The sequence below is a fragment of the Ruditapes philippinarum genome, unplaced genomic scaffold, assembly GCF_026571515.1.
Source record: "Ruditapes philippinarum isolate M1 unplaced genomic scaffold, ASM2657151v2 ctg1962_1_1_1_1, whole genome shotgun sequence".
NCBI lineage: Eukaryota > Metazoa > Mollusca > Bivalvia > Venerida > Veneridae > Ruditapes > Ruditapes philippinarum.
In genome coordinates this window covers 5,278-77,366 of record NW_026861420.1, presented here as the reverse complement: position 1 = coordinate 77,366, position 72,089 = coordinate 5,278, and the positions used below count along the sequence as shown (strand labels likewise).

Here is a 72,089-nt window from a genome sequence, read left to right as displayed (position 1 = left end):
TGGTAATTGGCCAATGAGTAACTATTTAGAATCTATAAAAGTACACCTAAAATAAAAGATTTTTGAAAATAAAAGTATTTTAGACATAATGATAATAAGAACAATTTTATACAAATTTTACCTTTTTCCTGTGTACGATTTCAGCTTGCCAAATGGAAGACAGCTGAGGAAGTTGCTGCTTTGATTAGATCTCTACCAGTAGAAGAACAACCCAAACAGATCATTGTCACACGTAAAGGCATGTTGGATCCCCTCGAGGTCCATCTCCTTGATTTCCCAAACATCGTGATCAAGGGCAGTGAACTCCAGCTACCTTTCCAGGCTTGCCTTAAGGTTGAGAAGTTTGGGGACTTGATATTGAAGGCAACAGAACCACAGATGGTGTTGTTTAATTTATACGATGATTGGTTGAAAACTATCTCATCATACACTGTAAGTGGTTAATATGCTAGTTGTTTTAATGTTTTTGTTTGCGATTAAAGGAGTTTCAATGATGTCCAAGAGCCCTTTAAACATAAAATTTGAAATTCTTATGAAGATCAGTTAGGCCATATAACACAGAAAAAACATGGAAGAAAAACATGAAAAAGATGATAAGAAAATATACTCAAAATATATCAAATCAAATTTTTGTGTGATTTATAGCCCAATTTGAATATAAAATGTTTAAAAGCTTTTCATTTTCAAGTCATTTTGGGTTACTTGAAAATAAATTTTTAAGAAGAGTCCATATAAAGGTATTTTTATGATTTCATGATTATTTATGTTTTATAAATTCTGCAGGCATTCTCTCGTCTAATCTTGATTTTGCGAGCATTGCATGTGAACAATGATCGTACAAAGATCATTCTGAAGCCAGACAAGACAACAATTACCGAGCCGCATCATATCTGGCCGACACTGTCAGACGAGGAGTGGATGAAGATTGAAGTACAGCTGAAAGAACTTATTCTTGCTGATTATGGCAAGAAAAACAAGTGAGTTAACATCTGTCAGCATGATTCTTATGCGCTTGATATTTATAGAGAAAAAAAGAATAAAGGGGTGGGGGAAAATCCACTGCTAAAACAGCTTTAGAATAAGTATTTTAAAGGTTTTTAGATTTTGCTAATAGATTAACAATTGGAATGATTGTTTCTTTTTTTATGGACATTCCATCAAAGCATGTGAAAGAGTAAATAACATTCTCATGTATGAATGTAATGTTAGATATATTGCTGTAAGAAAGGGGAGACAATAAAGGTAAATTATGACTTTACAATAAAGATGTATAATATTTTCACAGTGTGAACGTAGCCTCTCTGACACAGTCTGAAATCCGAGACATTATACTTGGTATGGAGATATCAGCACCCTCGGCCCAGCGACAACAGATTGCTGAGATTGAGAAACAGACAAAAGAACAGTCCCAGCTTACCGCTACAACAACAAAAACAGTTAACAAACATGGCGACGAGATCATTACTTCAACTACAAGTAATTACGAGACTCAAACATACGCTTCAAAAACTGAGTGGCGTGTTCGAGCGATCTCCGCAACAAACTTACATCTACGTACAAATCATATTTACGTGTCCTCTGACGACATTAAAGAGACAGGATATACGTACATTCTACCGAAAAATGTGTTGAAGAAGTTTATTATAATATCAGACTTGCGTGCTCAGATCTCGGGATATTTGTACGGAGTTAGTCCCCCTGATAATCCGCAGGTGAAGGAGATCAGGTGTATTGTGATGCCGCCACAGTGGGGTACACATCAGACTGTACATCTACCCAACATTCTACCAGAGCACGAGTACTTGAAGGTTTGTACATACTTTAAGTGGTTATATAATCAGTTTATAATGCCTGCTACTATATAAATAACAAAGTTTGGGGTCTTCCAATGTCATTAAGACAGGATTTAGTCATTGTGCAATTTCAACCTCCTTGCTTTTTAATATTTTTCATATTTGCAAAATATGCCCGTTATGGGTGAGTAATGGAGCATACATGCTAAATGATGTATACATTTTTCAGATGTTAGCTAATAGGTAGAACATGGATCAACCACTGAGTAGGGCAAAAAAATTGTTAAAATCAGGATAAAAACAGAAAAACTAGTGAAAAACTCTAAGGCCTGAATGGTAATCTATGGGACTAATGGCATATTGATGAGCTGGTACCAATCAATCTTGCTCATGCTAATTGCCCAAACTATGCATTTACTCTAAAGAAATTCAGTCTGAGATCGTTGTATTAATTGGGTTAAGGACCAAAAAATGCCAAGTTTGTTTCTGTTCCCACCATTTGTCATTTATATTAGATATATATTTCAAGTGCAGGTTTAACTATTTTGATAAAACTAAATTCTACTGGTAACATATTGTATACAGTCATTGGAATTTGGTCTTACAAGGCTAATATAACTGATACAGCATCTTTTCCCATGTAGTTTTGTTGTATATCACAGATAATGTTCATTATTTCAGGAAATGGAGCCTCTAGGATGGATACACACCCAGCCTAATGAGTTGCCCCAGCTCTCCCCTCAGGATATCACCACACATGCCAAGATCATGCAGGAAAATCTCCACTGGGATGGGGAGAAAACGGTCATCATTACATGCAGGTATAGTAACATTAGTGATCTTTAAGATTCTGCCATACTTTGATAACGTTAGTGATCTTAAAGATCCACTGTTCTAAACTGTGTGATTATTTGAAAGATGAAAATCAACATTACATTTGGATATTCAAAATTTTATAAGTACATATTTTAAAATATTTTATATCTAATGTTGATTTTACAGTTGTATAAACCTGTTTTTCTTTGTCTCTTACTGCCAGCAAGCATAGCACTACATATGTACAAATATTTACTGTTTATTTTCTAGTTTTACCCCTGGATCCTGCTCATTGACCGCCTATAAACTGACCCCAAGTGGTTACGATTGGGGACGTCAGAACACAGATACGGGTAACAATCCAAAGGGTTACCTCCCCTCACATTATGAACGTGTACAGATGTTACTCTCGGACAGGTTCTTGGGATTCTTCATGGTGCCTGCACAAACATCGTGGAACTATAACTTCATGGGTAATTACTTTGTTTATTATACCAATCTTATTTGATGCTGTTTGTTTGAATCCTATCGGATGCCTAAAATTCTTTTTGCATGATTATGGAAGAATGTAGCAAGATCACTTGTAGCAAGATCACTTGCGTTATATGGGAGGTTTTTCTTTGGTCGGAGCTCATACATTCCTGAATTGAATCATTTTTATACGCCCGTTTGAAAAACGGGACGTATTATGGGAACGCCCCTGGCGGGCGGGCGGCGGGCGGGCGGCGTCCAATTTTGTCCGGAGCATATCTCCTACATGTATGGAGGGATTTTAATGAAACTTCATATATAAATGTTCACCACTATGAGGAGCAGTGTCGCGCACATGAACCAGGTCTCTAGGTCAAAGGTCAAGGTCACACTTAGAGCTCATTGAAAAATGCTTGTCCGGAGCAAAACTTCCACATGTATAGAGGGATTTCAATATTACTTGGCACAAATGTTCACCATTGTGAGGCGGAGTGTCGCGTGCAAGATTCAGGTCCTTGCGGCCAAGGTCAAGGTCACACTTAGAGGTCAAAGTTCAGATAAAAAATGAAGATGTGTATATGGACCATTTAGTCATCATTTATTGAGGGATTGTAACACAAATGGTCATTATCAAGACTATGGCTGTGATACATATAATTTAGGTCAATATATACAAGGTCAAGGTCACTAAAGATGATGAAATATCCAGATTTTGTAAATAGAATTTAATCAAAGGGAGACAACAAAGTTATTACTTTGTTCATAAATGACTTACACAATTACTCCCCTTGATCTATTTTCTAAAAATAGAATTTAATCAAAGGGCATGAAATAATCCTCTTTCTTGGACTTGAGTATGTTGTAAAGAATGTAACATTTATTTACACATGTTTCATTCATTGGTCAAGATACTTAACTGTGATAACTATGGTGTTCTGTAGACTTGGTATTTGTTCATAAAGATCATACAGTAATTACCTTATCAAATGTAAATACTTTCTCATAGAAATTTAATTATATTTTAATTTTCAAGTAAATATCAGTTCAGCTCATTCAAAGATTAAGAATTGTAATGAAATGTATTTCCCTAGAATAAAATCTTAAATCAGAATTTTTTTAGTTATTAAATTACATGTACTTTTTATACGCCCGTTTAAAAAAAGATAAAAATATGAAGATGTGTATAGGGACGATTTAATCATCATTTATTGAGGGATTTAACACAAATGGTCATTATAATGACTACGGCTGTGACACATGTACTTTAGGTCAATATATGCAAGGTCAAGGTCACTAAAGATGGTGAAATATCCAGATTTTGTCTGGAGCATATCTCCTACATGTATGGAAGAATTTTTATAATACTTTATGGAAATGCTCACCACCATGATATGTATTGCTCCATGCATGATCCAGGTCTCCAGGTCAAAGGTCAAGGTCACACTTAGAGCTCATTGAAAAACGCTTGTCCGGAGCAAAACTTCTACATTCATAGGGGGTTTTCAATATAACTTGGCACAAATGTTTTTCATTGTGAGGCTGAGTGTCGCATGCAAAATTCAGATCCTGCGACCAAAGTCAAGGTTACACATAGAGGTCAAAGTTCAGATAAAAATTTGAAGATGGTTATAGGGACCATTTAGTCATCATTTATTGATGGATTGTAGCACAAATGGTAACTATCATGACTACAGGTGTTACACATTTAATTTAGGTTAATATTTGCAAGGTCAAGGTCACTGGAGATGATTAAATATCCAGATGTTGTCCGGAGCATATTTTTCTACATGCATGGAGGAATTTTAATGTTACTTTTATAGAATTGTTCACCACCATGAGACGTAGTGCCCTGCACATAAATCAAGTCTCTAGGTCAAAGGTGAAGGTCACAGAGCTCATAGAAAAACACTTGTCTGGAGCAAAACTTCTACATGCATAGAGGGATTTCAATATAATTTGGCACAAATGTTCATCATTGTGAGGCTGAGTGCCGTGCATAAAATTCAGGTCCCTGCGACCAAGGTCAAGGTCACACATTCTGTGCATATCTTCCCTATTGATTTGTTTTAAGGTTCATTTAACAACACAGTGCCAAGAATAAAAACTTGCTTGCTAGATAACACTTATCCATAATGCCCCCATCTCCATCTAAAGCTTTTTCGTAAACGGGCGTATTTTGTGACTATGGCACCCTTGTTTATAATTAAATAGCTTTTTCCTCCAGTAAAGCTTTAAGGTCACTTAAGCTTAGTCAAAAAAAGCAACTTTAAAATTAATAAAGAAAATGTGAGGATTATAAGTCTAGAATTGGGCAGAAAGTATCTGAATTTTGTTGACATATTTGGCATTAATTGAAAATCATACATATAGGACTTTGTTGACCTGATCAATAGAAATTTGTACTTGCTAGGGCCTTAGCTGCAAATTTGTTGTCAGCCTGTAATAAAAATCACAATTTGGTAATGGATGTTTGTGATGAATTAACTCACATTTTTACTTGTAATTCATATGACTGTTTTTAAATTTTATAAAAATGCTTCACAGGAAAAACTTTTTACCATTTAATGCAAAATTTACTATATCTTACTTTCACCAATACATACACTGAAATAATACAACTCTTTACTTGGAAAGTAGAACAAATGAAATCTTTAAAAGAACTGTTTATGCCAAAGTGCTGATATGTTAATATGAAAGTAAAAGCTCAAAATTTATCGGAAAAATCATTGAACACAACTTTTAGCAGAAAATCTTTTAACACCACTTTACAGAGAAATAATTATTATCTCTATTCGTACATTTCAGGTGTACGTCACGATCCCAACATGAAGTATGAGCTGATGCTGTCTAACCCGAAGGAGTTTTACCATGAGGTACATAGACCCTCACATTTCCTCAACTTCAGTCAGATGGAAGAGGGCGAACAAATTGGTGCCGACAGAGAAGATCTGTTCTCTTAATACTGGTGTAACAGTAAAAATTGTGTCACAGTTAAAATTGAGAGTAGTCACAGTTAAAATTGTGTGACAGAGGAAGGTGACTACGTCAACAGTCATAAACTAATGTTTGAAGAGATGAAGGACATGAGTAGTACTTTGGAAATGTTATCTTGAACATTTGAAGAAAAATACACATATATGTTCATAGTTGTTATAAATGAAAAGTGTCCAATCATTTTTCCAGATGTTTATAAAGATTACAGTTTTCATATATGTATATGCCCGAAGGTTATTGTGAGTTATGACTTTTGGGAAAAAGATGTTTACAACTGAACCATTGTTGTTTGATCTAAAATGAGAGTTGTTTTCCTCGGAAATTTAAAGAATTTATCAATACAATCACACTAAACAAAAAACCTGTAAACAAGTTCACATATTATGTTGTCATAAAATGATTCAACTTTGTTATAAATCAAATATTATATCAGTTCTTGATAATGTGACCATTTTAGTGCTTCTAAATTGCCTTTTTCCAGTTTTGTATATAATAATTCATCCTCGCCACATGTATGTTAGGTATTGTTTTATCACAATCACCATTACATGAGTGTATGTGTTCATATTTTCTGCCCCATTGTCATATTATGTTTTATTGTATGAATGAATGAATTAAGCAGTTTTGTAAATAAATTAAAAGTTTCATATATGTTTAAGGTATTATTAAGTTGATTAATTCATCAACTTTTAATAAGGGGCTTGACTGTTTGGTGTGTAAGAAAACACAAAGAAAAAGGATGGATACTTATCTTGTGTAATAAAGTCTGTGAGGTGGAAATGAAGAAAGAAAGCTATAAAAGATATATGCTCTTTCATGGTCATGCTAAAAGTAATGTTTAAGGATATGTTTCAATCAGGAATACGAAATTGCAATTCTCTTGTGAAAGTGAAAACTATACAAACTGATTTCCATTTTAAATTGTTCTAAAAGTTTACACTTCATACTATTTATGTAACATTACTAAATTTGCCTTTAATCTATAATGTGGTTTATAATATATTTCAAAGTTCATTTTGTAAATTGGAGTATTGACAAGTACATAAAAATCGATGAGAATCTTTTCAATAAAATTTGAAACCATTTCTGTGTTATTTTGTAATTATCTTTTATGTAGTTTGAACTTAATCTGAAAGTATTAAATTACCCTACTGGTAGATGTTGATTAACCAACAAATGTTCAAGGGGAGTGGCGGCATAATGGTTTAGATATCCCGAACTAAACCCAAGGATCGTGGGTTTTAACCCTTCTTTATGTCATAACGCTGTTTCTTCGTATGACACCACTACAGGTTAATTGGAGAGTGGTTCAAATATACTTCAAACATTCTTCAGAATTTAGCTACACATGTTTAAACTTATTTAATCAACAGAGGTAAACTTTTAAACATAGCAGAGAACGGGAAATCAGTTTCTACATTAGTTCCTTTTTGGAGATGGTAATTCAATTGAAAATGTAGTAGTATCTGTGACTATAAATACAACGTTCTATGATTCTGTTTATCCATCTTAAATCGGTGTCCTTACAGTCAGTTGAATATAGTAAGTCCCAGATTGAACGATACATTCTCTTCAGAATTTAACGTAGCATAGTTAGAAATCACTTGCAAGAAATTTGAAAGTTATGCGTTTTCGTTCTATATTTTTATGAGAGTGGGGTATTGAAATATTAAAACAAAGATCAACCGGAAAGAGTGGCATTCTATGAACGCATCCCCAAGCACAATCCAGCAATAAAGGCTCAACGGCAAGACGCCCACGATTGACTTGACCTCAAGTAAAGCTTGAAAATCGTCACATCTGACCTTTGTAACGTCAGTGTTATTCAAAACCCACAAAAAAGTTAATGTTCTGAGTAAAATGTATATTACAAAATGCTAATGACATACAAAAATATCATTGTATAAAAACTGGTTTCTTTGAGTCCATGTGATAACTTTATTCAAAATCGACAACGTGGTCATATTAATTAGTCAAAAAGGCGAAAAAGCTTCATGTGTATCATAGCCATGTTCCTCCGTGGTCGAGAGGTTAGAGTCGATGACATCTAATCCAGTTACCTCTCTGGCGTGGGTTCGATCCCCGGGAGATGCTTTGGTAGTTTAGCGCGGAGGAAGGTAGTCTAGTACTGGTGTAACTCTCTCCAGGAACGATGGTTAGGAAACTACCCGCCTATATGACTGAAATACTGTTGGGAAAAGGCGTAAAATCAAACAAACAAACAAAAACTATACGCCTATTATATTAATGTCCTTCCAGTCAGTTTCAATTTAATCAGAATTTAATGTACATATGAGTAACGCATAAATGATTAAATGACAACACAACAACAACAACATTGATAGGGCCATATTGTTTTATTTCAAAATTCATGCATGAATAGATTAACTAAATTATGTTAAATCGCAGTTGTATCTCTTTATTTTCCACTAAACGACATATCTAATTAATTTAAGAGATAGTTTTTGCGTTCATTGAACGCCGCCTTTCCTTGTTGATCTTGTTTATCATATTTTGTCACTCATATTTCAACTTGCCATGTAGTGGGGCGGGAAATAAGGTCTCTGCTGTCAAAATAGTGCAAATTGTGATACAAGCATGAAACTTTCAGGAAATTATCTTTAGACCATGTAGATTTCAAAAGTGAAGTGGGCCCAAAAATATCTCTGCTCATTCAAGATGGCCGCCATTTTCAAGATGGCCGCCATGTAAATTTGATGTACATAATAGATCATTCATTCCAATTTTTTGTACAGACCTGAAACTTACAACAAAGCATGCATATAGTTTCCCCTTTTCAAAAATTTAAATCTTTAAGCAATTTCTCTTGCAAATTTCTTCAGAATCCAAGATGGCGTCCAATATGGCTGCCAATATAATGAAATTTGATATATCTCTTTTGTAGTATAATTTTTTTTGCACACGGTATGCGTATTTCCATATAAAATTGTGAAATATATTAGAAAAAAATCAAATTTTAGGTTAACCACATTGTTAGTCATGTTTTTAGTTTTTTGTACAAAAAGAAAATTTTTAAAAAAATCAAAGAAAAAGTGCCATTTTTTTCATTTTTCTCTAACATAGTTTTCTAGGTCTATGTAAAAAATTACAAAAGTTACATAGTTTCTTAAAGTGTATTTGATATTCAATCAACACTATGTTTTATTGTATAATTGTAACAAAAACAAACAAAAATGTGAAGGTTTTATACTTATTAAAAGTGGGTGGGGTAAATTTATCAGACAATTGTAGTACAAAATAACGTTTTTTAAGAATTCTTATGCAAATATTCACTGTAAAAGTATTTTATTGTATTAAGGTATTTTTGTTTTCCTTCAGGTCTAAAGGGTGTACTAAAATATCAATAAATGCAGATACAATCATATGTATACATTCAGTTATTAAATGTGTTTGCATGATATAAGTTGTTTCAATAGTCATAATATAGCTTGATAATTGTACAGAAAGAAGACTGAATATTCATCAACGAACCATATGTTAGATAAAATCATGCCTGGACCTTAGTGAAATGTTGTCTATTTATGAATACAATTATTTCCTGCACAATTTAGTCTTGCTAAAAGCTTGTAACAGAATGATTCAAAGTTATATTTACTTGCACATCATTGTAACCAAGTATAATTGAATAAGTACCGTCCATTTCTAATAACTTATGTAGACATGATATTTTCAAAAGAAACAAAAATTTAGGCGACTGATACATCATATTATCTAATGACTAGGTGTGCTAAAATAGGTATCAATAAAACCGCTTGACCCACATAACAAACATAGCTTATACTTTGGAATATAAACTAAATGTATTCCTACTTTATTTTTCCCATAAAACAAGAGAGCATTGTTGACCCTAGATCACGCACCTAAGACCCACTGCTAGAAAAGGTCTATAATTCTTTTATACTGAAGAATGCTAAAATCATATAAGGAGTATCTTTTTTTCACCAGTCATGATTTAAAGAATCATGTCCAATAACTAGGCTCTCAGAACTACAAGAAGACTCATATAACTATATTCCAATAAGAGTCCATGTAAACTAAGTGATTTTGACCCTATGCCAATAGTTTATAATCTTTATATAGCATCACAATGTTATGATATACGATATTTTCTCTTCTCTGTGCACATAGTTTCGGAGAAGAATTTTAATATATAAAACAATGTAAACTAAGTGTCAGGGAAAGCCATTTTGGACTGCAGGAACATGATTTAAAGGCCCTCGCGAGGAACACAGTTTTTAAAGACTTGTGTAGGGAATCGCATTGAAGTTGTTTTGTTGTTGATGTTATTAAAAAAAATCAACAAACAAACTGTAATGCCTAGAGCTTAGATAGTCAAAATATAACCTTGCCAAGTAAAGAAGACCTCTTTAAAAGTAACATAAAACACTTTTGTATTATTAAGTGTACATGCAATAAAAAAATCTTCTCAAAAGTCAAAATGCATAGAGCACAGGTACTAAGCTGGCATGTAGCACCACCTTGGGTCTTTATTAACACATTTAATGAATCATGCTCATAATAGCCACCTGGGTTCACAGACTTGTATAGGAAAACACATTAAAAACATCTAGTGTTAAACTTCATTGACTTGAAATAAGATATTTGGGATGTAGACTGATATAACATGCATAAATTTGTATGATGCTACTGCAGTCTAAAATGGTTTTGCAATGGTATCACTTAATTTACAAAGACTACTGTAATAAATCTGTTTTCTCTTAGCCTACACTATCCGACGCATATACATTAATCATGTATCATCATAATTATGTTATAATAATGATATCATGGACAACATGGTCCAAATTTACCAAACACAAAAGGTCACTAAGTTTATATGGACTCGTATATAGATATGGTTATTAAAGTTCTCTCGTGTGAAATAAAAAATTGAAAGCAGATATTGAGCATGTTTCTTTAAAAGCAACCGGATTCAATAATGACACAAATCATGTGTGTTATGACATAATTGACACTCCCAAAATGATCTTGTTACCTTTTTTCCAACAATGATCTTAGATGAGTGATCCAGGGTCATCATCACCCTCTTATTGAAAGAAAAAAATAAGATATGATTACTTTAGGAAATACCAGTACACTTAGTTTGTATCTTAACTTTTCAAAAAGTTGCATGCAGGCCAGGCCATATCATTGATATATATGTTTCACATCACATACATTTTGTTGGCTTTTAAGCCATGTTTATATTATAAATATAAAATTGTGGAGGAGTCAAAAATATGCGTTTATGGACTACCTTTATACCTTACATTCAAGTACATGTTTGCTATTTTAAGCACGTTTAGTTGATTTATGGTCTTCTTATATGTCTTTACGATTAACAATTAATATATGGTATCAAATATATTGAAACAAGAATTATCATGCAACCAAATTTAATAACTGAATGTATACACATGTTTGTATGTGCATTTTTTGCTCACCCACCAAATGGCCCGAAGGAAGACAAAAATACTTTCATCCAATAAAAAGTACTTTTTAAGTTGGAACATTTGCATAAGAATTCATAGAAAAGTAAAAAGGCAAAGAAATAGAATGAACTTAGCTATGTAGATTTTCTGTTGTTTTTCTTTCACAATTATCATATAAAATTACCCCACCCACTTTCACAAAATATAAAACCTACAGATTTAATGCTTTTCTTACATTCTTTACAAAAAACACATGATATTTACGGAATGTTAAATACAGTTTAAGATATAAAGTAACTTTTTTAACTTTGTACATTACTTTAGAAAATCAAATTTGAAAAATATGAAAAAAAAATGGAATTTTTTCTTGATCTTTTTTAAAGATATTTTTAGACAAAAACTTTTAAAATGTTTACTTTTATTGAGATTAACATATAATTTGATTATCTCTGATATGTTTAAACACTTTTTTATCATAATAAACATAATTTGTGCAACAAATTATACTATAAAAATGATATAACAGTTTTGCACAAAATCGACGGCCATATTGGACGCCATCTTGGATTTGGAAGAAGTATGAAAGAGAAATTTTGTGAGATTTAAATTTTTGAAAAGGAGAAATTATATGCATGCTTTTGGTGTGAGTTAAAGGTCTGTACAAAAAATTGGAATGAATGAGCTAGAATGTACTCAAATTTATATGGCGGCCATTTTGAAAATGGCGGCCATCTTGAATGAGCAGAGATATTTTTGGGCCCACTTCACTTTTGAAATCTACATGGTCTAAAGATGATTTCCTGAAAGTTTCATGCTTGTATCACAATTTGCACTATTTTCTCAATTTCCCGCCCCACTAATGGCATGATTGCATCTTTACACAATCAACTCGGCGATACAACTCGTCAGAATAGCTCCGCCATGTGACATCGATCCTGCAGTAATGATCTTTTGTATTAGTAGGCAAAATATCAAAATTTAATATAAAGAATATTTTGGGAAAAAATAATAAATGTATCTTCATGGGTGCTGAAACCCTGGAAAAGTTTCGTCCATTTTAATTGATATCTTTATGCAGACAAAATACCGGGTATTATATTAAAACAAAGCTCAACAGGAAAGAGTGGCATTCAATGAAGGCATCACCAAACCCAATCCAGCAATAAAGGCTCAACGGCAAGACGCCCACGATTGACTTGACTTGAGAGGTCTTCCACCTCGAGTAAAGCTTGAAAGTCGTAATATATGATCTTTGTAGTGTCGGTGTTACTCAAAACCCACAAAAAAGTTAATAATGTTCTGTATATTACGAAATGTTAATAACCAAAATATCATATTATAAAAACTGGTTTCTTTGAGTCCATATGATAACTTTATTCAAAATCGACGATATTAATTATTCAAAAATGCGAAAAATACTTCGTGTATCATAGCCATGTTCCTATACGCCTATTCTATTAATGTGACTGTCCTTCCAGTCAGTTTCAATTTAATCAGAATTTAATTTACATATGAGTAAAGCATAAATGATTAAATGATATGGCGAGATTGTTTTATTTCAAAATTCATGCATGAATAGATTAACTAAATTATGTTAAATCGCAGTTGTATCTCTTTATTTTCCACTAAACGACTATCTAATTAATTTAAGAGATAGTTTTTGCGTTCATTGAACGCCGCATTTCCTTGTTGATCTTGTTTATCATATTTTGTCACTCATATTTCAACTTGCCATGGCATGATTGCATCTATACAACTCGGCGATACAACAGGTCAGAAAAGCTCAGTCATGTGACACCGATCCAGCAGTAATGATATTTTGTATTAGTAGGCATTTTATCAAAATTTTATATAAAGAATATTTTGGGAAAAATAACAAAATGTATCTTCATGGGTGCTGAAACCCTGGAAAAGTTTCGTCCATTTTAATTGATATCTTTATGCAGACAAAATACCGTGTGCTACAGTACTGCTGTCCGGTAGTCCCTAGGACAAAAAAAGTGGAATTCAAGTGTACAGTCACGATAACAAAACAATTTCAATGGTAATTACAACAAGTGATTGCATTTACTCCCATAACAAGCTCTCATCACGAAGGCATACTAAACTTTCCACAAGTGAAATCGATTAGCACTATATCTGTCAAGGCAAGGTTTGCATTTCAAACAATCTAATACAAATAATTGCTAAAATTTAGTTTTGTTAACTTTTATGGTACAAAGAGTTTGTTTTGTGTGTATGAAAAAAATGAAAATCGTCTTATTACTGATCTAAAATCTCACAATGCTGAAAATTCACTTATTTAAAATTTTAATCTGTATGACAACAACAACAAAAAATAACCCAACGTATTTAGAACGAAGGCATAATATTGTAGAAAATCTAACCAAACATGTAACATGTAAGGATCGTTTGTTCTTTGGTCTAATACACAGATTATGGTATCGAAACTCAACTTGGTAAACACTCTATATATAATTGAATGGAGTGCAATGTTAATGATACAATATACCAAGAGTGACATTATGAAATAATCAACTTTGATGTACTTAACAGAATTTTGCATCGTAACTTCTTTTGAAGTACTTGTAAGTTTCATGTTGGTAGCTTGTTCAGTTTCTAAAATGAAATTCGGAATATCATTTGTAAATGAATTACAAGATAAAATCTGCCAAAATGACCTATATGTAAACATTTTTGTGTAAAGGTTTGCCAGTTCTTCTGTTGTAAAACACCTTGAAACACGGGTATGCCAACTGTCTATCAAATTAGATACACGGAATGTTTCACTTATATCCACAATGCTGTCTACACTGTGTAGGCTGCCATTCAAATAATCATCCACCAATTTTAATCCATTGCTTTGGAGAAATTTCAGTTTCTTTAGAAGGTTTTTCTGTGGTATCATATAACTCGGGAGGCTTTTATTTCCTACAGCTGATTTTAGGAAAACGAGTGCATCCTCCAGTCTTGAGAGAAGATTTTCCTCGCTATATTCTTCCTGAGGAATGCTTTCAGCTTGCCATAACATAACTGTCTTGACTATATAGGAAGTGATGCCACTGCACAGCGGTTGCAAAATGTGTTTTGCTATCAGCTTCAGTAGGACAATTACCTTAGATTGAGTGTTATTAAACGCCTGGATTAAATGTGTTTCTGCCATGGTGAAAGATATTCTCCACTGCAGATCTTCATTTATGCTTCCCTCTTTACCCACCGGAACAACATACATTGGTAGCGACATAATTTTGTCTATAGTCTCTTGATTTGGCCAACCAGATTTTCTATTCCTGTTCTTCCATGCACCCAAAATGTTATTTTCCTGGCAAGGGAAAGCTCTTACAAAATCCATATCCTGGTCTATTAAATTCCTTTGTGATAGGATAAACTTCTGAATCCAATTTTTTTCGACATATTTTGGAATAGATGGACCATTTCGGCTTCTGTAACGTGTTTGCTTGCTGATGTAACCGTCTCCATATTGGAAGACATCATCGTGTTTGGTCATGTAGAGATTACTTGAAAGATACTGACCTGTTGTCTTTTCAACCATAGCATACTTCAAACTTTCATAAGTGGCAGAAGCAGAATCGTTGCGCATTAATTTCAGTAATGTGTAACCTGCAGGTGCTCTTTTTTGCTCCAGTTGGAATTGCAATTTGTCATTTTGTGTTGTTGTATTTCCGTCAACACAAATCACAGAATGATTGATCTGTAGAATGTCAGTATCGTTACAAAAGTTCATTCCAATACCTTCACGTATGCTGCCTACATATACTTTCTCAATGGCCTCATCTTTAGTTATACATTTAGTTGAGATATCTCTAGCTCTGGAACATTTGTTAGCGAGATGAATTCTTTCTTGTATTCTTTGGTGGTCGAAGCCGTGCGTGTTCATGTAGTCGCTCACCCATTTTGACAGGTGTCTTTGGGTATCCGTTGGCATGACTGATTACCATTTCAAGCTGAAAGTTGTAATATTAAAATCATTGAGGACGATACATGAAAAACTAAGTTCCAGTAGCTGAATTTTATTTAGAACGTGTTGCTGTAAATATTAAATATATGTATCTAATAATTGTATTTGTCTTTTAGTTTTGTTTATTTTCTTATAAAATTGAAACTATAAAGAATTATTAGGCCTGAACTCTTTATGTTGACTGATGGCGAACATCGTGCTTTAGCTTATGGCTGTTAGCATTGGAACATAAAATTCATGTTTTAAGACTGAATACAAGTTCCGTTGGTTGATCAGGAGAATATAAGAGATGTTGATAAGAGATAAGTAAAAACTTCTCTCAATACACTAAACATCTATAGAAGGGGAGCCTGACTCAGTGAGGGATGTCGAAAGCAGCAATTGCACCGGCAGTGACTTAGATTCTTATGACACTTAGAGTGAAAGTTAACAATGTGAGTTATACTGCAATTAAACTATCAATTAGCCTTCTCTTTATTCCTATACATTTTGTTAATTTTTCTTCAACCAGAGAACTGAAATTCAGTAAAAAAAACGTATACAAGGCGTTGCACTGGACCCGAAAGGGGGCTTCGGCTAATGTGTTGTTTGAATTAAAAAAAAAAACTCTTAACTCTTAAATAATATTGAAAACTCTTCTTGTTAGTCGACGGCTCCATGTTAATTCAAGACGGAACAACTTGATGAGAGTACAGGCAGTTAAAAGTATGTAAACTACAGTCTTACTGTTTAAGTGAAGATGTCACGAAACGTACCCACTTTACGTAGACATATGTTCAGGCTGGCTGAATGTTTTTATCAAATTAATTTTTAGACCGCCTTACAAAACATGAATACATATATAGATAATAAGTAAAAAAGTAAATATAAAGTAAATATAAAGTAAGCTTAATAAAGCATTAGATAAATTGAAATGGAAAAAAGGTAAAAAAAAATATATAAAGAAATTCACTTACTACAAATATTGCTGTGCAGATGAAATCGTGAATATTTTCAAACCAATAAAATGACTTACAATAAACAAAGTTTCTCTTTGTGTGCCTCTATCTTAATAGTTTTGATAAAACCTACTGCTCAGATAACAATAGCGGTAACAATAAATTCTAATTTTAATGTTGGGACATTTTCATTCTATGAATACAATCCAATGAAATTAAAAATATGAAAATGTAACACCAATCAAATGCTAGAACGTGGCATAGATAACGGTAGTTTTGATCACCTGATGAGTGTGATTTGGGTACGTTTATCTTTAATTTATTTGGCAGGTGTGCAAAATTGTGCAGATTTTTAAACGTGTTAAGTTGACTAGCTGAGATGATGAAATACCCACATACAATTGCAAAACAAAGGTATTTTAAATTATTTACAAGATTTGACATAAGCAGTTAAAACTAGTTACCGTGCAAATTATTTTTTTGATATAAGCATGAATTAGGGTAGACCCTCTTTATTTTTTAAGATAACTTAAATGGGTTAAATTAATGTCAAGTGCGGTGAGTTAAAATACCACTCAAGTCAACTTTAATCGTTATATATATTTGTCTTTCTCGTAGTGCCTTATTGATATATTTCTCAGAGAAAAAAAGTTTAATTTCAGTTATATGTATTTAGCGGTAAAATTGCTCAATTTAGCAAATACGATACATAATATATTCAAAACCTTATCAAATGAAAAACAATTAACACGATAATTTCTTTTTGATAAGTGTAAAATATATCCGTCACAAAAAATGTAAAACTTTGAAATATGTCACTCTTTTAATAAGATTTTATTGATATTCTGTATTTGGCGAAGTATGCAAGAAATTTATGTTGCAGTAATTTTCAGCGTACGTATTACCCGTAGGGCGATATATATCAGCTACGGAATATCTGTTTCCTGCTTGCATCTTCTTTACCTGTTTGTTTTGTAACCAAATTAGTCATATTTCCTAGATCAATGCACATCTACACGGCACACATCAGCAACAGTAATTAAGGAGCAAGGGTTCCATTCATTAATAAATAGAAGATTTCTGTAGACTCGATAAATTAAAAAGTTATACAAACACGTCCAGGTTTGATTTATTCTGAACTTATTTGGGGAGAATATAATGTAATTTCGTACATTTTCATGGCTTGATTATACTCATGCGCCGTTGCTTTTGTTCATAAAAATGAAAGTACAACATCTCTTACGCTCCATTACACAGGTTTAAACAGTATTTAATCTTCAACATGGAGAATCCCGAAATATGCATCTTAATTTGATTTATTTTTTCTAAACCCATTGATTTAGCGTTGTCATAATTTTCACAACACAATGTCAATATATTTGTTCTTTTTTCTTTAATTATGATTAAAAACTCCTTATGCCTTTTCAAGATATTTTAAAAACTAAGACAATCATATCATGTTGGATCCCAAGCCACGTAAAAATACGAGGAAATGAAAGTAGTTGATATGGCTAAAAAACCTTTAAATAATAAACCAGTAGATTTATCGTTACCAAATAGTGATTTTAACCGTCCATGTGTAAATATATTTCATCTGAATTGAAAGGACAACGCTATATTATGGCAAACTGATCAAACTATTTGATATTAATCCCTTTTTAGAAAATTCACCATCTCTATCTGTTATAAACTCTAATGATCAAATACCTCTTTTAGATATCGATTTGAACACTCCCGAGTACAGGAGATGATGCTCCATTTTTTTATAGCTTGCAATAAATTATACACTTCTTGAATGTCATAATCTTGCACATGTTCGTGAGTTAACGAGCGAATTCATTCAGAGAACCTTTTGCCTCATTTCCATCCAAATCCCTGATCGATTACCGAAAGGAAGAAAACTTGCATTCTAAGACTTATAAGATTTAACTAATGCGCTTGTACCAACTAATTATTATATTTTCGGAGCGTTGTGGCCAGTATTGTGTCAGTGTCACCGTGCAACCCGAAACAAACGAAAGAAATTCACTACCTCTTTCCTGTTGCACGTAATGTTGTCCCATCTTTTTAATCCCTTGTCAAGTCGCGAGGAGAATATTATAAGATTGGCCTCCGTGCGTCCATCTGTTGTCTTTTCATCCGTCCGTAACATTTCCGTGCAAGTTCTTAAACTTAAAGAGAAATAACATGCCATAAATGATCACAATAATGGTAAGAAGATTGAATCAACCAGGTCGCTCCCACAAAGATCACACTTAAATTCCAATTGTTGATAAGTCTATTTGTGGTGTCAACTTCATAACTTGCTTGAATAGCACTGGGACACGATGTGTGAAGGATTTTTATAGCGCAACCCAGAGGTCGAAGTAAGAAAATCACATTCATGTCAACTGCGAGAAGGATTACAACTTTCCTTCAGACTGCTTTGTAAATATGTTTTAATGTTATATTACATTCAAACAAAAGCATGATCTATAAATCATTGAAAAATTGACTTTTTTTCTGTTGTATGTAAAATCAATATCTAAAGTCACGAGGAAGAACCGCTTTCAATCCCTATTTGCTCCCGCATAATGATGAATAATTGTCATGGAGTTCAAAGTGGCGAAATTATTGCGAAAACATTTCTCCACCGAGGCATTCTCGTCGCGGGGAAAGCTCAAGGAGGACAAGGTCAAATAAAAATGACTATATAAATAAAAATGCTTGTCTTTCAGTCAATATATCCAGGCTAACATCAGTCGTTCTCATTCAGTTGTGATTAAAAGACTGACAAAAACATATTCTTCAAAGCCTAGAGCATTCTATAGAAATTTAGTTTCCTTTTTCCAAAAATGTAGCTTTTGTTTTCTCTGTGTTTGATAATATCTTGGTCAACAATTTTCCCTTTACAGCGTTGCGACGTTATCCGCATCCAGGCCCGTTTTTTAACATGCATCATTTGATACATCATTTGATATTTTATATTGCGTATACATTCTTCATTACAATGTCCTTTACCACAACTTTATATTATCAAGACAGAGTTCGATTCTTTTGATATATAGCTTTCAGAGAAACATGGTTCCATTCATCGGTAAGCACAAGTGAACCACTATTAAACAACTTTCATATTCCCGAGCGCAGAGACAGAAGACATGACACATATGGTGGTGTTATATTATACGTCAAAGAAAATTTAGCTTATAGAATGTTCAAAGGCATAACTTAGAATTCTTAGATATTGAAAATATTTGGATTGAACTTATCCTAAAGCGGAACCTCAAGATGCGTATTGGACTTTTCTATCGCCCTCCAAACTCTGATGCCCAATATGACCTTAAAATTGAACAATCTTTTGACTTTATCATGGGAATCAAAACATTACAATTGTTGGTGACTTTAACCTGAATCCTGCCATACCGGCATCCAAGCGAAAACTCTTATACCTTTGAAACCAATGTGGGCTTGCTCAATGTATCAAAGATCCAACTCACTTCACTGAAACTTCTCCTTACATAATAATTGATCTTATTCTTCTAAAAAACTTACGTAGTTAGGTACAAAGTGGTGTTGGCCAACCAGTTTCTGATCAGTAAATACGTTATCATTGTCCCTCTTTTGCACTTTTTTAAATTTATTTAACCAAAATGTTTGACTCCCTCCCGTCAAATATGGCTGTACGACCGATGAGATTAAAATGCATTGAGATACTCTTTAGAACAATTTGATTGGCAGACCATTCGCAACAATAATGTTTACCACTAAGTCTCTGCATGTACATCTAACATATATAAATATTCTAACCAATATATCCCTAATAAGCTAACCACATTCAGACCCACAGAACCAAAATAGAAATAAAGTGAAATTAATTGACTTATTCGCAAAACGCAAGCGTCTTTTCAAGCAAGCTAGGCTTCTTAATCGAACTTTGGATTGGTCAAAATTCTGCCAACTTAGAAATAAAATAGTTTCCCTAATTAGAAAAGCTAAATCAGAATATACCGCTAAATTAACTTAGACTCTTACTAATAAGACATCCAATAGATCATGGTGGGCCACAGTTAAAATGTTTATCTCCCCTAATTGTTATAAAAGAACTGTTCCTCTTCTGCTCGATGACTCAGATATTCTATATGACAACGAGAAAAAGGCTGATGCCTTTAATCATTTCTTCGCTCAACAAACATTTCTCGACGTACCTGATGGGGAACATATTCCATCAAATTAGTCTTTCTCCTCAACTCTATCATCACTTCACTTTGAACCATATGATATCGAACCATTATTACGAACACAACCCCTTGGGAAAGCAGTTGGCCCTGATTTAATTAACAATCGCGTCTTAAAAGATATATCGTCTCAATTACCTGTTCCTTTGCCAGATATTTTTAATCATTCTCTGTCTATCGGTACTTTCCCAACTCAATGGAAGGTTGCAAATGTATGTCCAGTCCATAAAAAGGAGACCAATGTCATTGGTAATTATAGACCAATTTCACTTCTCTGTTCCCTAAGCATGGTTTTAGAAAACGCTGTTTACAAACACGTTTATAATCATTTAATTAGCAACAATATTTTAAAGAATATCAGTCTGGTTTCCGCCAAGGCGACTCAACTATAAATCAACCGTCAATCTTTTATAATTCTTTCTGTGAAGCAATAGACTATGGAAAGTAAATAAGAATCGTATTTTGTGATAAAAGCAAAACTTTGGATCGGGTATGGCACAAAGGACTCATTATTAAATTGTCATCTGTTGGAATTCGTGGACATTTACTTTTTTGGTTTCAAAGCTATTTATACAACAGGTAACAGGCAACAGTCACTGTCCAATGATCATTATCTTTTATTCTTTACGTCAGGGTTGGTGTTCCTCAGGGATCTAATCTCGATCCTCTGCTTTTCCTTATATTTTTTAATGACATTCTAATTGAAATCGACGTCAACATCAAACTTTTTGCAAATGACACAAGTTTATATTCGTCGTTGATACACCCGAAGATACTGCAAATGTACTTACTGTAATTTACAAAAAGAGTTACCGATGGTCTAAAGAATGGTTGGTTTCGTTTATAACGGAAAGATATCAAAACTCAGCATCCTCCCTTGCTTCTGCAAAACCAAGTAAATCTGAATCTTCTTCTTACAAACATTTAGGAGTTGTTCTATCAAACAAATGTTCATGGTCAAATCATATGAAATATATTAAAAACAAAGCTTGGACAATGATCAATTTTCTCCGTAGTCTAAAATTTACACACTACAGAAATACAAAAGAAACATTATATTTGACATTTATCCGCCAATTTTTATGGAAGTATACATTTTGATAATTGTTCAACTAGCGAAAAGCATGAATTAGATATGATTCAAAACGTGGCTGTCAGAATAGTCATAGGTGCTACTTGAAAAAACGTTATGACGACCTAGGGTGGAAAGCATTATCAACTCGACGTTATTATCATAAACCGGTCTTTATTTACAAAATACGAAAAAACTATGCCCAACTTACTTTAACTCTTTAATCCCAAACGTCAAAACGAAAGATTTATGTAGTGTCTGACTGCTACTCGTACTGCTTATTTTTGTACATCTTTACTTTTTATTTTATTAAGGGCATGCGTAAACAAGGACGAAAAGTGATATTGCTGCTAGATAATGCTACTTCGCATGGTCATGATATACGCCTTATTAATGTAACACTAAAATTCATTCCAGCTAACACTGCATCCCAGCTTCAACCTCTAGATTAAGGGATAATTCGTGCATTCAATGCCATCTACAGGAAATACGTGTTAAGGTCATTGCTAAGTGCCATTGACAAAGTGTAAAACGTATACAGTTGATGTAAACAAGTGACTCTTCTTGACTGTATAGGGAGGGTTGTTAAAGCATGGGAAGATGATAAAGTTACAACGATAGAAAGGTGCTTTGGTGTAGTAGGATTTTCAGAACATGTGTTTATTGAGGATGATGATGTTCCCTTAGCTACACTTGTTGCTCAGTTCGATCTTCAGATATAAGACATACACAACATCGATAAGGATGCAGAGATTGAGGATTCTTCCGATGATTGGTAGAAAACTCTGCTGGACAATTATAGAACTTAAGAAACGATTGAATGTGACCCTGTGGAAGAAATCATTTCGACGGAGACATCACTTCCTTGTTCTGAAATGTCATATTCGCATGTTCTGTTGCTAGCTAATTAACTAAAAAACTTTGCACAGGAAAATGACACTAGCTTTTTAGAGATAGCTAACGATTTAAAGTGTATGACTGAAAGGAAAATAGTTAGTCTTAAGTGTACACAAAAAAAGACAATGATTGACTCCTTTTTTAAAAAAGCGTGACACTGATTATGTATTGTACATGCCCTACTCTGTTATTGTTAAATGATGATCTAGTGTAGAAAAGAGTAAAAGAACAATGTACATGGTTGTGAATACTCTCAGCTATAAAATTGAGTGAATATATGGTATTTTGTTGTTGTTTGTATTTATTTTTCATCTGTATAAATATGAACAATAATGTTAGTTTATATGATTGCAAAAATCTTAAACTATTCCGCCTTCACATGATCAAATCTGCAGATCTTTCTAATCCGGAAACCTTTCTAATCCGAACTTTTATTTTTGTCCGAGCAAGTTTGGATTAGACAGGTTCCACTGTATATCTATTACACTGTACAGCCGTGATAAGGCACGCACTATATTCTGACCTGGACTTTAATGGTTAATTATAACCACTGGCTATGTAACAGATTAAAGCGTGTTTGACATGGCATAAATTAATTCGGAATAGATTTCAAACCTCTCTGAAAATGATATCGTCTCCAGCTTTATTTGTCTAATTAAAAAACTCTTCTTTCCTGAACAGCGCGAAAACCACAATCGGAACATCTCGGCTATTACACTGTATATATAAAATACCCGAAGTTTGACGGAAAGAGACGATAAGTTGCAATTGCGAAAAACCAAAGTAGAACCATCCGAGCATTATCACGTGACAGAATTCGTCTCTCAAGCGCGGGCTATGAATACTCATTGTTTATTACATTCATGAAATTGTACGTAAATATTGCTGTTATGGACCAGTCGCCAATGTCAATGAATTCATTATCATATACAAGTTCATGTGAAGCTTTTTTTCTGCGTACTATAACCATAGTGATGTTCGTTCTGCCTCGATGTTTATCATGATAAGTATACATTGTATAAGTATGTCAATATAATACAGCTAGTTCTCTCATGAGTAACACGTGAACTGACAATGGAATTAAATCAAAGTTCACTGCAGTCGGAATTGCATTTTAACAGTTAATGATTCGTTACACGCTTGAGTCAGTTGTTTATACAGACGCCTTTTGTTACTTTTAAACTAAATATTCTAAGCAAAGGATTACCATGTTGGAAGGAACTTTAACTCTTTTATTACTAGTTTTATTAATAAGCTGGCTCGTGTTCAATCACGTGAGGTCAAAATCATTGCCACCGGGACCTTTTGCGTGGCCAGTTATTGGAAATATACGACTTTTTCAGAAAGACCCTCAAGGATACAAGAAATTCACGCAACTTGCTGAAAAATATGGAAACGTATACAGGTATTTTATTTCAATAATTAAGTGCCCAGCTTAAAATGACGGTCTGCTTTGTACATGTATATACGCTAATGCTGCAGCGTTTCTAATTTCAAGTATTTCCACGGGTTTATTTTGAGAACATGATATATAAACATGTAGGAGCGTATGCTCGCGCATTTACGCACTTTGGTAAACATGCATTGTTTATATAACAAAATAGATTGACATTTCCAAATTGCTAATTTTAACATTCACTACGTTTAAGCATATTTATTTCGAAGTAATAATGCGTCTTTTTCAATACCCAAAATAGAAAAAGAAATAAAAATAATAATTAAACAATAATAATGAAAACATAACTAAATGAAAAACAACAACAAAATAGTTTAATTTATTAAGAACATTCTATTTTTTTAACAGATTGTATTGTGGGTCAACGCTTATAGTAATGTTAAACGGATTTGACGCGATTCATGAAGCATTCACAAAGAAGGCAGATATATTCACGGACAGACCTCAACTGTTTGCACCTCTGATTGGAGTTTCTAAAGGAACGGGTAAACATACAGTTAGCCCGGTGTTTTAAGACAATCCTCAAATAAAGACCACTTACATAGAAATTATTGTCTCTTAAGATTGAATTTTACTATTGTATTGGAACAATATCAATCTTTAAGAGACATTTTGTCAACTTTTTATTTCTAGTGTCCCGTTTTATAGTTTCAAAAAGGTTACTTATTGGCCTTATACCTGAATTATGGCGTTTTTTGTTTTGGCAGTTAGTAATAGTAATTTAGCATTTTAAATGCAAGTCAAAATACTACTTTGTTTACAATTTGCTACTTATATGACAAATCATTTCACATTCAGAGCTACTTTCATCATGTGATAAACGTCTAGTATTCTCCCTAACCATTATTTAAACATTATAAAACTTTTGTTTGTCCTTTCTTAAGGAGGGAAAAAATTACTCGTACTTGAGTCATAATGTACCATTAAACTATAATATTATGATATTAAAAATTATTAACGCAAGCATCTCGATCCTTATCTAAATACTTTTCTTTTTATTTTGCTTTATTTTACTACAATATATCACATTGAATATTCAGGATTAACTTACAACAGTGGCCATCGATGGAAGACGTTACGTCGTTTTACGTTACAAGCGTTGCGTGATTTTGGTGTCGGAAAATTGACGTTAGAAGAGCGTATACGAGAAGAGATCTTGGTATTGGCGTCGATTTTGAAGAATGCAAACAATTCCCCTATCCGAATGAAACCCTACCTTCTGTCGGCTGCAACAAATATCATTTGTAGTGTAATGTTCGGAGCAAGGTGCGTACACATTTTTCTGCATACCTCATTCACAGAGCTATATTGTCCCCCATTTGATTCCGTAAAACAAGATGGCGGAAATTGATCAATTTCAAGATAAAGTTTGGGTTTAATTAATTAACTAATTTAAGTAAGTTTGGGAAAATAATATTTGAAATAATAATAATAATGAAACAAAGAAAGTAAAATAATAAAACAACACTTTTTACCCATAATTCAAGGGCCTCCTCTGGATTTTTTGACATGACAGGACTGGAGATAATGTTTACATCTTAATATTCCATTTGATGAAGTTATAGACCAAGAATTTAAGAATTTATGTGCAGAATTTAAGAGTATTCGCTCAAAATTATTCCAGAATAATTATTTTAATTGTAAAACAATAACACGATTCTAAAAAGCATTGCAACGCTTTTCACTCCAGTCGGGCTAAGAATAGGCACAAAAATGCATTTTTTAATTTATTTTTAAAGTAAATTCCCTAATTATCCTTTACATATTTATCTTTTTTAAATGCACCAGTAGATCTATGTAAGAAATTCAAATTTTATATTTTGGAATTCTAGACCTCAGTGCACACTATTATGCATTATTCTTATTTTCAAGGTTTGAGTATAGTGACTCAAAATTCTCTGAGTTGACAGAGGTCTTGGACGGAATTTTCAAACTAAATGCACCATTTGCAAAGGAAAACTTCTTTCCTATAACTCGCACATGGCCTTCTGGAAAAGAGGTATTGTATCCGTTTATTATTTTGTTACATCCGACTGATAGAAATTATTTTACTTCAATGATAATGAACGCCAATAATATGTTAAGTAATAACAGTACATCACACAATAAGAAAAAATCAGTCATTTGAATTGCCCGAAAAGGAGAAAAAATGTCGCGATGTTCTTTTGAATGATCTATTTTGACCTTTCCAGTGTTTACAGTTTTATGCAAATTTGCTGACTAGCTATCTAATTTCTTAATCTAGATTATACATAATCACTGCACCGGTTGTCCTGGTTTAGATACTGTTTGTAATCAATTGACCTAGCAGAAAATAGAAATGGCGTGGGCTAAATCTTTCACTGCTAAAAATTGGAAAGGTCAAAACATGCTTCCTACGTCTTTGAAAAAATAAACTACATGTATTTTATTGTTGTAGCCAATGGCAATTTTTACGAGAACAAATCGTTACTATTTTACAGTTGATAAGAAACAGAACAGCGGCGATAGAACGTGTGAAGTCTTATCTGTCTGAGACGATAGAAGATCACAAAGTCACGTTTGATCCAGAGAATATACGAGATTTTATTGATCTGTACATAAAAGCATCTAAGGACGAGTCGGAACCTGAGCTTTTTACTGGTAAATTGTCGATAGAAAATTAAGAACTATATTAAAAAAAAAACAAATAATATTCTAATAATAAAGTATTTTTCTAATAATAACTGAAACTATTTCCAACGAAAACTGCGAGAATAAGCTTAAGATTAAGCCCTTTCCCTAGAAGTATGAAATGATACCTGCATATGGAGCATGCTTAGTCTTCAGCTGTTGTAAATACTACATGTACTAGTATTGTTCATCCCTTAAACAAACAATAGACATTCTCAAGTAACTCATGGATTGTATAATTAAATTAAGATAGTCATAAAAATATTAACAAGTAAATAATTATTAAAAATAGAGAACACTATAATAATGAATCTGCTATGCCTCGTCATTTTTTTCGAATTTCGTTTTAAAGGGGAGCGTTAATACACTAATTAATTTTAATTCCAGAGGCGAATGTATATAAGATAATAGTTGACTTGTTCCTGGCTGGCGGAGAGACCACGGGAACCAGTCTCGACTGGGCGTTGCTTTATATGATTATGTACCCGGATGTACAGAGCAGATGTTTTAACGAAATATCAAAGGTAAACATTGTTATGATCTCTTTTTTATATATCATTAATTCTTTTACTACAGGATTTAATGCCCCATTTAGAAATATGTATGTGTGTGCGTTTGTTAACCTACATTGTGAGGTGAGTTTGTTTACTTTTCACATGCAAAGTGAGGGTTAACCTACATTGTGAGGTAGAAAAAGTGAACCTCGGAATTGTATCCTTTCCTCGTAGAATAATTCTAAGGTACGGGGCCTAAGATTGTATTGACATTTTGGTTAGTTTAGGGCTAGGAGCGCATTATGGTAAGTTTAGGATAATTTTTAGGATTATGGTTAGAGTAAGAAGTTAGTTGAACAAAGAACAAATGCCTCACTTTGATATATAAACAAGGATTTTAAATATCATCTAAGTGAATGTATTTTTTTTAAAAAGTAACTGAGAAAACACAAATATGTGTTGTTAAAAAACAAGATAATTGGTTCACATAAAATATCACATAATGCCTAATTTACAATGTTATTTTAGGTGGTTGGATCCGGGCGGCCAGTGTCACTGTCTGATAGAAACCAGATGCCTTACACACAAGCCACATTGCTTGAGCTGCAACGAATTTCCAATACACGTAAATACACCATATTCACCTCCTAGACAAAGTTAACTACATGCATATATTTGTACAAGTTAAATATCTCTTTTGCATGTACATGCACGGTCTTTTTCATAAGTAACTTACTATTTATCCCAATTATCTTGATTTTCTTTCTGTTGAAAAAGCAAACATGCGTGTTATAATTTGTAATAATTTACCACGTAGAACAATTATGAAGCTTATCACCTGACGAAAATAGCGCTGAATGGAAACTGACTTTTGATAAGGGTATCAAAATGATATCAACAAAATTTTAATTTGACTTCCATACAAAACACTTTATTATTATAAGTGTACTACTTGCCAAAATACAAAGGAAGTAAAACAGTGCTTTTATATATGGTAAATGAGAACATGTTTGGAAATTATAATAGGACACTCAAAAAAAAAGGCTTTTGAAACTAGAAATAACAGCAATGTTTCGGCTTATTGGGCCTTTAACTATATATTTACCTATCTTTTCTCTTAATGTTTATAAGTAAAGTATTTATTTATCCTATTTACATAAACAATCTCTCAATTTTCATTAGTAAAGTATTTCGTTTTACTATACGAGCTCGTAAATACACAATCTTTCTATTTACATTGGTAAAGTAATTACTTTGTCTGTTTTACAGTAACATTTTCACTGCCTCATGTTGCTAAACAAGATGCTACATTACTTGGCTACGACATACCTAAAGACGCCATTATAATTGCTAATTTGTATTCAGCACATATTGATACTAAATACTGGCCTGACCCGGAGAAGTTCATGCCAGAAAGGTTTCTAGACAGTGACGGGAATGTATTGAGGAAAGACGGACTGGTTCCTTTCGGAGACGGTGAGTTATTCGAATATTTAATGTTTAATTGTTTAATTGAATATTATATAAATAACACGTGGGTTTGTGGGATACAGTAAAAATATCATCCCGAAGAAAATACTGTTATCCGAGGCGTAGCCGAGGGTAACAGTATTTTTACGAGGGATGATATTTTTACTGTTACACACAAACCCACGTGTTATTTATTTTATTACCCCGAACAAATACTGTGATGATCTGAATTTGTAAACTAAATCTAACTGTAACAAAAATAAACCAAGAGTAGCAATAACTCAACTGTCCTTACCTTGCAAGTTTTAAGTGTACTGTAGGCCTACTTAAAGAGCAGTTTTTCTTTTATTCTTTAAGCAAGTCATGATATCTACCAGTCATAAACATACAATAAGCTGTGTTTTATTTAGAAAACAAAACACTAACCCATTTATAAGGTTATGATCTGTGAAATCTGATCCTTCTGTGTCCAGAATATTCTTCGCAAAGACAAAGTGCATTTACAAAATAACGATGATATCCTACAGATGTCTGTCCGTTAAAATTAAAATTGTTAAACAATCCTTTGTTGTATGCTTTAATCGTCTGCATGTTCCAGTTTGACACAAAATTATTCACATTACACTTACTTCCGTTGAAAACGGATGTTTACTTTTTGACTATTCAACAAAAAGATACTTTATACACGAAAAGAACTCTAGGGTGCAAAAAAACTAAATTTTATGAGAGTCATAGTTACTTTGGTGATGGCTTAGGCCCTATCGTCGAAAATAAGAATGAATCGAGAGAAAAATGGCGGCCATTTTATTTCGTAGACCACAGGGTATTGGTACGCGTTTAACTTTTGGGGCATGGAGGAGCACGTGACCTGTTTTCGGTACATGGAGGAGCATGTGACCTGTAAACCGTACACGATTGGTTAATTGACCTTTTCGAAAACATAGCTAAATACCGTTTGCCGGTACGCTACGGATTTACCTCTAGGGAATAAGTCCGAGTTACACCTAATTAACAACAAAAAACTATTACGGATATTTCTTATTTTCTATAATTAGTTTACCGTTTAAGGTGGAAAAACTTGAATGATGTGTTTGAAAACTATCAATGTTTCTTTAATATCTATCTCAAATTTTACAAACAATAAATTGTTTTACTGAAAATCTACAAAAAAAATATTTGTAGTGGCATCTGCCATACTAAATAGAGATATTTTCTGCGTAAACTTGTGTGTTTACTTTATTTTTTTTTGCTCGGAATTATTCAGAAAATGGTATTAAATCATTTTCTATAAAAGAAATAATTGTTTTCGGTCGACCTTCTCCGGTCTTAGGACTTCAACGGTCGTCGGTTTCCAAAGACCTTCTTCTATATTTATCGATTATTGTCAACTTTATTCCTGGTAAAACGTTTATTTATCCCCCAAACAATGTTGGAAATAAATAAAAGAAATATCTTTATATCATTAAAAAATGATCCCCGCAGGAAACCATTTTACTTGTTTAGAAAATAGACCACGTGACCAGATTTTATACTGTTAACAAATAATGTTACTTATGTAACAGTAAAAAATTCTTAGTCACGTGGTACACTTAACAGTAAGAATAACTCCCAAAGGCCTATGGGAAATTAACATTACGAAAAAAGTGAGGGGTAATAAAACACATTGTTCTATATACAATAACTATATTTATCCTGGCTTAATCTTACACTGTCTGTCAGTGGACTGACAAAACAGTGGGATTCGGAGGCATCCCTGTCCTATGGTCACATTTCAAGTTGTGTTTAAATTTGTTTTAATTTATTTAAAAAATGAATTAACGATTGTATATCCGACGGAATGTGTTTACCATTGTTTTATGAATATGTTTTTAAAAAAAAAAAGAGAAAATAATGTAAACACAAATATGAACTTTTGAATGTAACTTTTGAGCTATTCCTGATCCGTTTACTATAAAATTAGTCTTTCAAATTCCAATTAAATCACTCAAGAACGAAGGTGCTTGAAATGCAAACATGTATGTTATTTATGAGTGCATTTCATGCGTATATTTAGCCAAATTTGAATTTGCTTTATCATACAGCATAGAAAATAGAGTAAAATCTAAAATGTGTTTTGGTTTGGCATAGTTAATACTCGAGAATAAATGCCAAATTATACGAATCCACTTACAGTTTTTTTATTTGCCATTCTCTTCTAGTAAGGCCTTAATAATTTCAAGTAACCATGAACATTGTCGCTAAAAGAACAAGTTGATCAAACATAGAATTAAATAAACCTTTATATAATCGTGTGAGTTAAATCGGAGATGTAGTTTTTTGTCAGACGCTTTCACATCTCAGGAAATATCTATTCTTGCAGGACCCAGATTGTGTATCGGAGAACCTTTGGCAAGGATGGAGTTGTTTCTGATATTTTCAAATTTGCTACAGAAGTTCCAGTTCAAACAAGTTGATGGAGAAGAGTACTCAATGGAGGGCATTCAAGCTTTAACGCTCACTGCTTTACCATACCATTTGAAAGCTGTTTCCAGATGAAACAATACAAACAATGAATCCAATCATATTATTAAGATAAACAACTTACAATATTGTGCTTTCGTCACTATTTGTTGCAATGAAAAAGAACGAATAAGCCTACTTATAATTTAGATCTAATCATATTTTAACGATGAAACGTTCTATAAATTGCTGATTATACATTATATTTTACTTACACCACTTTACGTTAAGTCATGACTAATAAGACTTTGTTTTCCATTCTAAACATGTCTTGAAAGGATATTTGTAATTCTTTGTATAGATTGTAAACTGTAACATGTATATTATATATACTAAGAAATAAAATATGTTAATGAAATATTTTCAAATAATTGTTTCATTGTTTGTTTTTATCTTAAATGAGTTAGAAAAGATTTATTCATTCAAGGCAAAAAGTATTCAAGGTATAAAGTGTATAGTAAAAAGAATAAGTATATAAGATTTCGGTATAAATATACATACACTTTATGTTCGAGCAATGAACAATGTGTCATGTGACTAACTGAAAGGTTAAAAGGAAGGACAGTCCTGTCTATACAAACACGTCTACCTAGATTTATTTCAACCTTGTAGTTAATAGGTCAGAACTGACAGATTGTGTATAAAAAGGTTTATAATAACTCTATACGTTAATATTACTAGCATGTGGAAAGTGCATATTGTAGTATTCAAATACCGGACATATCGTTTTAAGGTTGTAGAATCATCGGGTGTTGTGTCAGCATAATTTGATTTAAGATAAAAACGGCGTTTAAAGTTGAATGTGTATACAATAGGTGAATAAAAAAGGACACCTATATAAAGGTATGGTCATTTTTATTGCATCTGTAGTTTTTATATAAATATAAAATATTACATGTTATGCTGTTTAAACACAGTATTTATCAGATTTTTGTTAGAAACTTAATAGAAGAATATGACCTTTACTTTATTGGTATTAAATCCAAATTATACCTTGCATGTTGAACTGATGGTATGAAAATGCTCTGCATAATTAATGATATATCAAAAACAAGGCGTATATCAATTATAAAACATATTACTTTTTTACACAAATTATTTATGTCTATGATAACAATACTACATGCTTTGTAAACTGCAAAGTATTATTCTGTTATAATACATGCTCAAAATAGCTTATATTGCTATATAACGGAATTGCAAAGCACAAATGTTCACTGGTTTTATTTGTTGTTTACTCAAATTAGTTTTTTAGATCTGATATATCATGTTTATCCCAATTTAACAAACATGAACATTTTTACTATTGAATAACATAATAGCATGTTTATACTACGGATAATTGTTGTATTGATTGAAAACATATAATTATTATCTACAACGCATACTCATTTCCATATATCTAATGTACGAGTATTTATTATATACAGGGGATGTGTATAGAAATTAGTATAAGTAAAAGCATTTTGACCATTGTGATTATAATCTATGTTTAACGTGTCGATTTGTAATATAAAAGTATTGCTTTGAAACAATATATATTGGAACAGTCGTCAGAAAAGGGGTCTTAATGATCATTTTATCGATTAATATACATGTATGTACATTATTGTTTAATTTATTTTAGAAACCATAATAACATATATTACATTTTATTCAATTTTATTCATAGCATAATGCGTACTGAAAAACTAGCCTCATATAATTTTATTATTGTGGATGTTTTGCGGTATCTTGATATAGTTTTAAGGACCATTATGCCTATAATGCTTTTATTTTTACTCCTCAAAAGCTTTCAAATTTTGGTGTACTTTTAAAGTATCCAAATAGTTACTCATTGTCCAATTACCTGAACCATATTTTCCACCTAAAGCTTTTGGGCAGTAAGAATAGTTAAAGTGAATTAGTATTTTGTATGGAAGTTAAAGTACTACTTTGTTTTCATTTTGCTACTTTTATGACAAACAATGTCACATTTATTTCTACTTTCTTCAGGCAACAAGCACTTACCATTCTCTAAAACCATCATTTAAACATTAAAAAATCATTTTTGCCCTTTCTAAAGAAGTTAAATTTTATTTGTTTCTGAGGCATAATGTGCTTTTAAAGAATTATATCTTAACATAATGTACATACATGTATATCATGATTACAATTATTATATTATTATATTGTCTGAATATAATTATTCGTTTCAAACTCACAGACAATCACTATGACCAGTGTTATTATAGAGGATAAGGGTGGGGTAAAAATGAAAGTAGGTGTCGATGTTGGAGACGGTTTTATAACCCCAGATCCGAAAGGCGCGCCAGAAGAAGTGAAACAAGTTTTTGATATGCTGCCAGAGTTTAAATTCAGACCAGATGATATTTTGCTGTGCACTTACCAAAAGACAGGTATCAGTTATTTATCATATACCAGTGTGATACTATAGTTATGAAACAGTTAGTTCTTTATTAAAATTAAGAATATGTTTATTGTTAATGCCAAAAGTGTTGACAGTTTTTTAAGGAGATTCCTAAATTAATGAAGTAAATGCATTACTTTTATATGTATAAAATATTTTAAATGGATTTAAGTAATGAAAATTACAAAAAAATTACAACGATAATATATAAATAAACAAAGCAAAATATCATAAGTTATGATAGTGTACTTATACTTGTATCTATGGAACACACAGTGAATACACAATGTCTATTTAATTGATATCGTAAGAGTGGTTCAAGTTCAAATATAAAAGCTACATAGAAAGGTACAGTGACCCGAAGTAGTATAGAGCTTGTAACCGCAAGACAGAGCACACGTTGATTTGTTTAGGCTTGCAACACATGATGCAGGGATTTTGTTTATCCACTATGAAACTTTATCATGACGTTTCGCCCTCGCCAGATGTCGCCAAGTATAGCCTATCATTCAAACATTATTTTCCAAAATTTTGTTAATTTGAAATGATGCTTTTATTATCTTTTAATATACAATATATTTTGTTTGCTTTATTACAACAATATCCTTTTTATCACTTATGAAATAACAGGCACACATTGGTTATTCGAGATATTAAGTATGATCAACAATAGGAAAGCAGAATTGACCCAGATGACAAAAGGAAGATGCATGCTTGAAATAGTTCCACAATCGGCGATCAATCAACTTCCGTCCCCTCGAGTGCTTAACAGCCACTATCCGCCAAGGTTTGTCCGAGATTTAAATAAAATTGTAACATTTATAATACACGCAATTATTAGAAAGTTGTTGCTTTTCAGTATGTTTGTAACAAAGACCATGACACATTTTTAGGAGCGTTTTACCAAGCTATTAGTGGCGACATGGCCGAGTGGTTAACGCGTCTAGTAATCTAATGATCGCTAGCCGTATGGGTTCAATCCCCGTCAGGGGCAAGTCGTTGTTTCCTTGAGCAAGAAACTTTACACTCATTGCTCAGTACTGGCTGGTTCCAGGAACGGATTCGAAAGTGCGTCTATAAGCTTAAAGCTTCCTACACAATCAAACTAAAATAAATTCTGTATACAAGCTATTTAGTAAACAATGTTTTGTTTAGATTGTTTAAAATAAAAAAAATGAATTTCTAAAGAACGGCCAAAAATAGCGAAATTGAAAATACTGCAGACTCTGATTTATCCAGCTACCATCCACGCCCACCCCTTGCACCGTCTTAAGCAAAATTCAATATTTAAACATAAAGATGGTGAAAATTTAAATATAAAAACATCCGCAGATGTATTCATACAAGTATATTATCTAACAAGGCTATCACATAGAAACACATTATGATTTTGCATTTATAATAAGTCAATTAAGTTCAACGTTAAATTATAATAAAGCTGAAAGATTTGACCTGTAACTGGAAGTTATATAAGGTATTTACATATGCAATATTTACACCTTTTCACCCAAGACACATACGTCGTTTATCATCTTATCTACTGCTTATGAAAATTGCATTCTATTGAGATAAAAAAACAAGCACTAGAATTCATTGATTTTTGTTTTAGTCTTGTTATATTTAGTATACTTTCCTTGCTTTCCAGACTGCTTCCGAAAGACAAAGCATTGTCCAAACCCAAGACCATTTTATGTGTTCGAAACCCTAAAGATACAGCGGTCTCGTTCTACAACCATATGAAAGGCTTCCGAACTTATGACTATGATGGGAAATTTTCTGACTGGCTTCCCATATTTTTGGAAGGAAAATGTACACATATGTTTTCTTCAACAGTTACATGAAACTAAATAGAGAAAAAACAGAATTGAAATCGTTTCAGACTCAGTTTAGTTAAGCCTGCTCATGGCCGGCATAAGCATAGCCTGATTGTAAATTTGAGAACTGCAATATAATTATCGTTTTAGTTAAAAATATAAATAAGTTATTTTAGAGGAATGCATAAAGATGGAAAAGAATAACTATTTTTTGCTTTAAAGAAATAAACACCTAAGAAAGTTAAAGTTTGATTAGAAAGTTAAAGCTTGATAAAATAAGAAACATAATGTAAATTGCCGAATAAATTGAATAAAAGTATATCTGATATTAAGATATGGAAAATAAAAGGAATAGCTTATAACCACTATACAATATTTTTTATTAATAAGATGAAGTCCTGTGTCTCGAAAATGTCATATTACGGTGTTCATTGAAAATCTACTTCTTTTTTATATTCCAGTGGAGTATGGAAAGTACACAGATTATTTACTGGAGTGGGAAAAAGTTATAACTAAAGGAAAAGATTTTCCAATCCACCTTATGTATTATGAGGATCTTAAACTAGTAATGTTTACTATATTTGTTTTCAATACACAGACGCTTATGTTTCGCATTTGCAATTTTTTTCAAACCCGATATCTTGCGACTTAGCTTAAATTTAAGTAAATTGCGTTATCAATCGTTACAATATTTGTATATGAAATAAGTTTACTACTCGTATATATGTAATAATTCTCGATATTTGCTTGAAAATGTGAGACGAAAAGTTTTCAAAGCATTTCAGTCTGTTAATTTTACATTTATCTAATATGGGTACTTTTTGAAAATTCAAAAGAATATTAGATGTATCTTGAATGGTTTAGATCGGTATTGTTTTCTCTTATTTTATCTCTCGTGTTTCATTATAACAATATGTTCAAGGCAACAAAACATTTCTTGAAATAACTAAAGCACAACTGTTAAACTTTCTCCTAAATGAAACTTCTACATTTTAGGATGGTGAAGCCGAACTTGAAAGATTACTGAATTTTCTAGATATTGAACTTGATAAGCAGTTGCAAAAAGATATACTGAATGCGTGTGGATTTGACAAAATGGCAAGTGACAAGTTTCAAGGACCTAAACATATTGTTGATAAGATGTTTCGTGAGAATTTCAGATTTTTTAGAAAAGGTATTTTAGTTCAAGATCATTTAAGTAATTCATGTATGTTATTTTACACGGGCTGATCTAGTTTGATCTAGTTTGAAGGCATATTTGAAATTGAACAAAGGAAAGTCTAGTACATTTGTATCAGCAGGAACTTCAGTTCCTTCAACGTTTCATCAATAATTTTGACTGGTATTCAGTAATGCAACGAAACAAAGATTCTTGCATTCCAATTGTTTGGTATTGTTAATGCAAAAATGTTTATACTTATAATTAGTTAAGTAATGCCTCATAATATGACTGTGTTTAAATTGAAAAATAAACCCAATAATAAAAGACGGTAGAGTATCACACGCTATGTTAAATCAGCACACCTGCAGAATATAACCGTCGATTCGCTTGAAATTTCTTTTGTTCTTTTGCCCTGCTGTAACCAGAACATTTTTCACAACACGTATTTTACGGTTTTATTATTTCATTACGAGGAAAATTCATCAGGATTGGTTCTGCATATAAAAAACATGTACTAGTATAAAAAAGCTAAAACATGAAGAGAACTGCACATTTATGTTTTATTAAACTTTCTTTATTAAACCATTTTTGTTTTGATTATGTTGTAGGAGAAATTGGTGATTGGAAGAACTGGTTTACATGTGCCGATAATGAAATGTTTGATGAAACTTGGACCAAAGAGATGGCAAACTCTAAACTCTTTGAATTTAAGTACTCAGGCCCAAGATCTTGAATTCATTGAGACATTAAATGCATTGTTATACTTACTTTATAATTCAGTCTTTTTTAGAACATCATTTTTTATAAATGCTATACAAATATTTGTTTATACTTTTTTACATAACAATATTAAATGTATTTGTTTATATGATGTTAATTTTCATGCGTACACACGCTCACACGTACACACATTAAAATGAAATGTGTGTGAGAGAGAGCTATTAACTTAGAAAGGGGAAGTTGTATTTTATTTGAACCCAGAAACTTTAATTGATGTAGACACTATAACAAACAATTTTCAATCTTATTCTGAAAACCTCTAATAAAACATGAATGTAAAAAGAAGTCGGTCATGTTATGCTTTCTTTAAAATCCAGTTTCACTTCATTTTCGATGAAGCACTCACTGGAAAACTCCCTACGAATTGAAACATTACAGCTTGTCCATATTTAGTTCTCTTCTAAGCCCCACCACGACCTCTTCTGTAATTCGCAAAAATAAATTTAACTTAAATTTAAATTAAAAATAAAACTTAGATGTCCAGGAATTTCTTACTACTGTGGCCTTGCATTAGAATCGAAAAGAAAACCGTCTATAGGATGCTTTCACTTTAACGTGTTTCAATACTTTTAATATGGTTTCGCTGCAGGCGGACGAAGAGTTATTTCCCGAAACCAACTCAATCAAGATTTATCATATCAGCTAAAAGACATTTTTACTACCCGCTTTGTAGTGCTTTTATATGCAGTCAAGCCTGAAGATGACACAATCAGGGAGCGGGTTATTGGGTTTTGTAGAGGTATTTTCAATGCACCAATTGGGAACAACTAGATGGATCGATCAATAATTTTTTGAAAAGTTAAGAGCCTCTGCCTTTGGTCATATCAGGTACATGATGGTTGCCATCTTAATAGATTCGTAACTATTCTGTCTACAAGGATGTTCTGATACAGTTTTTGAACACTGATAAACCTGTTCCCAAACCCCACTGCAATCTATAAAATGGACCTTTGAATAAGTGCGGCGGCCAATGGAAACGCTTGAGCGACATTTCCACTCTGTTTGTACCACTATGCTCATATTTTCTCCAGTCTTAAGTTGCGTGCGAGCTATGACAGTAATAACACAATTCAAGTGGATCTTTGATCATTTGCTTTATTAATTATTAACGGTTTGTACATGCTTGGCACGCCTTTTTTTGGAAAAGGCGGACTGCTGGAGCATCACTGGTGTTAAGTACGGGACAACTTTCTAAAGCTGCACATGGCACTTTTATGGTTTCAGTATAAAAATTGAAAAAGGTGGAGATCTCGAGTGTATGCAACCTGTTTGATAATTTGCTTGGTATTTGTGAAAAATAATTATAAAGTAACTTAATTTTTAGAAACTGTTTGAAATATTCAATATTCTCAAGAAAATAAATAATGCACGTAAAGCTATTTTATGGAGTCAGCTATAACCTACTATATTATGGTTGTTTTTTGTGAATAATAATTATAATATAATTAAAATGAATTTCATAAATAATTTCTTTAAAAGTTTTTAAATTATTCAAAATATTGTCGAGTGAACAATTTGATTTCGGGGAAACCATGCATGTTTACCAGGAGAAGAAACAAGACTCATTTGGTGGGTATGTTCAATAAAAATAAACCCTTCAGCATCGGTCTGCGTAGTTTAAGAAAGCGAAAGGAACTTTTAGTTTCTGAAATTAAATACATTTATGTATAAACATTACAATATGAACTAATTTATGGTTACTCATAAAATGTGAAACTTATATATCACAGCTAACTTGAATTCCTCCTTGTTTTACCGCAATCACTTCACCCTGTAAATGATTACCTAGAGATCATTCTTCCCACTATCTAACAATGTTCTTATACATTCTTTAGCATCAATGTTGTCTTTACATATCGTTACATCCATTCTATCTGCAACTTTATCTTCATTTACATGTTTCTTGCTATAAGATACATTCATCTCATAAATAGTATTAAAATTCCTGTTCTTCTTCCATTTGTTTTGACGTCTATGATTTAGCAGAGACAGAAACATTAGAAATGATGCAATTGTCATGCATATCCCCGAGAGATAAAATGTAAAAGTGTATTTCCCCGTGATGGTAAGTAAAACTCCTGAAAGACAAAAGTAATTTGTTATGACTTTAAAAACATGCGATAATGGCTTATCTTCATCGCCGCGTGGATGCTCTTGCATCAAAATTGTTTTGCTCATTACTACCAATCTCGGCCAGTTATATTTCGTTGCAAGGCAGTTACCGCAAGTTTACATACATTCTTAATAGTTCTGTCCCATTCCATCTCCAGTCACATATAGTCGTGCATGCATAATATAAAAAGTTTACTTCTTTCAATTCTTACTTTAAAAGTTTAAAAAATCTACAACGTCAGCAAGATTTGTGTTGTATTAAAATATAAAGGGACATGATAAATTAGTGCAGTATAATCAATGACAGAAAATGTTTTATCCTTTTTGAAGTGCACTATCTCACAAAGACAAATATAACTCGTGCAAAAGGCGACGATGGAGCAACAGTTAAATGTACCTGCTAATGGTCCCCCGATTAAATTTCCGATTGCTTTAAATGGAATAGATAAACCAAACGCCATCAGCGAACCTGTCGTATCCCACTTTTTTAAAATATTAATGCAAGTTGACAAATTTAAATGATATAATCATAATATAAACGAGTATATATTTAATGTCACATGATGTATTGAAGAGCGTCATGTCAGCAGTTGTGTGGCCTAGTGCGAATCATTTACAGATATGAGTGTTGTTATATCTCCTTTACGTACGCGCGTAGGTGTTTATCAATTTGCACCTATCAGTTCGTCACATTGGCCAGATGGCAAAATAGTGGGACATACACGCATAGATGTAAGAAATAAAAAGATCTGAACTATTGTCAAATTGGGACATAATACGTGTCCTACAGTCACATTCCTAGTTGTCTTTATTTTTTTATTTATTGTAAAGAAAATGAATTTACGCTCCTATTTTCGGCACAATTTCTATACCGATTGTTTTAGGAGTTTGTGTTGACATATACAACTATTAGCGACCTCGAGCAAATCTTATTCTGAAAGCTACTAGTATAACATTAGTCTTTTGATTACCGACTAAATCATAACAGAATGAAGATGCTGGAAATGAAAATATGTATGTCATTAATAAGTGCTAGGATTGGCATACATTCCATTTGCTTTAACTTATAGTATAAGAAATGACAGTATAATCAGAAATGTGCTGTGTTAGTCATTTGAGATACATATCACAACTAAGTATCAAAGGATACTCATACAAAATGGTTCTTTAGTTGTCATTCTCTCCTAGTAAGGCCTTAATAATTTCAAATAACCATGAACATTGTCGCTGAAATAACAAGTTGATCAAACATAAAATTAAATTAACTTTTATATAATCCTGTGAGCTAAATCGGAGATGTAGTTTTTTGTCAGACGCTTCCATCTCTCAGGAAATATCTATTCTTGCAGGACCCAGATTGTGTATCGGAGAACCTTTGGCAAGGATGGAGTTGTTTCTGATATTTGCAAACTTGTTGCAGAAGTTCCACTTCAAACAGGTTGACGGAGAACAATATTCAATTGAGGGCATTCAAGCTTTAACGCTCACTGCTTGACCATACCATTTGAAAGCTGATTCTAGATAAAAAAAAAACATGAATCCAATCATATTATTAAGATAAACAACATACAATATAGTGTTTTCGGCACTATTTGTTGTAATGAAAAAGAAAGAACAAGCCAACTTATAATTTAGATCTAATCATATTTTAACGATGAAACGTTATATCAAATACATTATATTTTACTTACACCACTTTACGTTAAGTCATGATTAAAAAGACTTTGTTTTCCATTCTAAACATGTCTTGAGAGGTTATTTGTAATGCTTTGTATAGATTGTAAACTGTAACATGTATATTATATATTCTAAGAAATAAAATATGTTAATGAAATACTTTCAAATAATTGATTTATTGTTTTTTTTTATCTTAAATAAGTTAGAAAAGATTTATTCATTCAAGGCAAAAGGTATCCAAGGGATAAAGTGTATATTAATTGAATAAGTATATAAGATTTCGGATACACTTTATGTACGAGCAATGAACAATGTATCATGTTTCAGTTTTAAGTTACTAACTGAAAGGTTAAAAGGGGTAGGACAGTCTTGTCTATACAAACACGTCTATCTAGATTTATTTCAACCTTGTAGTTAATAGGTCAGAACTGACATATTGTGTATAAAAAGGTTTATAATAACTCTATACGTTAATATTACTAGCATGTGGAAAGTGCATATTGTAGTATTCAAATACCGGACATATCGTTTTAAGGTTGTAGAATCATTTGGTATTGTGTCAGCATAATTTGATTTAAGATAAAAACGGCGTTAGCTGTATAAAAAAGGACATCTATAAAAAGGTATGATCATTTTTATTGCATCTGTAGTTTTTATATAAATATAAAATATTAGTTAAAATACATGTCATGCTGTTTAAACAGTATTTATCAGATTTTTGTTAGAAACTTAATAGAAGAATATGACCTTTACTTTATTGGTATTAAATCCAAATTAATACTTTGCATGTGAACTTGTGGTATGAAAATGCTCTGCACAATTAATGATATATCAAAAAACAAGGTGTGTAACAATTATAAAAACATGTCACTTTTATACACGAATTATTTATGTCTTAGTTAACAATACTGCGTAATTTATAAACTGCAAAATATTATTCTGTTTAAATTTGCTCAAAATAGCATATATTGGTATATAACGGAATTGCAAAAATAAATAAATAAATAAATAAAATGTTCACTGATTTTAATTGTTCTTTTCTCAAATTAGTGTTTAGTACTGATATGTCATTATAAACTTACTTTAACAAAAATGAACCTTTTTTCCATTGAATAACATAATATCATGTTTATACAACGGATAATTGTTGTATTGATTGAAAACATTTCTACAACGCATACTGATTTCCATATATATCTTATGTACGAGTATTTATTATACAGGGGATATGTAGAAATTAGTATAGGTAAAAGCATTAATTGACCATTGTGATTATAATATATGTTTAACGTGTCACTTTGTAATATACCAGTATTGCGTTGAAATTATATTATTGTTCCGTTTTTATGATTAGTAAACACTTTTATCTACCTCAATATTTGTTTATATTATTAATATGTTATGTATCCATATATCAAAACAATGATCTTACCTTTCCCTACTCGACAAGTTCTGTTTTCATTTTCTGTGACTAAACTCAACAAGTACATTACCTGACCTTGTTATACATAATGAAACCCCACGAAAATCACGATAATATTCAAATATCCCCTGATTTGTGAACGAATGAATTACAAGAGCGTAGCGGATGGTATCTTTGCTTGACTTTGGGATGCTTTCTCAAACATGATAAAGTACATAAATAATTTGTTTCTTGTGAGTAATATTAATAAATACTGAGTTAAAAACTGATGTATGGATAGAAAAACAAAAGAGCATGTAGGTAAGATAGCTACGCTCTCTCGTTCTTCAAATCGCCACCCGGGTCTGTAAATACTATGCAGACCTATTCCTCGTACGGTAACTATTACATAACAGTCCAGATTTTTTCCTATATGAATCAATGAAAAAACTGTACTGTTATATATCAATACAGTTTTCAAATGCTCATTGAAGCGTACTGAGTATAATGGGTTAGTAAGAACAAAGGAAAAGTTCCAAACCATGCGATAATACAAAGGTAAACGCCGATATACAGTAAAGATATAATAATCTACATACCACATTAAACTAATTAAAATGTTGAATGGTGACTACGCTATTTGTCACCTTGAAGCGGTCGTTATTAAATTCTCTTTAAAGAGCTGATATATAATTATACAAATTTAAAGGTTAAAATAGTACACTAAGTGTGATGAGATAAAAACTAGAAATGTGTCCATAGGACACGGGTGCCCCCACCGCGCCACTGTTCTGTCAATCTTTTTACTAAGTCAAGGGAAATAACTCTACAAATACTGGATAAATCCACAAGCGAAACCCCAGGTGCAAATCTAAATATGCTGAGCAACCTGCCCATAAGGTTTAATGACTATGTCAAATCCTTTTTGAGTAACTTGCGACACAAGTTGAAAATTGCAAAAATTTTCTAAGTGAAGGGCAATAACTCTAAAAATTCTAAATAAATCCAGACGAAAATACCTGGTGCACAACTGCACATGCTGATCAATATTCCTGTAAAGTTACATGACTCTAGGTCAAATACTTTTTAAGTTACGTGCGACACATGTTGAAAATTGCAAAATTTTACTAAGTCAAGGGCAATAACTCTGAAAATACTAAAAATATCCAGACGAAAATACCCAGGTGCACAACTACACATGCTGATCAACATTCCTGTAAAGTTTCATGACACTAGGTCAAATACCTTTTGAGTTACGTGCGACACAAGTTGAAAATTGCAAAATTTTACTAAGTCAAGGGCAATAATTCTGAAAATACTAAAAATATCCACACGAAAATACCCAGGTGCACAACTACACATGCTGATCAACATTCCTGTAAAGTTTCATGACTCTAGGTCAAATATTTTTGAGTTACATGCGACACAAGTTGAAAATTGCAAAATTTTACTAAGTCAAGGGCAATAACTCTGAAAATACTAAAAATATCCAGACGAAAATACCCAGGTGCACAACAACACATGCTGATCAACATTCATGTAAAGTTTCATGACTTTAGGTCAAATACTTTTTGAGTTACATGCGACACAAGTTGAAAATTGCAAAATTTTACTAAGTCAAGGGCAATAACTCTGAAAATACTAAAAATATCTAGACGAAAATACCCAGGTGCACAACTACACATGCCGATCAACATTCCTGTAAAGTTTCATGACTCTAGGTCAAATACTTTTTGAGTTACGTGCGACACAAAAGTGAACGGACGGACGGACGGACAAGGGTAAATCTAAATGCCCGCCACTAACATGGGGGCACAATAAAGATGAAAGATCTCTCCTGCACTCGTGCACCGGCTTCAATATCATTCATATCACTAAACCATCAATGTCCGAATGTAAACGATTGCAGTATTAAGTACTGCATCAAAATCCGGTATACTTTCAGTTGTTAATTTCCATTTTCTGTTTTATATGGTAATCGATTGTACCTAAATAGGTATCACTAAAATGGGGTATGTCCTTTAATTGTATTTAATTGAACTGGACATAAAGAAAACGCACATATATCTTTGACATTTTAAAAAACAAAAGGCAGTTGAACTCATTTTACATAGTAAGTAATTAAGATGATTAACGATTTTCTTGCCCTTGCCTTCCCCGCTGGCGGTTCATATCCTGCCAGGTACTTTGGATTCCTTTAGACTGTTCTTCTAAGATGCTTGATTGTGATATCATATAATGCAGGGAGGGAGCACCTGCTGTCCTTCTCTGACAGCCAAGCTAGAAAGTCGCCAAATTACATTTTACTGTGTCGGTGTGACTTAAACCCAGCCATGAAAATGGAATAAAAAAAATCTTTGTTATTTATTTTAAGGCATCAGTGTTGAGAAAGCAACAGATTAGCATATATCATCAATATCTACATCTTGGCCACGTGGGCTGGTCATGTGGGCTCAATAGTGTTGAATTACATGTATAACAATATTATCATAACATCATACAAAGGAAAAAGAAAAACAAAACCATGAGTTCATTGTCTTCTTCATCTTATTAAACTACAATAGCCACGGCAAACTATATTTGTATGTAATTGATATCAGCTGTAAATTTACCACATGGATGAGGTACTAGTACATTCTTAAGTCGCTTTAATCGCTATCTGATGCACTAAGTACATTTTATTTGTTTAGAGACATTCAAATATACCATGATTGTAATATTCCGACAAGGACACTTATTTATAAAATGTATAATTACATAATAATGGAGAAATTCCCCGACACTTGTTACATACCCTTTGAAATGAAGCAGGAAAAAAAATAAGATTTAACAAAGGATAAAAAATTATTTCAATATAACTAGATGTAAATAAAGAGAAGGAATTTTGGATACCAGAAAGTTGTACTTTATAGTTTAAAAGGAACTTTGTATTGTGAACAATGATAGCCATACGAAAGGATGGAGGATGGGCTTGGTGCATATTATTGAGTGTAATATGCTGTCAGACAATTCTAGGTGGTGTTATATTTTCAAGCGGAATATTCTATGTTATTTTTAAAGAAGCGCTTAATTCCGACCCCGTGGTAATCTCATGGCTGTGCTCTCTACCGATGACAATGTGGTATTTTGCATGTAAGATTATGTTTACTTGTTCTTTTAGCCAATTTCAATACATTTTTGGTCAAATCTCGTCGGCCAGTTCACCATATTCTATATGATTGTATCGAATCAAATACCCGTTTTGCCGGAAATAATACAAAAAAAAAACAACGGTAACTGAGGTCCTTCTCAATCAGTTTAGCTAGGAAATTCTCTTATGACCGTCAATATTGACGAAAATAAACGACAGGAACAAATAAAATGCAATGTAAGTCTATTTGTACATCTTTATTCAAACAATTGGCTATTCGTTTTTAATTATACACAAACTTATTCCTTTTTAGGTCCTTTTGGGAGTGTTATCACAAATAGATTTGGATGTCGGAAGTGTGCTTTTATTGGTGGTATCATGGCAGCAGCAGGATTAATTCTCGGATTCTTTGCTGAAAGTATTGAATATCTGTTCTTCACTCATGGGTTACTCACAGGTATTATATGTGTATCACATCTTATTTCTTATTTTAAGACCCGGATATTCAGATCAGCTGAACAATTATACTACAAATTGTATAACATATTTCTGCTACTATTATTTGTTACCGCGCGAATATTCAAATATCGCAACAACACGACTTTTTCCCGTTTGTCGTTCTAAACTTCAAAACTTTTTGGCATATCAATTTTAATTTTCTATTTATTTTACGAAGGCCGATAAATGAAAAGGTAAAAGATAACTTTGGTGCGACAATTCACACTCACGAATGATTGGCATGCGATTATAAAAATGGAGAGGTCTCATATAGTTGTGTAAATATTTTGTATGACATTTTATATTTTCCAGGTTTCGGTCTGGGTTTAAACTATATAGCTTGCATGGCTGTGATGAATATATACTTTGACAAATACAAGACCATAGCAACAGGGATAGCATCGACGGGACATAATATAGGACTTATTGTTTATACACAACTAATGAACAATTTGCAGGAAAACTACAGTTGGAGAGGAATGCTCTTCATTTTAGGGGCGTTGTCTTTTAATCTTTGCACATGTTCTACTGCCATGTTTCCACTGAAGTCAGGAAAAGTATCAATGATTAATGAAGTTAAAGAAATACAATCTAATACAGTTAAAAAGAAAGAAAATGTAAATTTATCTTTGTTTAGAAAATTATCTTTTGTATCATTTTGTTCAAGTAATATATTTACTAATTTAAGTTTAGGTATTTTCATTTTGCATTTGCCATCTTACTCAAAAGAAGTTGGGTTTACTGAACAGACGTTTGGAACTGTGTTGATGGTGTTTGGTGTAACTACGTTTGTGGGGAAAATTGTATACAGTTTATTAGGCCAACATCCAAGATTGGACGAAACTACATTATATACGTTCTCCCTTACGGCAACAGGAGTGTGTATATTTCTTATTCCAGTATTACTGACTGAGACAGGGATGCTAACACTATCGGGACTTGTTGGATTTTTCTACTCTGTTACTGGAGCACTACTCCAGGCTGTCATCTTTAAAATAGTGGGATACGACAGGTTCGCTGATGGCGTTGGATTATCACTTCCATTTAAAGCGGCTGGAAATCTTATCGGAGGTCCATTGGCAGGTATATATTAAACCCTTGTTCCTTTGTGTACGAGTTGCAATATACCGCGTTTACGGTTACAAACATCACCAATACATGGATAAAACCATTGTATTGTAAGTCATAATTCAGATGCGCCATAAAATTGTTTCTTTAAATATATCAAACGAAGTAGTAAATACATAATTATATTGTAACTTCAAATTTCATAAAGAGCAGATAAAGAGCTCTAAAAACAGACAGCATTGTTTTTGATTTTCCGTCATGAAAAATTTATACAAATAAAGTAAGCACACATCAATAGTATTTATTTACAAGTCGTGTATGAAATGGCATGAACGTGATCCATTGAATGCTTAATGATTACCGCCGTATGGATACATATGCAGCGGAAGTTTATAAATTCAAACTTTTACCATTCCATTTTTAAAGTGTTGAATTTTGCTTAAGTCCGTGCCAGGAGGCTCGGATGGAAGCTTGCAATTATCACCACCGTCAACCACTTCTTCGAATCGAGTCAAGTCGTTTAGGGGCTTCCTTTTTGAGCTATTTTGTTACAATTTCTAACAAAATATTTTTATTTGACTTGTAGGGGTCCTACTCACCATCACGGGAAAGTACACTTTTTCTTTTTATCTCTCGGGCATATGTATGACGGTGGCATCTTTTCTTATGTTTCTGCCTCTGTTAAGCCATAGACGTCGAGACAGACGGGAAAATAATAAGAATTTCAACACTGTTTATGAGATGAATATATCCAATGACAAGGAACAGGCTAATGGACTGTATGCTGCTAATGGGGCACTCAAACCGACATTTAAACCTTCTCTTGGCGACGAAGAGTGTGACAGAATGTTATAAGAGTGTGAAAAGAGTGATATATGTAGGTAGATTGGAGGCCGAGATGATAACAGTTATAAATAGAATGGAATTCATATAACGTGTAATATGCAAGACCTACAAAGGATAACCTGTGAAACGTGTCACTTTCCTTAAAAGATTATCATTTAGATTTAACTTTTAGAATGAACCAGTAAATCTGGTGGTAAATTAAGGTCACAGTTTGCTTTTTTAAATTTTCAACAAGAAGTTTCAGTTTCCCTATTTTATATTGTTTTAAAGATCTCCTATAGATCTCGTACATCTTTTATTATATAAAAGTATTTCTTATGTAAGTATGAATACCATAATAATTGACAGAATTTTTCATGTTTTAGTTATTTAAATGTGTTAATTTCAGATGAATGTTGAATATCACTTGTATTGCTCCTGTTTCTGTATATTACCCTCAGTGATCTTTCACTATATTTTTTTCATGTATTGGAAAGACTTCTTTTTTGAAAAAATCAGTCAAGTTTTAATGACACTTTATACATGTACTATTTTATTAAAGCTTGTACCACGATACAACATTTTTTTATATTTTAATTGATGACGGATAGAGTATATATTATTTAATAATGACGTAAACGTTTATAGACTATGGTTTTAATATTGTTACAGAAAATAAATGTGCCTGTCTTTTGATAAATTAAAAATGTTCAAGTAACATCTTAAACTATCTTTTGTGTCTAACGTTGTAAACGTTTTTTTTTTTTGTTTTTTTTTTTATTTCTGACGATGTCAATGTAGTCAAAACTAGTAATGCATGTCTCCAGCACAGTTTGTCTGCCTTGTTTGTTTGGTTTCACTTTCACTTTGAGTGCAATTGTTGTCGCTGTTGTTTTTATTTTGTTGATTGCATTTTGTATTACACACCAACAAAGAAACAAATATCTAAAAGATGCCTTGTTAATTTTGTTATGTTTATACATATTAGGAAGCTGTTTGATTTAACACTTATTATAGTTAAAATTTGCAGTCTTTTATGACTGATTCATTCTATATGACTCTCTGTTTTATTTAAAACATTCATCAAAGTGAATGTTTAACTATGAAATATGGTTCATAACTGCGCATTATCTATGTAAACATAATTTTTCCATTATTTAACATTCGTATGTATAACATATTTTGAAGAATAATTGTCCTTTAAGTTAGTGACTTACGCTTTTCATCACTGGCAAGCAGATTTAAATTAGTTATATATATTTTTAAAAAGATTGACTTAGGTAATTGTTGTAGACCAATAATTGATAATGTCGAAAACTGTTGATTACACATTATCAAATTCCCTTCATCGAGTGGATTATTGACTTTTTGTGTCATATTAAAATACAAAATTGAACACAATTATGGCAAAAATATCAAGTTATATTATTTTGATTTTTACCAGTTCAATGACCATGTTCACTTTCCTATTCAAAAGTATATTACCTAAGAGACAAATGAGGCCTGAGGACATGATTAATACCAGTTATTTTTGTGGCAAACAAAAGGATATCTATGCCAAATAATCGTACTTTCACACAATATGTCTCAAAGTGTTCGTTAGGTCTAAATCAATCAAGTGAACCCTGGGCCGGTGTCAATATTGAAATAAGGGACACGATTCATATCAGTTTTGTAAAGGGCATTAATGCAATGATACATGCTAAATATCAAAACTCAAAAAAGGCATTGTGGTTTCACACATTGAAACTTAAATGCGTATTCCTCTGTGCCAATTTTGATTAAAAAAAACCCAAACAAGTTTTAATCTTTTTCTATCGCTTCAAAAGATGCAAAGCGGGCACGAAATTTTGAAATTCATTTAAAATTACTAAGTGTGACCTTGACCTGATGAAAGTCAAACTTGCACTCTACACATCGTCTCATTATATTTAACATTTCTGACCACTAGTTTAAATTGTCAGAACAGATACGAAAACTGTTACCAGACGGACGATCGGACGGACGGAAGACCAAGTATAACAGTCCAGGTCAATTTTTCTGTCTTATGAAAATGATTACATTAACTGATTTAAATGTGTTTAAACGCTTGCACGTTTTTTTTCTATTTATAACAAAATGTAAGGAAAGATCAACAAAGTAGGACGACAACTATGCAGTCCCATTTGTCATGCACTAATACTTAAAGAAATAAATATTTCGACATGTTATTAGAAGTGAACATCGTATGATAAATCTTTCTATAAGGTTATTAAAAGATACCACAGAAAACATTATCCGATGCTATATGAATAAATCAATAAAACTTATTCAAAAGAAATCCTGTAAAATCATTAAAATAATTTATGAGATTTATCACTCATGTCAATGTCAAAAGTTTTTTCAACCCTTCATCAATTTCATATTTGATACATCTTAATGTTTTAATCTTTTGTAAAATATCTTTAACAACAAAACAACAGTAATGACATAACAGCATGTACGTCTTGAAGACGTAGACTTGCCTGAATGTTACGTTGTTTGGTAAAAATGTTTTTATTACCTTGTAAACTCGATTGGGGTATTAAGATAATAAAAGAATAACATTAGATAAAATATTTAGCACATTTAAAAACTTCCTGGCATTTTAGAAATTTATACTATATTTTACACAAACAATGACAGATTTTATTTTTTTTCTGATAATGTTCATCAAGTACACTTTTAAGGATCAAATTACAATTCTAATGAAAACGTAAATGTTAAAGCTACATGAACAGTAAAAATTCAAAGCATTTTTTTAAGAATCAAAAGCAATTGTTTGCACTTTATAAATAAACACGATAAACAAATATGTACATGACGTTAATTACTACATAAAAGTAAGAATTCAAAGTATTTTAGGACGCAGAGCAGTTTCTAGCCTTGAACAAACACATACAAAAAAACAAAGATGTACAGGTCGTCAAAAGTACATGAAAGTGAAAATTTAAAGGATTTTAAGAAGCAAAGCAATCGGTAGGCCTATACAAACACATACAAAAAACAAAGATGTACAGGTCGTCAAAACTACATGAAAGTGAAAATTTAAAGGATTTTAAGAAGTAAAGCAATTGCTAGCCCTATACAAACAAGTACAAAGAACAAAGATGTACATGATAACCTTTTGTGACATTTACCGGAATGATTTGAGCAGCATATGGATTTAAACACAGTCAAAATGTTCTTTTTGATCGCTAGATTGAAAATAATACCAGCTGTTCCTAATACACCTGCAAGGAAATCATCTTTTGCATCACTGATAAATGCTTTGACGTGGTGTATCTGGTCATCAGCTAGGCAATAATATGAAAACAGAACTAACAGCAGTAAATCTAGAGCTTGGCAAATGGTTGTTATCACGTTGAAAAACAAGGAAATGGTGTCCATCATACTGTTGTCATCATTTTGTTCACACAATGAAAGTGCACTAAATATATACTCTAGAATGCCGAAGAACATTTTACTTATCACAGATGCCATGAAAATCCAATGATATTTATTTAGGGCAAAGTCGCAGGGCTTTTTCCCCGTTGATTCAATTTCTTCATCGTTTTTACGTAGTTCGACGAAGTTAATCCAGTCAAATACAACACTTGTAACAAAAAGACCTACTCCAAAAAGCCACAGAAACGCAGAGCAACATCTGTTTGCCATTTTTTGTACCTGAAAGTAAAGTAAAAATCCTGCCATAACACAAGTAATACGAGATGGAGAATAAGAAAGGAAAGGAACGTTCACAGACGAAATAATGTTCAGTCAAACAGGTGGCACACTAGAATGATACAAAGAACAGCCTCTATAAGAAACTAAGCAGGGCAAAAACAGGAAAAGAGTAAGATTTAAACACTTCTTATAGGGCAATCAGAAAGAAATGAAAACCTGAAATAGGAATCTTAACACGGCGGGTGGTGCATTATAGAAACTGACACTAAAGCGAGAGAGGGAATTCGAATAAAAAGAAGGGGCGATAATAGAACGATAACGGAACCACCATTGGACATTCATAAGCAATTCATAATCACTATTTCAGCAGTTTTAGGTGCACCAGTCCTTACACTAGGTATTTAAAGAAGGTATATCACCACGAAAATGACATTTTAGACAAAAAAGAAAGAGAAGAACTAGTCACGTCAAGCAATACTTAATATTTATAAAGTCGGGTATATCTACATATGATAACACAAGCTGTGAAAAACTTTTAAAACTAACTGATAAACTACATTACGTACATGATAACAACATGCATGTATGTATATAGATAAATAAACAAAATATGTTAAAGTAAAATAATTAGCAATACTGTGCTCTCCAGAAAGTCTATGTGCAAGATCCCTTCTTGGCAGTCGAAGGAGCGTTGCATATGTGTTCATTCCATCTCGATAAAGGACTTAAAACCCCTTGCAAGATAAGCAGATAAATGTGTCTGGTAATATAATTACATTCAAAGGAAGTGTTATAGAATTGCAATATAAAAGCTGAACCACTAAAACGTTTATTTTATTATTTCAAAGACATGATTATATAGTTATGACAAGTTAAGTGTTAAGAATTACGCTATTTTGAATTAAATAACACAAATATAATATACAATAAGTTGGTCAAATATTGATATATCTGATAAATCACAACAAATAACAAATGGTGGGTCGCAGATGCAGAAAGAAAACTAATATGACATTCAATTTGTTGAGATCTAGTAAGCGAAATCTTCAAGAAGTAAGCGTTCTTGACGAATATTTATTATGTTTGATAAATTATACCATCTAACTGATACATGGAATAGAAACGAACAGTACATATAGCTCTAACCTTTGATATACAATAGTGACTTTGCCTCAAGTCATATGTGGCAAACGCATATGGTACTTTACATTTGAATTAAGTATCATAAATATGCTTCTTAAATGAATCCATAGATTTCGAACGAAACCGCTAACTGACGGAAAAATAATATGAAGGACTAAGAGACACATAGTCATAAGGTTACCAGAGACATAATATTATCCAAGTGTATGACAGTTAGAATAATAATGACAAGTCTATGTACATAATATGACAGAAAATATGTGAACATCTTTGAAATATTTTATTTTAATCATTAGATTTAAAAGGAAAAATACAAAAAGCCACTTACACAAAATTTAAGTGTTATCACAATCTCACTACTCTTGACGGTTTGACATTTGTTAATAGATAAATAATCTATTATCTTTCCCTTTTTTCAAATCATTTTCGGAAAACCGTTACGAAACACGGATTTTCCAACATGATGCAGATATTAATGAATAAAAAAACAGCACCTTATCGAGTAAGCTTAACGATTGTATCTAAAGCAAAGTTTCTTAATCTATAGAATTAACCATTTTTGTGATAGAACTGAAAAGGTGACGTAACAATAGTGACAGCATGAATTAACTAGAAATTAGATTAAGAGAATTTTATAATTGCTGCATAGATACGTTCGTTCATTTGTTAAATATTAATAGGCTTAATGAAAATTGTAGGTACATTAGTTTGAATAAAAGCAATGAGGTTTAGAAATTCCTTCTCAATATTAGTTGAATAAGTAACTTGTCAATCTTAAAGAGAAAAAGAAAGACAAAAAACAAGGCTTTTTAACTCAAACTGTTAATTGATCCATCAAACATGCAGGTTTAAGTTTCTTCTGCATGATGTACATTATAATAGTCAGACAAACTTACATGTCTTCCCAGAACAGGAGGCGGAATAAGGCAAGGATAAGGAAGAAATTAATGACATCTTTAATTGGTTAAAACTCTCCATTAGTTGAAACCATCTTTGAAGGCAAAGTCCCTGCAGTCCTTGCTGTATGTCTTGCTATCACCTTTACGTTTTGCGCATCGTTTTCTTAAATGTTTCGTTTAGAATCTGTGACATGTTTATCGACGTCCAGATAAGGGTTTCCTCAACTTCTCATTCAAGAAACACAATGCTTCAAAAACAAATGAAAAACAGCAAATATTAGTTGTATAATGTTTAAATAATAATTTAAGAGTATCACATGCAGAAAGTAACGTTATATGTATGTGAAATTATTTGTCATTAAGTGTTACTTCTTTCCACTAACAAAGTAGTATTTTGACTTCAATACAAAATACTAAATTACTATAAATGTACTTATTTCCAAAAAGCAACAGAAGCAAAAGATGATTTAGGTAATAACATTGTAGCCAACGAGTAACTTGTTAGAAACTATAAAAGGTTACCAAAAATGAAAAGACTTTTGAGAAATTAAAATAACAGAACTCCTAAGCAAAATGGACCTTTAAGTCTTGCCCTACCGACCTCTATAATGCTCCTCCAGTATGGTGAACTCTTTAATTTCAATCACGTATTTGTTATCTGTTTAAATACACGCACTGATCAATACTTGTAGAGCACAAAGATTAATAGGTCGAAGATAAATCGAATGTTTAAAAAATGTCGATCTATCATTGTAAACTATGCAGTCATTAGGTTATATCAATTGTGCGTTGCGTATGACCTCTTGAAAGATAAAAACTATCGACTTCCTGAAGATTGCTCTAAATCAAAATGGAAATAGTCACAGCCATGTTTTGGACTATATTGTTATTTATATTTTCACAATTAGAAGGTTAGTCTTTCAATTTTATAGAAATACCTTAATTAAGACATTTCCGATTGTGTGTTTAAAATAATTTCGCTTTTTTCAGAGCTTTGTCAGTGATTATGGTGATCATTGTTGTGGAACCGAAATGGTATTGCATATTTCTCTAAATGCATATATTGTATGATAATTTTCTTTAGATTTTTTTTATTTAGCTGGAATAGGTTTTAAAATTGCAACAAAATACCGAAATTTTTGTTAAATGTTGTTTTGTTTTGTAGTGATTTAAATATACAGATGTTCAATTTGATTAGACATTAAAAAATTAATAAAAAATAGAAATACAGACATATGTCTACAGCTTGTTAGTTTTGTTTCAAGGATACGAGGCATCTGACAAATGTTACTTCTCATTTCCAAAGCATAGTGCTGATACGTTCTTGTCGAGTGGAAGGAGACCTTCAAATAACTATTGCTGTAAAGGATCTGAAAGCGTTTTTGAGGAATGCTGGAAAGAAATCCCTCCATGTTTTGTAATAAGTTACACCTTTATACTTATTCTACGGTGACACTAAAGTAACATCCGTATAACTGTTTTAATTAATAGAAAGTAATAATATTCCGAAATTACGATTTTATTTCCGTAAAAAGCAAAGAAATGTTATTTTAAAAACGTTTTTTTTTTAATTCGCAAAAAAGGTAATCATAGATCCTAAAAACGAAATAACTTTTCATTAAAGGTTATAATATTTCGTAAAAAAACGTTATGGTGTTTCGTTTAAATGATATAACATTAGAAAACAATAGTATGTTGATTCGTAAAACAAGTTTTATTACGTTTTTTAAGGTATTCACATTTCAAATTTACATGTATGTATTTAAGTATTTAACAGTTTTGGGGAAAGAATATCGTATCATCAGATGAGTGATGTTTCAGATATCTGAGGTAACCTGCCAAAATAGCGGTACATGCTTACATGATGGCGGATGTAAATGCAGACCAGGGTTTACAGGGCAATATTGCGAAATCGGTAAAATGTTTATATATTCTAATTAAAATACATTTCTCGAATTCGGATTGACATTTTGTATATCGATGCAGTTTATACAGTGAAGAAGCACATAAGTAACATTATATTTCTACAAGATGGTTACCTACGCATTTGCACATAATAAATTACTGCGTTGTTTTCATAATGGCATATTTCTCTTTTTAATTGTCATTGCCTCAAAAATAAAAAAATAAGTCAAAAGTGATACCGCTATGACACATGTATGATGACTTTATGTTTGAAATACCTTTTATTGCGTTTAATGTCTTATGTTATCTTATTTACATGAGCCTTTTGAAAACAGTCTAATTTTGCTAGGTCTTTATATGAACTTGTCGTCAATAAATGTTTGCCATATTATAGATTTGGCACAGGAGTGTATTTAAATAGCTTTAAAGCGTAACACTATAAACGCATCAATGCAAACTGAATACGCAGCAAATATAATATTATCTTCGTATAGATTCAATATTTAATTTATTGAAGTCGCTGAATAAAACAATGTTATACTCTTCAGACTATTGCATATGATTTTATTTACTCGTTCAATAAAGTTAGTGTTAAACCTACACACATTTAATATCTTCTATTTTACAAATTGCTTACATGATATACAAGACATTAAATAGCATGGCTGACATAACTATTTCATCTAGGCTACTTGTATTTTCTCTCTATAATCACGTCAGAAACCTGTATAACTGATATTCTAACACACTTCACATATTTTTCCCCCATTATACATATAGGACAGTCGAAGGCAATATTACACGATTTGCGCAAGGCATAAAAAGTAATGCTCATACCACGTCATATGACATGAAATATGACGTCAATTAATAAAATTAACATCAGGGGAAAATATCGTTTCTTGCGTAGTAGTATAATAATGCATGGAAAGAACTGATCAGGCGGAATGCTGAACTATTTTTTAAGAAACATGTTACATTTATGATAATATTTATTTCAGAAAAAAGTGTATGCTTGACATCTTTTTTTAAGCCATATCGCATATAATGTGACATTCGTGACGCTTCTTATTTCGGAAAGCCATATTTTTTAAAATAAATATCATTAATATCATTTTATTAAAATTGTGATATACGTAGATCTTAAAACGAAAACAATGTTTTATTGGTTATTCGAAGATTTTAACAAATCAAGTGACATGTGCATATAACTATTTCATGCAAACTAACGTTGAGAGAATATTAATATAAAATATTTCAAATGATGGCTCTATGACAATTTTTCGCCAATATTTCCTAACAACCCTCGTACATTTCAGGCATAATGAAAATGAAATTGAAAAAGCAAACTTTTCTTATATCTGTCCTAATGTGTATTTCATTGTTTAATAAGACACACTTTATTTTACATAAATACTGTTTCATTTTAATTCATTTGTAACAACTATACTTACAAAATACTAGTATCCTATTCATTTTCCGTATTCCGTTTTTAAATCAACATTATATTTTTATATAATTATGACGAATCTTTAAAACTAGGTAAATAAATTAATCATTAAAGGCAATAATTTCTAATGAACAAATATCTGCTGTACTTTTAGAAATAAATGAATGCACCGTGCAACCCCGTTCCCCGTGCCAGAACGGTGCTACTTGTGAAGATAGGGTCAATGGATCCCATTGTGTTTGTCCTCCAAGAATGTATGGGGTTTTGTGTGACACAAGTAAGAAAACACTTAAAAAAACTTACAATAACTTTGTCAACTTTCATTTGAATATAAACCATTTTTAAATGTCAACTGTAATTTTCATGACATTGAATTTTAATAAATCAAAAAGAAGTCGGAATTGATTCAGTTAAAAAAGGATAAAATACTAAGTATTTCGGATAGATAAACTTCAAGTACACTAATGACGTTAAACGGTAGACAAATACATATATAAACAGTTAAAAATATAGTTTAATTGAAAATATGTATGCCTACTGAGTCAATTCCTCTTTACAAAATATTGTATAAATGTATGCTTATATTTTACAGACATCTGTTATCCTACTCCGACAGAAGTTGTCTTTTTTATTGTTATAGTCTATTTCTATATTTTACAGATATTTGTCACCATATTCCGTCAGAAGTCGTCTTTTGTATTGTAATAGTCTATTTCAATATTTAACAGATATCTGTCACCATACTCCGGCAGAAGTTGTCTTTTGTATTGCAATAATCTATTTCAATATTTTACAAATATCTGTCATTCTACTCCTGTAGAAGTCGTCTTTGTATTTAATAGTCTATGTTCATTCTTAACAGATATCAGATTGCGGTAGATATTGACTTTACTTGATTTTAACAATGTATGTCAATATTTTACAGATATCTGTCACCCTACTCCAGCAGACGTCGTCTTTGTTTTAGATTCATCAGTAAGCATGACAGAGGGAGAATTCAAGAAACAGTTAGAATTTGTTGCAAATTTCAGCAGTAAAGTTCCTGTTGGACCACACGACTTCCAAATTAGTGTAGTAACATTTTCATCTGATGCACATGTAGAGTTTTATCTTAACCAGTATAAAGACAACGTTTCACTTCATGACGCTATAATGAAAGTCAAGTATAAACGTGGGACAACGCGTACCGACAAAGGTCTGAAAGCGGTAAATAGATATTTTAGTGAAATTGTTATATTATTTCAATAAATCGATACCATTTATAATTATACTAATATTGAAATTTAACTTAATTATCATGCACCCAAATCAAATCAATAAAAATATACGCACCTAATTTTTTCTTAACAATTTTGTATGTAGATATCTTTGTAATTTTTCTCCTATTGATATAAATATTTCACTAGGTTAGAACAGAAGTATTCACGGTTGGTCATGGCATCGGAATACGCAAAAATGGTACAAAAGCTGCGAGATTTGTTTATGTCCTTACAGACGGCATGTCTATAAACAGGGCCGACACTAGAGCCGAGGCTAGTGAATTGAAAAAATATGTCGATGCAATTGCAGCCATTGGTAAGAAAAAATAAAGCAAAAATAAAAAATGTTTCTTAACTTCTGCTTTGAAAAATAAAAATAACCAAAAACCACACACAACAAAAATAATCGTCTGAAATGAGTCTTATCGAGAATTCATATAAACAATTATCTTCGCTTTTGTATGCATTATGCAAATTTTAAATATCTTATTTCAGGAATTGGAAACGAAGTTTTACATCAAGAACTTTTGGACATTGCTTCCGATCCATCGTTTGTTTACTCTGTTAAAAATTTCAACTCTTTGTACACCATTCTCAGGCAGCTGGTTCAGTTGTGTGATGGTAAGCATTTTTAAATTTGTTTTAAACTTACAAATGTTTTAAACTAAAAAACTTATCTTGAATGACTAACAAAATAATCTTATTTTTTTGACATAATAGTTTTGCTTTTGTAAAACAACATGCAGTTTAAATACAATTTTGACATTCACAAGATTGATGTTTTTATTTTAGTTTATAAATCTTTTCAGAATGTGAGACAAGTATGGCGTCAGATGTAGCTATCCTTTTAGATTCATCCTATTATATAACAGCAGAACAGTTCACTTTAATGGTTGACGCTATTATGCATATAATTGACACCATGAACCAATTAAACGTTATTGGTAACCATGTTAGTGTGGCCACATTTTCTGATGACATCAAAAGTATAATGAATATGGGAGAAACGTTCAACAAAAATGTCATTAAAAGTAAGGTTAACATGGTCTCAAAGTCGCCTGATGAACATCAAGCACAATTACATCTTGAAACCGTGTTTGCATATGTCAGGGATAAAATTTTCAACAAAACATTTTCAATGAGGGTTGCAAAGAAATTTCTCCTAATTTTCACTAATGGTAAAGCTCATGTGAACAGCGAAAGCACCTTTGAAAGTGAGAAATCTAAGTTAGAAGCCGACGGAGTAAATATTATGGCCGTTGGCAGTGGAGAAGACGTTGGCATGAACGGGTTAATCAAGCTTGTTACTGATAGGTTTAATGTTTTTGTTACTAGTCATGACTTGCCAATGAACAATCTAGACGTTTTGCAATCTGAATTTGTTTACAGCAAATGTAATCTTACAGGGGTATGAAACTCAACGTCGTACTTTACGATGTGCAAAGTGGGTCTTATTGGTATCAGTAAATATTTTATCTAAATTAATGATTATTTGATCATGGAAGGGTTTACTTCAAAGCTCATTATTTTGCTTGAAATGAAAAGAAACTTCTACAAATCCAGTTTTCCTTTGAGATAAAATTGGCTAACTTGATCAATTTTTAATCTTAATTGTTTTCAATATTTGTAAAATCAATTACTTTAAAAATGTAGTCGACCGTTTTAAACAGTAAAATGTTATATTTATGTTTCACTCCCAGTCAATAACTTAAAATGAAAATGAACATTTGAACTCTAAGATATTTCAAAGTTGATATGTTTATATTTTTATTTAATCCTGTTTGATATGTTTTCCACTTTCAATCCTAATGTTTTATTTGCTAAATATATCCCATTTATCATTTAAGATAGCTTTCCTAGAGATTAAAGAATGTAACGTAAAATGTTTAAACTGCTAAAAATACTTCCTTTTGCCGAAATTGTTGTCAATTACCTAATTTATGAAAAACTAGGAGATAACTGATAACAAGTTTTGTTTGCTCATGATTTTTTTATCGAAATATAATCCAAACCCGTGGGCAAATAGATAGTCAAATCTCGTGTAATTTATCATCAGATTGTGATTATTTCAATATCTTAGAGATAATAATCGATCTGGATTTTTTGTGTGTAAAATTCCGTCCTATAGTTTAAAATGACACTAAAAACAAGTTATGTCTTGATTTATTAAATCTCTAATTTTCATATCCATGTATATTGGTAGACAGATTATATTTTATACAAATTGTCTTGAGTTTCCTCATGTTTTGTTATTGATAAACGAGAGCTGACTTTTAAAAACGTAGACTTTTGCTGTTGCTTAAAGAGAGGTGGTTAATATATAATCAATCATACAGTTATTAATCTAAATATTTATTTCAAATTATTTATTTATTATATATTTTACCAAATATTGTAAGCGGGCCGTGCGGTTCTTTGTCCGTGTTAACGCAGATGTGGCACACGCGGATTTTGCGACATGTGTTAGTTCTATAATGTTTTAATAAAACAGAGATAAAAGTGTGAAAACCGTGTACCAAAGACTCGATAAAGTTTAATAAGCGAATGACGATTTTAAAAGTTTTTAAGCCATTTGAAAATCTATTTTGTTTTCAAATCAACAACACGACAAGGGTCTTTGATGGCGTCATCGACACGCGCCGGGTAGACTATAGTGATCTTTTTGTTTGTGGTTTTTCAAAGAATGAATATGTTTTACTAATATTTTGTAACAATATTCTTCAACTTTATGTTGTTTGTACAGAATCCATCGGCAGTTTAGTACTGAATGGTGTTTATTGGCAGTTTAACACTGGTTTTATTCTTCTTTGTGTATAGTAAAACAATCACAAATCATGTTAGTATAAAATTTGTGTCTTTGTTTTTCTTATTTCAATTTCAAATTTTGCGTTCAATATTATAAGTTATTTGTCAAAAATTAAGCTGTAAATAGATAACTGTAGTTCTTTTTAGTTTAAATCAATGTGACAATTCCCTGTGCAAGAATTTTGCTACTGGTATAGATGTGCAGAATATTTTTCTGTTTGTTTTTTTTTCTTCCAGAATATAAGTTGTATCGTGGGACAAAAATTGATTCAAATACCAATCATAAAAAGCTTTTGATAAATAAAATTAAATCATGTCTTAGGCATATGAGTCCTTTAATGCTTCAATGCGATTGGTCCTTACTATCATTTTGAATATGGTCGGCTACTGCTTGAGACGTTAAGGTGCGTAACAGATATTCTAAGTATAGGTTAGAGTGCATATTGGGTGTTCTTCGTAAATAAGAAAGCTTAAAAGGAGCGGAGCTTGCGAAGCGACTGTAGCTTTCTTATTTACGAAGAACATCCAATATGCACTCTCACTTGCTTAGTGCTCCGCCCACTTGCAATTTATAATATAAAACGTCCAGTTTATATAAAATCTGTTCTATTAAGATTTGAAACCTGAAAATTTGAAATATCCTCGTCGGTGATTGGCTTAAAAAAATTGGCGAGCAATAAATTTCATTATCCCTCAAGAATAAATACTCAATAAATGAACATTTGTTATGTTGCATTTGTAAACGTCAAAACTATCATATTAAGCCGCATCTGCTGTAAACTTAAGATAATTCATTGCCAAAAACACTGATACTGACATGGTTCATTAAAATATAGCATGATGAAATGAAATTTCGTAGAAAACTTTAAAACTCATTTACTGAATTTACAACATAATTAATCAGGTCAATCTATCCCTTTACAAGACAGCACTTCATCTAATTCGTTCTGCGCAAAAGTCGATTTAATGATCAATTTCTTATTTGAAACTCCTGAGTGACAAATATATCTGCAAATAATTTCCTTACAGAAACAACATCAAACACAAACAATAACACTACGTAATTTAAATATTAAATGATAACATGCTTTTTAAAGTCCTTGTATAACTATCAACCCACTTTTTTACAACTTTATCACAGTTCTTAGGAAAAGTTTAAGACACTCACTTTAGACAATATGAACAAAACAGCCTTTATCAACTAAAGATTTTACCAAATATTAATGAAACATAAATAATTAAAAGACTACCGGTATTTTATTTTAAATGTAAATAATTAGAATAATTTTCGGAGCAATGCAATTGCTAGTCCAATACAAACAAAGATAAAAATCAAAGATGCTCATTATAACCTTTTGTGCCATTTACTGGCATCATTAGAGCATATAGCCTTTAACACAGTCAATATATTCTTTTTTATCGCAAGGTTGAACATGATTCCAGCTGTTCCTAATATGCCTGCAACAAAGTCATCTTTTTCATCGCTGATAAATTCTTTAACATGGTGAATTTGGACATCATCTAGACAACAATATGAAAACAGTACTAGGAGAAGCAAATCCAGGGCTTGGAAGAATGTCGTTATCGAGTTGCAGACCAAGGATAAAGTGGATTATCATCATTTGGTTCTTGCAACGATAGTGCACCAAATATATACTCTAACATTCCAAAACACATTTCACATATCACAAATGCCAAGAAAATTTTGTGATGCTCATTTAGTGCAAAATCACAAGATTTTTTTCCGGTTGATTCTATTTGTTCATCATTTTCACGGAGTTCGTGGAAGTTTTTCAAGTCAAATACAACACTTGTGGTGAAGAGAGTAACACCTGCTACCCATAGTAACACAGAGCAACACACATCAGCCATTTTATGTATCTGAAATGAAAACAAATAACTGTTATTCAATAATGAGAGAAATAGATTAACGGTTATATGAGAGAATCATAAAATTATTTGCTATTTCATTATAACGAACGAACGAGGAACATTGGGTTTATCTACCAATCAATAATTAATCGTGATAATCAAGTGAAACCGCTAGAAAGACAAGTTTATTTTTCAAAAGTGATAGATCATACGTACACTTCTTTGCTCAGTGTTATCTATATTTTATGGATATAAAAAACAGGAACAAAGACAATCTTTCAACCGAGCATGTTTTGCAATGAATCACTCAATGTTCATCTATACGTTATTCGTAACTGTTTCGAAATCAATACTCTTTTGTTTGAAATCGAATGGCATCTGGTCCGAACTTCCGTCAGAGCAAATATTTTCAGTTTCAACAGATCTCGGTTACCGCTGATAATTGTCGGATAAGTAGTCGGCCACTTGCGAAGAAATTGGTAATTGCTGGTTAGTTATCAAGAGGTAGATCGACCGCGAAATTACGACCAAAACATGTGTTAAAATTGGCGTTAGACATACAAACAGTGAAATGTGCATGAGTGATAATCAAATGTGCAAATCTCTCATGCCAACATACAAGATTCAAGTATCTTAAGCGCTATTTGTGCTTCGATCCATTGAACCTAGAGTTATTAACTGAACCTCCATCTATATCATTGTACATTGTATATTTACAAATTATTATCATTGTCATGAGATTATTATCATACCATTTTTATGAGTGTAGCGTGTTAGTTAGCACTCGAATGATTTTGTTATAAGCTGTGATAACATCATCTACAACAGCTTCCTAACTTATAACATAAATGTCAATATGAATATGTTTTTATGAAAACAAAATAAGAAAAATTATTTCATCTCATCATTATTATATCAGATATGTTAAAAGGGGTCTTACCCAGTTAAGATTCTTCTCCCATCGCACAATATTGATAAACTGATTTGTACTGAACTATATCATTGTTTTTATTCAGTTATCAGAAAACTGTCAGTCAGGGCTTTCCATGTGGGAAACCATTACCCATGTTACCTGCCTTTTTATCATTAAACCTATTTTGGTACTTTTATTACTTAATTTCAATAGATAATTAGATCTTTTACTCGGGTTATTTCGCGAATAATTTCTTAAAATGGGTACAAATGTTTACACTTAAATACATATGAGAAATGTGTTTAATTCAGTTCTGCTGAACTTAAAAAGCATTACATTTTAAATGACATGCTATTATACATGTATATACAGCTGCAGTGTATTTTCATTGGATTGGTTGAATTTTAGAAACATTATTGCAATATAAATGTGTCAGTAGTTAAACATTTTTTAGTATATTTGTATTATTCATTGTATGCTTTTGAGTGGATAACTGATTCTCTGTGAAAATTACATTTGATAATTTCACAGTGAAAATTATCAAATAATAGCTGCCGGTTTCTTTTTGCCGCACCAGTTTTTGGCAAATTCAACCCCTATTTTTACGCGCTTTAAAAAAATGAAAACTATCTTAAATTGTCATATTTACTAAATGGTTTAAAAGATAATATGTTTTGTTTTTCTATCTTTAATACTTTTTTGTAAAAATGCATTGAAAGTTTGCATTTGCCATGGCAAAGTGTGTTTTGCCATGGCATTTCGGCATTTTGCCATGGCAAATAATTTGCCATGGCAATTTAGAATTGCCATGGCAAGATTTTTCCTACTTTTGCCATGGTAATTATTTTTTTTAAAACATCACAAAACATTCTAAAACTTATCCTATGACATGTTATTGGTGCTATTGTTATGTTTTTATTGCAATCTCTAATTTTTTTCATTTTGCCATGGCAAATTTTTGCCATAGAAATGCCATGGCAAATTTCTTCCATGGCAAAATTTGCCATGGCAATTCCATGGCAAAAAATTTTTCCATGGCAATTCAATGGCAAAAATTTGCCATGGCAAGTCCATGGCAATTACATAAAAGTTTGCCATGGCAAAATATTATCAAATAAAAAAAACAACATTTTTTCTTTGAATTTTTTTTTTTAATTATTAAATTGCTTTCCAAAGGAAAATATAGTCAATTTTTGTAAAATGTTTTAGTGTCATTAAAAATGGTCTGTGGAATGTTTTAATTTTCAATTTTATTCTGATGGTACTATAATTACCAGGATTGGCAGGAGGGTAAGAATTAAGTGGCCCATCATCAAATCATACGAATCAATCCTGCGCAGATAACCAGTTGCACAGCATTATTCAATTATTTATGACATACATTGAAGAAAATAATAGTTTGCATGCATTGCTCCTTAAACAAATGACTGACAGCAATTTATATTTACATTATATTTATCTTTATTATTTATATTTATATTTACCCCCACCCAGCCAAAATCACATCTAAAATATTACCAATATGGGCAATCTTCATGAAGGTGCAGCATACCTCTAGTAATTCCGGGCCCGATTTCCTAAAAAAATATCACTTACACGCAGTGCAAGCTATGCATTTTCAAAAAATGACCAATAAAGTGTCTGTCATGCGTTTAGATTTTTCACAAAATTTATCTTGTTTGGCGGCCAACTGTCAAAGCTTGATTTTCAACTTTTTCACCTCCATTCGGAGAGTCACAAATACATACAAAGCTACCAAAATGCTTAGTTTTGGGTAAAAAAACAACAAAAATACTGCTCGTTTCCTACACACAAACGAGAAAGAATTACAATGACAGAGAAATATCAGAAGTTTCCAGTACCTTCAAAACACCATGTCTGAGTTATTAAAAAAAATTGATCGGGTCCATCATTCGAATATGTTCCCTGTCCCCATATTTCCCGTCGATAATTTGTATAATATTTTTCTGTAAAATATGATAAACAAAACCAACAAGGAAAGAAAGTATGTTTGCGGTGGTTTCCTCGTTTATGTAAATTTCGTTTTGATTCGTTATACATATTTGAAAATGTAAGCAAACGATTTGATTCAAGGAATTAATATAGGGGGGAAATATATTTGGAATTTATTCGAAATCGAACATCGAAAAAACGGAATACGAATACGAACATTCGAAAAAACAGAAGGAAATGTTGTTTTTTTGCTTACTTTCAAATTTCAATCAAGATCGTAAAATTAAACCATTGGACCTTTATTGACCCGGTGTTCATATGTTTTGTATAACCGCGTGACTCATCGACTATTGCCCCAATTTATTGCTGAAAAAAAGTTGTGAGATATTAGTTAATCAAAAAGGCACCTGTTTCACAGTAATAATTTACTTGTTAAAAAAAGTATATAATGTAAAATTTTCCGAACTTTAATTATCTTATTTATTGTTTTCTGTGCTATAATATCTAGGGGCGTGAGGGATGTTTCCCACTTTTTCATTATCCCTCATGTATAGACTAAAATCAAACCGAGTCTCAATTTTCAGGGTAATTTTGTTTTAAAATTCTTCCGGGGGAAATTATTTTTCCCAAAAAATTTTTTTCGATCAATCAATTAATTTCTTCAATTGTAAAAAAGAAAAAAAAAAGGTTTAAAGATTTTAATTTTCGGCCTTTATAAAAAGCACGGAAATCGTCTTTCCCTCAAAGGTAAAACAACGCCAAAACTTGAAAATGTTAATTTATTGCCCTTTTTTAGGGACGGTAATTTTAAGTGCAAACACCTTTTCTACGCCCCCGGCACCGTCTTAAGCAAATTTTCACCCCATTTTAAAAAAAAAGGGGTTAAAAAATTTGAATTTTAAAAATAAACCAAATGTACCCAAACCGCGGGTATCATGGAACCTTCAATGTGACACAGAAGTGCCATTCCATGAAAAGGCGTTAGTATTGTCCCCAAGAATAATCAAAAGGGGCTGCAAGCTCTGTTTTTTTTTTTTTTTTTCTTCCCTTTTTTTTTTTTTATTTTTTTTCTGGTATTTTGCATCGTTGCTATCGCAATCGTACCTGTATATTCTAATATGTATTTTCCTGTATATCCTGACATGTCGCTAAAAACAGCATTTTAATTGATTAAAAATCATATTCATTCCGCGTACATGTATTGACAATTTCTATAAGCCAACGCTACTTTTTTAAACTTTGAATGCGTTTGTAATTTGTTTGATACTTGTAACCAAAATATTTCTTTCTTTTTACATCGCAAGTATTTTAAGCTGTTTTGGAGAACTACTTATATATATATATATATATATATATATAATATAATATATAATATATAATATATATATATATATATATATTATATATAAGTATATATATAAAACATGTGGACACAGAATTTAGTATAGCAATGTTTCTTTATCTCATCATATTTATTTACCTGTTCTTTTAGAAATAGTTTGGCGCGCTTCGGTTTACCAAGTAATCAAAAAAAATGCCCCATCTTATATATATTTTATGAAAATTAACGGTGTATAGATACAAGGAGGTTAAAATTGGTAGGTATTGGTAGTTGTATATTCGATTTAATGGATATGTAGCAAGATAGATGTGCTCTTCAAGATTGATTCATGTTCGTCCTTGCGAAAAACTGCTTGAACAGTTAAAAACTACTGAAAATTGCTGACCTCTCTATTTTAGATAATTATATAGATAAAATTATGTATAGATTGTAAATTTCTAGTACATGTTAAGCCCATCGCACTATCGTAATTGTCCCATTGCCTTATCGCACTGTCCGGGCATCGCATTATCGGCATCACACTATCGCATTGTCGCACTGTCGCCATCGCATTGTCGCCATCGCACTATCGCATTGTCGTAAATCGCACGGTTGTATTGTCGTCGTTTGTTCTATATCGCCCACTGTCTTATTGTTGCCCTTCTGGATTATAAAGTATAACTACGATGGCCCTAACGGATATTCCATAGTAATATGCATAGGTTCAACAGTCTGTACGTTGTTACCACTTTATCAACGTTTTTCTTCGGAAACACCACAAGCATCTGCGCTGTACGTAGTTCAAAGTCGATAGCACCACCTGCCTATGATCTTATTTTGTAAACAAATGAGGGGTGGGTGGGGGTTGTTGAAAAACTTCCCGGATTTTCACCACTCTGTAAGTGTAACAGCCATATTGAAACCTAATTTAACCGGTACTGTTGAACTGTTGTTTTGAAGTGAGGAAAATCAAAAAATTTCAAAAACGCATTTCTAATGAAAGCATAACACATGTTTGATTTTATATCGTTTATTAATAGTGTTCTTTGGATAAAAAAGCAGGGTCGAAAAAAATTTACTTATCTGTAAAATGGGGCTTTATCCGTAGCAAAATCACCTGTTTTTATTTTGAATCACTGTCCCTTTTTCGGAAAAATTATTTAGTGAACGGTGGTCAAGGGTCCACTTTAACGGTTTTAAAAACATTATCATTTTGTTTTTAAATTATCTTAATTCAAGCAGGCTTCCATAAAAATTTTAAAAAAAATTGGGCCCAAATTTTTTCCCAAACTGGGGGCGTAACCCCAAGTAGGAAAAGGGTTGTGTGGAAAATCTTTAGTTACATATCAATCCCAAGCAGCCGGGTTTCCCGGCCCCAAAATTTTTTGTATAATTATCAATCGATTAAGAATTTCTTTTTTTTTCTTGTTAAAAGATTATTTAGGCGCTGTGTTATTTTCTATTAACTTCTCATTTCACTTTTTTTTTTTAAATGTTGCTATATCTAGCAAGTTGGTGCAAACCTTTGATACGGAATGCATACATGTACATAAAATTGTTTCAAACCTATAGTTAAGGTTGGCATCGAAAAACTTATTGCACTGCAAAAGTACTACATTTGTTACCTTATATATAATACACCAATCACAGAAATAAAAATTATTATTTACCGGTATATATAAATTATTCGAAAAATTATAACAAAAACCGCCTTTATATTCCAATTAATTTGCATCTCATTGTAAAAAATAAAAATAGGGAAAGGAAAAAGGAAAAAAAAAGGTTTGACAAACTTGGTGGCTCGAACTCATGAACAATTTAATTTGTTTGGCATCCCTAGTGACTTAACCAACTTTGCCATCGAGCACTTTTTCAAATTTTCTTATTTCTGATTTTGAATCATATTCACTTCTTAATACCCTTGTTTACCTATTCAGACAAAGATTGTACTCAAAAATTGCAACGTTTCACTCTCACATTATCCATTAGCGGCACAGTACATTAATTCTATCAAATCTAATCAGTTTAAGAATAAGTTACTTCCAACTGGATAACAACATTTATATCTGAAACAAATATTAGATATATGACATACATGTACTTTTATTGGGATTTCATTTAAAATAAAATTCGGCCCCAAGTTGCACGAGACTGCACAAATTTTCAAGCCGCCTCAGAAACAGAGAACGATTGAAATCGTGCGTATTCTTTTATCCCGAAAAAATACCCCAACAGTTTGATAAGCAAACATTAGGTTCGCCTGACTAGATACTTATGTAGGGTTTTCTTTCATAATATTCACAGTTTCTGCATAATACTTTATGATTATTTGATTGTGAACATTTTCGTATCGTAGTTAAAACTATGATGGTTGATTTGTGTCATTCGTTGTTTTCGCCCGCGACCCCACCCGATAACGCATCGTTAGACAAGTTTAAAACGGCGGCGTGTGCGCGGGACGAAAACACGCTTAATTAGCAAGAGCGCGGGGCCGGGCGAAAGTTTAATGAGCGAGACAAAGATTAAGAAAATTAAAACGGCGGGGGCGCCACAGCGAAAGCACACTTATTAGCGCCCCGCCAGTTTTTCGCTACCGCGCCCCTACCATTTTAACTTGGCTTATTTTATCGACTTTTCGCTTGGCGGGGTCGTTGGACGCGGAAAACACTCTTATTAGTCAGAGGCAAAGTTTTATTTATTAAACTTCGCCCCGCGCCCTCGCCTAATAAGCGCTGTTTTGTTTTATTTCTTAATCTCGCTCCGCGCCCCCGTTGTAGCACCCCCGTGACTAAGAATAGGAGTCTATCGCTCAAGGCCGGTGCTAAGGGGGGGGGGCGTGAGGGATGTTGCACATATTTCATTATCCCTCATGTTACAGACTCAATTTCAAAACCGAGTCTGAAGTTCTCGTGATAATTTTTGTTGTATTAATGCTTCCGAGGGGACACTTTGTCTCCAGATTTTTTTGAATTTTCAATTGTATATTTAATGTAGGAAAGATACGATAATTGTTTTGTCGGTGGTTTCTCTGGTTTCATATAATTTCGTTTGATTCGCATATTGAAAATGTAAGCAACGATTGATTCAATAATTATTATACTTACATAATTTCCAACGTCTGCCCAAAAGATGAATGAAGACATAGAGGGTGAAGGCAGTCCAAGTCAATATAAAAGACATACGCATGCTTTGGGGAAATTTGGGGGTATCCTACCGTTCCCGGGTCGAAGTAAACTTTGGGTACCCGGGATTCGAATCTCGGATGGGGAAAGTCATTTTACTGTGATTGTCGTAAAAACATTTTCGAAGAGTACTTTTTCCCCAGCATGTAAATGAAGTTATCAGCACGTTTTTTGGGAATTTAGGGGGTGAAAAGAAAAACATGAGTACTTTCGAAGCTGCTTTACAGCCTGTCCAAGAAAAAAGTGGTGGCAAAAAATGTTTTTTCTTTGGTAAAAAAAAATTGTAACTTTGTTGGTAAGAGGTTAAACCCCTATGTAATTTGGAATATTTTTGAAAAAATCTTAAAAATTCTATTTATGCTCCCAGGGGTGTTTGAATAATTAAAAAAAAAACCTTGGAAGACAGGGAAGCTGATCAAGAAACCAAGTGAAATAACAGCATAATGTCCACACGTGATCCTAGCTGATAACCGATTACATCTTGTATTGTTATTTCAATGGCCCAATGGAAAAAAAAACCACGAACAGTAACAAACAAATGACAAAAACAGCTATATTCAAAATATATTCATTAAAAATTTTTGCAGAAATGATATTCAACACACAAAATTCATCCAAGGTTTTTTGTTTCAAAGTTTATTTAGTTTAGGTAATAACAGACATTCGAGTGGTTTTTCCTACCGAGTAATTCTTTTTCTGCAATCGCGTCTTTGTTTAAAGATCCTGAAACTCATTTTTAAATCATAAATCATTGACCGCTCAAGTAAAGATTTATCAACCATTGTAAGTTCTAAAACACCCATGAATTCCCGAATTTACCATTTAATGAAATAAAGGGGGGTAATTAGAAATTTATGTTCCGATAAAGTCTGGAAACAAAAATGATTCAATAAGAAATGAATTAAATATATTTTTTAAGATTTTCTTTTTAATGCGTATTAGCATTTGTATTACATATTAAACATATTATCCGACATTTGGAAATTCATTTAGGAGAAAATTTTATACATAAATAAGATTTCATTTAAATATTGTTCCATCATGAATGAATGACATTCAGGATCTTTAAAGATATTCAATTTAAAGCTCATTTTTATAAATTGTAGAAATTTTTTGTGCCGTCGTACTATAAACCTTAGCAGTTTTACAATTTTATTAACCTTTTTTAACAATAAAGTTAAAAAAAATCTTATAAAATACTGTCAGAAATTATAATTTTAAAAGTGAAAACCACAAGGTAACACTAAATTCATATACGACTTTTAACAAAGAAATTTAAAACGGTAATTAGAGCTGTGTTATTGCGCTACCCTTTAAAAAGTTAAAATTGTAAACAGCAAAAAGCAAGGATTATCCCATCTAATCAACTTACCTTTTATTAATTATATGGTTCCACAATCAACTGAGAAACAAATAAAGTATATTGTCAAAACTTAGTAAAAACCATGTATTGCATGTTTAGTGGCATGTACACGAAATCAGAAGCAAAGTTTCCAAATGCAGGTAAGCCCCGGAATTATTAATAGCTTCTTTGGGGACTCCGCCGGGTTTCCGCTTTAAAACTACCCGCGAAACAAAGTTATTTCTGGCCACTTAAAAGCGCTGGAAAAATCAATGGACATTAAGG

The 72,089-nt window shown here is 32.1% G+C and overlaps 7 protein-coding genes across 7 annotated transcripts in view; 5 read left to right on the top strand and 2 right to left on the bottom strand.

Moving 5' to 3' along the window:
- Positions 1 to 7,159, top strand: part of LOC132715572 (pre-mRNA-processing-splicing factor 8-like) — a 49,952-nt gene extending 42,793 nt beyond the window's left edge. Inside the window, 6 exon segments of the mRNA XM_060698583.1 lie at positions 145 to 432; positions 784 to 977; positions 1,286 to 1,808; positions 2,475 to 2,614; positions 2,880 to 3,082; positions 5,886 to 7,159. Of these exon segments, the coding sequence (XP_060554566.1) occupies positions 145 to 432; positions 784 to 977; positions 1,286 to 1,808; positions 2,475 to 2,614; positions 2,880 to 3,082; positions 5,886 to 6,040 (1,503 nt within the window). The 3' untranslated portion in view covers positions 6,041 to 7,159.
- A 5,510-nt stretch (positions 7,160 to 12,669) lies between these two features.
- LOC132715569 (uncharacterized) lies at positions 12,670 to 16,584 on the bottom strand. The gene is made up of 3 exons (XM_060698580.1): positions 16,463 to 16,584; positions 14,077 to 15,492; positions 12,670 to 12,826 (listed from the first exon to the last, which is right to left on the bottom strand). The coding sequence occupies exons 2-3, from the start codon at positions 15,471 to 15,473 to the stop codon at positions 12,670 to 12,672; spliced, it is 1,554 nt and encodes a 517-aa protein (XP_060554563.1). The 5' UTR covers positions 15,474 to 15,492; positions 16,463 to 16,584.
- A 7,058-nt stretch (positions 16,585 to 23,642) lies between these two features.
- LOC132715563 (cytochrome P450 2J4-like) lies at positions 23,643 to 31,257 on the top strand. The gene is made up of 9 exons (XM_060698574.1): positions 23,643 to 24,032; positions 24,432 to 24,568; positions 25,124 to 25,349; positions 25,956 to 26,082; positions 26,546 to 26,705; positions 27,123 to 27,259; positions 27,758 to 27,854; positions 28,499 to 28,705; positions 31,059 to 31,257. Exons 1-9 carry the CDS (start codon positions 23,836 to 23,838, stop codon positions 31,232 to 31,234), a joined length of 1,464 nt encoding a protein of 487 aa, XP_060554557.1. The 5' UTR covers positions 23,643 to 23,835; the 3' UTR covers positions 31,235 to 31,257.
- Positions 31,258 to 31,751: 494 nt separating this feature from the next.
- Positions 31,752 to 37,649, top strand: LOC132715565 (sulfotransferase 1B1-like). The gene is made up of 7 exons (XM_060698575.1): positions 31,752 to 32,041; positions 33,405 to 33,597; positions 34,239 to 34,395; positions 35,254 to 35,417; positions 35,884 to 35,987; positions 36,419 to 36,596; positions 37,193 to 37,649. Exons 2-7 carry the CDS (start codon positions 33,414 to 33,416, stop codon positions 37,315 to 37,317), a joined length of 912 nt encoding a protein of 303 aa, XP_060554558.1. The 5' UTR covers positions 31,752 to 32,041; positions 33,405 to 33,413; the 3' UTR covers positions 37,318 to 37,649.
- A 1,235-nt stretch (positions 37,650 to 38,884) lies between these two features.
- Positions 38,885 to 40,971, bottom strand: LOC132715566 (uncharacterized). Its single transcript, XM_060698576.1, has 2 exons — positions 39,874 to 40,971; positions 38,885 to 39,442 (listed from the first exon to the last, which is right to left on the bottom strand). The coding sequence occupies exons 1-2, from the start codon at positions 39,935 to 39,937 to the stop codon at positions 39,150 to 39,152; spliced, it is 357 nt and encodes a 118-aa protein (XP_060554559.1). The 5' UTR covers positions 39,938 to 40,971; the 3' UTR covers positions 38,885 to 39,149.
- A 3,982-nt stretch (positions 40,972 to 44,953) lies between these two features.
- On the top strand, positions 44,954 to 48,782 carry LOC132715570 (monocarboxylate transporter 13-like). Its single transcript, XM_060698581.1, has 4 exons — positions 44,954 to 45,687; positions 45,999 to 46,142; positions 46,496 to 47,266; positions 47,838 to 48,782. Exons 1-4 carry the CDS (start codon positions 45,495 to 45,497, stop codon positions 48,104 to 48,106), a joined length of 1,377 nt encoding a protein of 458 aa, XP_060554564.1. The 5' UTR covers positions 44,954 to 45,494; the 3' UTR covers positions 48,107 to 48,782.
- Positions 48,783 to 54,533: 5,751 nt separating this feature from the next.
- LOC132715562 (collagen alpha-5(VI) chain-like) lies at positions 54,534 to 60,643 on the top strand. Its single transcript, XM_060698573.1, has 8 exons — positions 54,534 to 54,713; positions 55,068 to 55,219; positions 55,624 to 55,717; positions 57,312 to 57,434; positions 58,083 to 58,363; positions 58,564 to 58,732; positions 58,912 to 59,037; positions 59,226 to 60,643. The coding sequence occupies exons 1-8, from the start codon at positions 54,653 to 54,655 to the stop codon at positions 59,828 to 59,830; spliced, it is 1,611 nt and encodes a 536-aa protein (XP_060554556.1). The 5' UTR covers positions 54,534 to 54,652; the 3' UTR covers positions 59,831 to 60,643.
- Positions 60,644 to 72,089: the final 11,446 nt, after the last annotated feature.

What these genes read in the sequence shown, in the direction of transcription:
- LOC132715569 (XM_060698580.1), bottom strand. Translation starts at nt 15,473, where the DNA reads ATGCCAACGGATACCCAAAGACACCTGTCAAAATGGGTGAGCGACTAC. An exon ending in ACGATGCAAAATTCTGTTAA is followed by an intron (nt 12,827 to 14,076) that starts GTACATCAAAGT and finishes CGTAATATACAG; the next exon opens with AACATTATTAACTTTTTTGT.
- LOC132715563 (XM_060698574.1), top strand. Translation starts at nt 23,836, where the DNA reads ATGTTGGAAGGAACTTTAACTCTTTTATTACTAGTTTTATTAATAAGC. An exon ending in AGTGTAATGTTCGGAGCAAG is followed by an intron (nt 25,350 to 25,955) that starts GTGCGTACACAT and finishes CTTATTTTCAAG; the next exon opens with GTTTGAGTATAGTGACTCAA. An exon ending in GGAACCTGAGCTTTTTACTG is followed by an intron (nt 26,706 to 27,122) that starts GTAAATTGTCGA and finishes TTTTAATTCCAG; the next exon opens with AGGCGAATGTATATAAGATA.
- LOC132715565 (XM_060698575.1), top strand. Translation starts at nt 33,414, where the DNA reads ATGACCAGTGTTATTATAGAGGATAAGGGTGGGGTAAAAATGAAAGTA. An exon ending in GTGCACTTACCAAAAGACAG is followed by an intron (nt 33,598 to 34,238) that starts GTATCAGTTATT and finishes ATGAAATAACAG; the next exon opens with GCACACATTGGTTATTCGAG. An exon ending in AACAGCCACTATCCGCCAAG is followed by an intron (nt 34,396 to 35,253) that starts GTTTGTCCGAGA and finishes CTTGCTTTCCAG; the next exon opens with ACTGCTTCCGAAAGACAAAG.
- LOC132715566 (XM_060698576.1), bottom strand. Translation starts at nt 39,937, where the DNA reads ATGGCGTTTGGTTTATCTATTCCATTTAAAGCAATCGGAAATTTAATC. An exon ending in AATCGGGGGACCATTAGCAG is followed by an intron (nt 39,443 to 39,873) that starts GTACATTTAACT and finishes TTTGTCTTTCAG; the next exon opens with GAGTTTTACTTACCATCACG.
- LOC132715570 (XM_060698581.1), top strand. Translation starts at nt 45,495, where the DNA reads ATGATAGCCATACGAAAGGATGGAGGATGGGCTTGGTGCATATTATTG. An exon ending in GACAATGTGGTATTTTGCAT is followed by an intron (nt 45,688 to 45,998) that starts GTAAGATTATGT and finishes ATTCCTTTTTAG; the next exon opens with GTCCTTTTGGGAGTGTTATC. An exon ending in CACTCATGGGTTACTCACAG is followed by an intron (nt 46,143 to 46,495) that starts GTATTATATGTG and finishes TATATTTTCCAG; the next exon opens with GTTTCGGTCTGGGTTTAAAC.
- LOC132715562 (XM_060698573.1), top strand. Translation starts at nt 54,653, where the DNA reads ATGGAAATAGTCACAGCCATGTTTTGGACTATATTGTTATTTATATTT. An exon ending in CCGACAAAGGTCTGAAAGCG is followed by an intron (nt 58,364 to 58,563) that starts GTAAATAGATAT and finishes ATATTTCACTAG; the next exon opens with GTTAGAACAGAAGTATTCAC. An exon ending in CGATGCAATTGCAGCCATTG is followed by an intron (nt 58,733 to 58,911) that starts GTAAGAAAAAAT and finishes ATCTTATTTCAG; the next exon opens with GAATTGGAAACGAAGTTTTA.